This window comes from Octopus bimaculoides, chromosome 8 (genome assembly GCF_046866305.1).
Source record: "Octopus bimaculoides isolate indiv1 chromosome 8, ASM4686630v1, whole genome shotgun sequence".
NCBI lineage: Eukaryota > Metazoa > Mollusca > Cephalopoda > Octopoda > Octopodidae > Octopus > Octopus bimaculoides.
In genome coordinates, this window is record NC_142935.1 from 75,597,373 (window position 1) to 75,656,589 (window position 59,217).

At 36.1% G+C, this 59,217-nt stretch overlaps 1 protein-coding gene across 5 annotated transcripts; it reads left to right on the plus strand.

Moving 5' to 3' along the window:
• Positions 1 to 13,035: 13,035 nt before the first annotated feature.
• Positions 13,036 to 42,230, plus strand: LOC106875670 (uncharacterized). 5 transcript variants are annotated; one of them, XR_016242918.1, is made up of 5 exons: positions 13,036 to 13,235; positions 30,496 to 30,612; positions 33,888 to 33,976; positions 39,041 to 40,906; positions 40,981 to 42,230. XR_016242918.1 is itself a non-coding variant. In XM_014923910.3 (4 exons), the coding sequence occupies exons 1-4, from the start codon at positions 13,220 to 13,222 to the stop codon at positions 39,449 to 39,451; spliced, it is 633 nt and encodes a 210-aa protein (XP_014779396.1). In that variant the 5' UTR covers positions 13,036 to 13,219; the 3' UTR covers positions 39,452 to 42,230. The 5 variants fall into 5 exon arrangements, 3 of the variants coding, with proteins under 3 accessions (XP_014779396.1, XP_014779395.1, XP_089212781.1); XR_016242917.1 differs by lacking the exon at positions 13,036 to 13,235 and adding an exon at positions 16,068 to 16,187; XM_014923910.3 differs by having other exon boundaries at positions 39,041 to 42,230.
• The last annotated feature ends 16,987 nt before the right edge of the window (positions 42,231 to 59,217 follow it).

A 59,217-nucleotide genomic window follows, 5' to 3' on the forward strand; every position in this document is an offset into this window, starting at 1 on the left:
AGAACTTACTTGCAGGTATTGGTAGTGCAAATCAGAGGTGCAATCTGTGTGGGTGTTTTTTCAAAACAGTCTGGTATAAAAAGCCACATCAGACGCCATGAAAAGGCTAAGGTGTAGGTGCAGGAGGTGGTCAAACTCTGTGTAAGGAGTAGACAAGCACCATGTATGTGTATCTATATATATGTTTGTATATTTGAGTGCTCTATGTATAAATAAGTCTCTACATATACACACACCTATATTCATAATATACATATGTAACAATCGAGTTTAATGGTCTAATATAAAAATCAATGAATGTTGGAAATCATCAATTTGTAATGGTTAAGTGTAACATCCAGTTTTAACCATTTATAACCATTAGAGGTCACCAACTCTGATGCCCATGTTTAAAATTAATATGCACTGAATAGACGAGAAAAGATATAAGTTATTAGTTGAAATGGTCCTTTATTCATATTGTAAAGACATTAATAATGTCTCTACAATGTAAGTTATCACTACTTTGAGTTGTTTGTGTACACAGGTTATTCTATAATCTATTGTGCAGGTAGTAAAATCATCTGTGGCTGAGTACGAGAGAGAGAAAGGGTAATAGAGTTTAGTCAAGTAGAAAGTGTAAGTTGTCATGTGACAATCCATAAGTGAAAGGAGAAAACAGGTGTTCTCTTTAAGTAGGTGCCAAGTGATCAAAAAGGAAGAACTAATTTGGAGTTGCTTGTTTATATTCTTCCTAACCAAACTAGGTCAGGTTAACCAAAGGATTTCCCCTATGTATCAGATTTGACCCATGTATGACTCAAAAAAGGCTATGAGGTCAGTTTACTTTCATAAATTTCATACTGCAACAGGTGAGAACACTAAGCAGAGGACTTGTAGGAAAATGTGGATTTGGTTTCAAATTATAGCTTAGAAATTCAGTAGCTATTCACTCTATATGTGTATGTATATATATATATATATATATATATATATAATTATGTGTATTTCTTCTATCCTAATGAATAAAAATTCTTCTGATAGAATAAATGGGTTAATAGAAACCAATGTAGCAAAGAACACAAAATAACTGTGGTTTAATTCCTGTTTTTAAGGCAGGAACTCCTTGAAATTTTGGGTATTTGAGTATATTTAAGAATTTAAGGATTGGAGAAAACGCATGTTATAATTGCATACTTTATTCCTACATATGTTTCAAAGGATTACAACCTGTGTGATCCATAGGGATCTTTGATATTAAAATTGTAACCTTCTCATCAGGGAAAGCATGGGAATCATCTTAAACGTAAGACATTATGACCGATTATGAAAACAATAGATGGATAAGGTTATGACTTGATTCATTTGAAAAAAACCGTTAGAGAATTGGACGCTGCCGGATAGTGGGTTGGACAACACATACCAATCAATGTGTGAGAGCGTACATGCATACATAAATACACATACACAAACACACACATATACATGCATACTGATACACACACACACATATACATATATATATGTATATACACATACATACACATGAAATACCAGATGAAACCACATCGTAGCAGGAGGCACAAAGAAGAGCAACTCCATCCAACTTGCTATTTCACCAAAGACAGTACAGAAAGGAAATCTAAGCACATTGAAAGGCAGTGCTCCAGCAAGGCTGCAGCCTTTTGCTGAAACCAGTACACACACACACACACACACACACACACACACACACACACACACACACACACACACACACACACACACACACACACACACACAGATAAGTAAGTAAATTTATTTTACTCACACATTTACCAAAAGGCAGCTGTGTGGTAAGAAGCTTGCTTTCCAGTCACATCATACAAGGTTCAGTCCCACTGCATGGTACCTTGGGTGTCTACTACTATAGCCTCAGGCTGACCAGAGCCTTGTGAGTGGATTTGGTAGACAGAAACTGAAAGAAACCCATCGTATATATGTATGTGTGTGTCTTTGTGTCTGTGTTTGCCCCCCACTATTGCTTGACAATCAATGCTTGTGAGTTTATGTCCCTGTAACTTAGCAGTTCAGCAAAAGAATTAATTGAATAAGTATCAGGCTTAAAAAAGAAATAAGTACTGCGGTCGATTCATTCAACTAAAATTTTTTAAGGTAATGCCCCAATATTGCCACAGTGTAATGACTGAAACAAGTAAAAGATATGCTAGTGTATATATTTTCAGGTATACTGCAAATTTGGGGAACAGACAAAAGGCAAAGGAAGAGAGAGAGAGAGAGAGAGAGAGAGAGAGAGAAAGTTAGATCTTAAGCAACAGTTTATTCCCTACATTACACCATTATGCATTTCATTTTTGTAGCCTGTAAAACAACTTAATGTTATTTCACATGAGAGTAGATAAATAATCAGTTTTATCTTAGTACAGCTATCTTGCGTAAACATTTTTTGTTTGGCAAAACATTGCAGTCAATTCAGAAATATTTCATATTGACTCGAAATTAACTGAACCATTATGTTTGCACGATGTTAAAGAAATGAATATTTGTTTTGTCTGACTGTAAAAGTTTGCACTGTATTTTAAATAAATGTCAAATTTATGATTGAGTAGTTCTATCTAGTGTTCTGTTGGAATTGTATCGAAGGGTCTCATTGAGTTCATATTATACGATAATATTTCTGTTCTCTGTAAAGGTTAACTCAGTGACTGGTGTAATATAATAGACAAGGAAAGTAATAAAATGTACAAGATTCAGAAATGTGTAAAGGAGAGTAGGCTGAATGTGTGAATTTGACCGATGACCAGTTTGGTAAAGAAAAACTTAAATGTCAGTTTAGAAATGTCTCAGTGAATTTCAGTATAATTCAGTTCAATTCAGTTCCATTTAATATGAGAATGTTGTGAACATCTAATTACTCATAAAGTTAGTATTACTATGTTAATGTAAATTTGATTCTCTTATTAATTAATTACAAAAAATATGTAAAGAGGCTGGTGTTTCTAGTTTCTTTAATATTGGTTTCAAATTTTGGCACAAGGCTAGCAAGTTCAGGAGAGGGGGTAAGTTGATTACATTGACTCGGTGTTCTACTTATTTTATCAACCCAAAATAATGAAAGGTAAAATCGACCTCATTGGAATTTGAACTCAGAATGTAAAGACAAATGAAATGCCACCAAATATTTTACCTGACATGTTAACAATCCTGCTATCTTGCTGCCTTATAGTTTCTCTAATATTAACCGTCTGTGACACCATTGAGACCATTTTTGTAACACAATGCTTTGATGTTATTGAGAGATAAATATAGCTTTAATGAGTAGAATAAACTATAGTTTGGTTAATTGCAATTCTGGTTCAAAAGTTATGAACGTTTTATGATATTGAGAGAAAAATAAAGAAAAACCCAGGGTCATTAGTCTTGTATTTTATCATTTATTGAAGTTAGCATCATCACTGCTGCCTGAAGTATCACTTTCACCATCACTAACTTCATCTTTGGACTCTTCATTGTCTTCAATGGCTCTAATATGCTCGTAAAACTTGTTTAGATGAGAATTAGCTTTGTTAATACATCCTTGGACTTTTGCTCTCCAGATTCTGAAATGATGCATACAGTTGTGCCAGCATTTGTTTGAAGGTGGTGTTTGTGGTGTACTGTCTTCCTACTTTTCACTTGACAATGGCCCATACGAGCTCAATCAGTTGCAAATCAGAATGATGCAGTGGAGAAAAAAATGACCTCATGACCTCTTTCTCTTGCCATGGAACAAACGACTGGAAAGATGTGTAGTTTGTTGTACTTCTTCAGCTTTTCCCATAGCACACACTTCAGATCTGCTTCAAATGGAGTTTCAAATGCCACCTGCATTTGAGCCTTCTTTCACCATCCTTTTGGTGCTGATTCAGGGAGATTAGAATGATATTTGGTATTGTTCATCACAATGACAGCATTATAAATCCCTCAGTCATCAAGAACTCTGAAGAGCTTCTCTTTCCACTCAATAAAATACTTGTGGTCAAACATCCCTATGGTAGTCTTTCATTTGTTTTCCTCCTACTAAGACATGCAGAGTGTCCTCCATTAAGTGAGCCACTTGATTTTCATTTCGAGCTTCTTCTGGCATGGTGTAGTCAGCATCAATAATGGCCACGATGAAACTGTATCACTTTGCTTTGTGTTGTGTTTTCACTAGTTGATCCTGCTCATCGTTCAGATCATACAAACTGTCATCATGTCAAGCATAATTCTTGTGAATATAGCTTTCATCTATGTACACAATTTGTTTCTTCTTCACTGCATTGAGAGAAACTAATCCAACTGTATAAAGATCCTGCTTACAAATGTTCTCAGCTCAGAGCTTGAAACACATCATTCCTTTCTTCTTTCTGCAACAGTATCCTTTTTATATAAGGAATCTTTGAACAGATTGGAAAGTTGCTTGGACTTGCTTTGGTTGATCACTGTCAACAGCAATGAAACCATATTCAATGCAACAGTTCATCACATCCCAAGCAACAGTCCTAGTGTGAGTTGCCTGATGATCTCTGACAAATTTCAGGATTGCAGAAGTCACAAGATGAAGATCAGGCTCTACTGGAGCCTTTGGATTTCAATTTCCAGTTATCTTCTGCTCGGAAATTTAGGTCTAGATTTCACTGCAGAGCTTATTACTTCAACCAAGGACATTTGCAATATGGTTCATGGCATCTGCATTCTTCCTCGTTTACTCAGGTCCCTTATTTCCATGCAGCACAACACATTTATGATGAAATTTGGCTTGTACAGAGAGAATATCCAGCTTTTCCTTGGTAAAGCTCCAAGGCTGATTTTTTTTTCATAAAACTCTCCACAGATTTGAGAAACAGTTTATCCACAACCTTCTGCTTCTTCTTGGGAGTGCAAGAAACAACATCTCCCTATCTTTTGTTTCTTCTCAGCTCCAAAACATGATCTTCAACTTGATCCTTTTCTTCATTTCTTTCCATAACTTTTGCCCAGGAGGTGAGAGAAAAATAATTAATGGTGCAAAAGATATAATGGGTTTAAACTACCAGTAAAAAACTGACTGTGTAAAACACAAAATAGGCCTCAATGGTGTTGCAGAGTATAAATCAATTTGATAAAAACCATGAGTTAACCAAATGCAGGCAATATTTTCAAGAAATTCTTGTACTTATTTCACATATTTGATGATGAGAGACATTGCTGACTGTTTCATTATCTATAATATATTCAGTGGTAGTTATATTGGGAGTTATAAAATTTTGGTTACTAAATTGTAGTTATGGTTGTATATGTAAGGAAGTTAGAGAGAGAGAGAGAGAGAGAGAGAGAGAGAGAGAGAGAGAGAGAGAGAGAGAGGGAGAGAGAGAGAGAGAGAGAGAGAGAGAGAGAGAGAGAGAGAGAGAGAGAGAGAGAGAGAGAGAGAGAGAAATAATGTGTACTTATTTATTGCTGTCTATAAATATGGGAAGAAGACAGAATGAAAAGTATTAAAATTTACATGTCTATAAGGCAGCCAGAATCATTAGCACACTGGGTAAAATGCTTAGCTGTATTTCATCTATCTTTACATTCTGAGCTCAGAATCCACTGGGGTTGACTTTGCTTTTCATCAATCTGGAGTAGATAAAGTAAGTACCAGTTGAACACTGGGATTGATGTAATCACTGGCCTTAAGCCAAAATTTGAAATCAATATTTGCATGTCTGTACTATCTGTGTGAATTCAAGAAAGCTAGAATATGCTGCACAATGATGTTCAATCAAAAATAATATTGTAATACTGAAGACAAACAATAGAAACAAAAACGTATGTAAGGTGTATGAGTAAAACAAGATAAATTGATAGTGAATTCAAAAGAACATCTTTCAGAGTATAAACATAAGAATCGTTAAAAATAGCTGTCAAATTACATACAGTTATACAGTGTAAGAACAAAATCAAGAGATTTTGAAGAGAATTGAAAGCCACAGTCATGCACAGTAGCCATTGAAACCAAGGATTTTTTGGCTGGAGTATTGACCAGATGAAACAAGACTCTTTCATCAGTTTTCTTGGGCTTTTAGTGTTGATAGCCTTTTGTAACTACCTCAGCAAGTTGGCATAGTACTTTCCATTGATGTTGTGGCCCTTTTGAAGATAGTCAATAAGCGCAATTCCTTTTTGCATCCCAAAAAGACTGAGGCTTTCACTTTCACTGCAGATGAAATGACCTTGGCCTCCTTTGGAGCAGGTGAGGAGGGGTATTTTCACTGCATGGATTGTCTCTTTGTCTCTGGCTCAAAGAAATTAACCCAACACTCATCGTGGGTAAGAAGACGTTCAAGGAAATCAGCTGGATCTGTCTCAAACACTGTCAGATTTTCCTGTGAAGTGATCAATCTGGTGTGCTTTTGATCAGGTGTCAGAAAACATTACACCTACTGAGCAGAAACCTTCGTCATGCCAAGTTCATTGAGCAAAATATTCTCAACTCTCTCACAGGATATTCTATTGGCTATTTGATTTATAGTATGTGGTGAACATGATCAATGTTTGCCTTAGTGGTGGCAGTTGCAAGATATCCAGACCTTGGGTCATCTTCAAGACTCTCTCTTCTCCACCTCAATTTAGCTACCCACTTTTGCATGTAGCACCCATGTCAGCATAAATGTCCTTTTGGACTAAACCCCTTTTCTGTAGGTACTTGATAGCACTACAATGCCAAATTTTGACCATTTTCAAGAGAAGTCACTATTAGTTACTTTTGAAGTCTTCTCTGCTCAGTCAGATGTCAGTTTAGTTGGAAAGAAACACTGAGGTTATAAATAAGAAGTGTTGAAATTAATGCATTGAAGATTTCACAGCTCTATCAACACTCCATAATCAGCCTATGAACTCTTCACCCCACCTTCATACACCTATACACCTGACATTGGACAGATATACATCTGCAGTGTACAGGCATTTACCTCTTGTGCATATACAGGGACCCATATATGCAGATATATTTAGTGTAGAGACTGGCTCCTTCAGTGCTCAAGCATGAAGCTACAGTATAAAAAGATACTTCTAGAAATATACATTCAGATACATTCAGTGCACAGAGGGATACATCCAGTTACGACAGGCACTTCTAGTGTAAATAGAATTCTTTCGCATACTTACACCTCCAGTGTAAAGATAACTCTATTGTTAGACACCTCTTGGATATAGTCATCTTTAGTATTTAAACCCTATGTATAGCCACATCCAGAGGACAGACAAATACTTCCGGTGTAGACATTTAACTCCACTGCAAAGAAATCTTCTGCTACTGGGCAAACACCTCCTCTCTGTAAACAAGCACTTCCATTGTATTTGCTGATACCTCCTGCAAACATACTCATCAGTGTTCAAAGAAATATATCTAAACACCACTAATGTACATGAAATCACATGTAGTGTACAGGCACACATCACTAGTGTATGTGCAAGTGACTGCAGCTAAAATAGAGCCACTTCCCGTGTACAAAAACAACAGCAGTGTAGATAGGTACCTTCTGAGTAGACATGCATTTCCAGTATATAAATCTTCATTGTATGGGCAGGCAATTCCTATGTACAGAGAAGTACCCCCTGTTTACAGACAGAGGCACCCGGTGTATAGGTATGCACCTCCAGATAGACACCTCTCATGTATAGACAAACATTTCTGGACAACTGACAGGAGCCTACAGAGTAGTGTACTGATAAGGACCTCCAGTATACACGCCATGCAACTCCAGTATAAATACAGACCTTCAGCATACACAGACACTTCCAGTATACAGGAATATATATATATTCAGTTGAGAGACAGGCACAGCCAGTGCAATGTACAGACAAATGTAGTATGCAAACATCTCCAGTGTACAGACAAGTACTCCACTATATAGACATCTCCAGTGTCTGTACAATGGAGGTGTCAAATATACAGACAAGCATATCCAGTGTGTTGACAGACACATTGTATATAACCAGAAACCTCTGGCAAACAGAGATCTCTAAAGCAATACCACATGTGGCTGATCTATTTGTCTGTCTATCTGTCTTATTTTGAATTATTAGAACTTATCATTGTACAAAGGAGTTGGTCTCTAACAAAAAAAAAACAAAAAAAAAACACAGCTCCATTACTGGAATTTCAATTACAAAAACAATAATTGCTGTGCATTGAAGTTTAAAAAACTCTTGCATAATTTTATTTTTCCACTGACTGATTATATTTGTATAGTTATATGTTAGCTGGTATCTTTCTTTGTTTAAAAATTGTAGCTTTTCTAGATTGTTACTTCAACATTTACTCACATAACTAAGTGCATTAATAATTGTTAGGACAAATGTAAATTTATAATCAAAACAGATGGGCTGCAGATTTCAATACATAAATATTCTCCTTCTTACTGATTTTTGGAAGGAATGTTCATATCTATAGGGCAGCTGAGTTTTCTTTATTGTCTTAAACAAACAACTATATGTGACCTGGTTGAAGTTTCTATGGGAATGCTCTGTCAATAATCCATGTACTGATATATATATGCATGCATTCAGTAACAGAGGTGTTGATTATATTTATTCCAGAGCAGTCTTTCCTGCAGAGGGTATTATATACCGTTTTAGCAAAAACATCCTGTTATAATGGGACATAGAACCTTGATGACATTTTTAGGCAGCTGCTGGTCACATAAATGATATATTCCACAGAAGATTAGCATAACTGACAAGTGTGTATGGGTGGATGGATGAATGGATGGATGGATGAATGGGTGAGTGGATGGATGGATGGGTGGATGGGTGGATGGATGTTATTTTTATCCTTTAGGATTTGATTTTTTTTACTTTGCAGAATCAAAATGAATAACAAAGTGATAAGGCTCAAGTTTAAATCAAGCAATTCTTGGGGTTTGTAGATATTTGAATTGGATAGTATGCACGTGTGTGTGTGTGTGTGTGTGTGTGCGTGTGTGTGAACGTGTTTGTGCGTGTGCGTGTGTGTGTGTGTGCATGCACATGTGTGTGTGCATGTGCATGTGTTGTATGTGTGTGTATTCTATATGTACATGTGATTGAGTGTATATATTCATCTCAGGAAACTCAAATGGAGAATCCCTGGAATGTTTGCCATTTTCAGTGTACCTCTAATCAATTGTTGTATTTGGAGAATGCAAATCAACTAGTTTAGTTCTTTTGGGTGTAATCCCAGCATCCACCTATAATAATAGGTCTAAAAGAAAATCTATAGCTTGGCTATAAGAGCTGTGGGTTTCTCATCAGTTCTCCATAGATGTTTTCCTTTTCTCCAATTTTTGGTGAGATATTTGTATCTGCTGAGCAGCTGATCTCCATAACAGTCATGGACTTTCACTCCATCTCATAAGGCAAAATGTGATCTGTTGTGTTTACACTGGGTTGCTGTTTTAATTGTTTTATGTTCCACTGGTGTTCTTTTCTTTAAGTGTAGATACATTTTTGGTTTTTGTGTGCCTTTGGTATACCCTTCCTGCATATAGCATTACAGATGGTTTTAGTGACAGTGTTGTGTCTTATAGAAAGATAGTAGCTTGAAGATATTTTTGGACAGCTGGTGATAATATAAATGATATCTTTCACATTGGAATGGTACAATTGACATTTTCTGTCATAATGTGGAAGTCTCAAGATATGCCTATCTCTCTTGTTGATCACATATTCTAACCATGAAGTTTGCAGATTTCAGTAGTGCTGCTCAATTTCCTTAAGGATGACAGGTAAAGTCAACCATAACAGAATTTGAACATCAAGTGCAAAGTGAATAATAAATTCACTAGCCATGATCTGCAGTATTCAGCAGTGTTGTTTCACTTCCTTAAGGACAACCTAATTGATAAGGAACTATTTGACACAGTCCCAGGCTCCTTTCTGTTCTACTAATGAGCAAACTAATTTCTCTTAAACATGAACAGAGAATGGCAAGTGGAAAACTTTCTGTAAGAAATTATTAGGATGCAGAACTGTCAACCGCACCTCTTGCCTAGTCATTAGTAGCAACATTATATGTTTTGTAGTGATCCTGAAGGAATATATTCAAACAACCTGTGAACAACTTATGCATTACATTCAAACATGCTATGAGCCTGTAGTTTTGGGTCATATAAATCTGCATTTTAGGCACTAATGCCGTAATGCTACTGTCACCCAGATTGATACATTCAGGTCAGCATTCATTATTCTTTTGAATAGGCAAACAAGGGCTATCCATATCTCTTTCCCTAATGATTCTATCTAAATCGTTCGTTTATGAGTTTGAGGATATGGCCATTTATACTGCAATATATACAGTTTGTGAGTTTAGTGTAAATGTGCAATTGATAGCTCTGCATCCTAATAATTTCTTACACAAAGTTTTCCACTTGCCATTCTCTGTTCATGTTTAAGGGAAATTAGTTTGCCCATTCGTAGAATAGAAAGGAGTCTGGGACTGTGTCAAATAGTTCCTTATCAATAAAGTTGTCCTTAAGGAAATGAAACAACACTGCTGAATGTTGCAGATGGTGGCTAGTGGAGTTATTATTCACTTTGTACTTGATGTTCAAATTCTGCTATGGTTGACTTTACCTGTCACTCTTTTGGGGTCAGCTAAATAAGTACCTATCAAGTACTGGGATCAACTTGTCCCTTCTCTTCAAAATTGCTAGCCTTGTGCCAAAATTAGAAAGGATTTTACTAGTCCTATGTTCTTTCTATTTTAAATTTCTACTAGGTATGTTTTAACAAGACTCGATTATTCTACATCATTCTGTAGTTATGATTAAAGTTTTTCATATTTCTTTTGAATACAGAGGTACCTGATGTGCATAATATATGCAATAACTTCTCTATGGAGACTTCTTCAATTTTGTTATGGCTTATGATGGCCATAAACTTTACAGGATTGGTGAACATTAAGATCTCATCTCTGCTAAACATATTCAAAAGTAAGGAGGTGGTATCAAATTTAGCAGCAGATTAAGTTTACAACACAATGGGAGATTTTAGGTGACATCATCTAGTTTACATAACTGAAAGGATTAAGAAGTATTACTTGAAGTTCTCTGACAGTTGATATTGTCAAACCTAACTATCCTTGGTGAATTAATGTTTAAATCATCTTAAGATTTATATTAGTAAACAGGTGAACAGTTTGCATCAAGGATATTGATATGATATCAAAGAATTGTTAGGTTCTAGCAGATTGCTGCTTCTTTGCTTTGTTTAACAAATTGATAATGCAATATTTCTTTTAATATAATTGACTGGACTAGTATGGGTTGGGAAAATTGTTATTAAAAAATATTGGTCACACACTTATAGTGTAACACTCTAACAAAATATAAATCAATATCATTTAAACATAGGCACAGGTGTGGCTGTGTGGTAAGTAGCTTGCTTACCAACCACATGGTTCCGGGTTCAGTCTCACTGCATGGCACTTTGGGCAAGTGTCTTCTACTATAGCCTCGGGCTGACCAAAGCCTTGTGAGTGGATTTGGTAGACGGAAACTGAAAGAAGCCCGTCGTATATATGTATATATATATATGTGTGTGTTTGTGTGTCTGTGTTTGTCACCCCACCATCGCTTGACCCATCGCTTGACAACCAATGCTGGTGTGTTTACGTCCCCATAACTTAGCAGTTCAGCAAAAGAGACCGATAGAATAAGTACTAGGCTTACAGAGAATAAGTCCTGGGGTCGATTTGTTCGACTAAAGGTGGTGCTCCAGCATGGCCACAGTCAAATGACTGAAACAAGTAAAAGAGTAAAAAGAGAATATACCAAGGTAGTGAGCTGGCAGAATCATTAGAAAGGCTGGGCAAAATGCTTAGTGACATTTAATCTGTCTTTTCATTCTGAGTTCAAATTCTGCCCCGGTCAACTTTGCCCTTCATCTTTTCAAAGTTGATAAAATAAGTACCAGTTGAGTGCTAGGGTTGATGTAATTGGCTTACCCCCTCCCTTGAACTTACTGGCCTTGTGCCAAAATATGAAACCAATAGGTGCAGGAGTGGCTGTGTGGTAAGTAGCTTGCTTACAAACCACATGGTTCCGGGTTCAGTCCCACTGCGTGGCACCTTGGGCAAGTGTCTTCTACTATAGCCTCGGGCCGACCAAAACCTTGTGAGTGGATTTGGTAGATGGAAACTGAAAGAAGTCCGTCGTATATATGTATATATATATATATGTATGTGTGTCTGTGTATGTTTGTGTCTGTGTTTGTCCCCCAACATCGCCTGACAACCGATGCTGGTGTGTTTACATCCCCGTAACTTAGCGGTTTGGCAAAAAGAGACTGATAGAATAAGTACTCGGCTTCCAAAGAATAAGTCCTGGGGTCGATTTGCTCGACTAAAGGTGGTGCTCCAGCATGGCCGCAGTCAAATGACTAAAACAAGTAAAAGAGTATACCATTGAGTATATTTGAATCTTTCAGTAAATGTTTAGTTGATTCACAGAATTCTAAATGAAACATCAAAAAAATATCATTTCGCATTTTATTTCAAATAGAGATATGCATTTCTTTAAAATGGTTTAGTTTGAGGGAAAAGGGACATGACTTCTTTGGGGTCATTAAGGTATTTATTCCCTAGTCAGTTTAGGCTGAATACTCACAATTACTGGTCTCTGCTGAAGGCACTGGTGGTGTCTAACTGGTTGATGCATTAAGTTGGCCACTCAAGAACAGGAGCAGTCTCTTTGACAGGCTTCCACATAGTTTCTGTCCTCCAAATTTCCCTCACAAGACTTTGGCCAGCCTGAGGTTATGGCAGGAGCCACCCAAGGTGCTGCACAGTGGGATTGAATTCAAAGCTACAGGTGTGTGAAGTGAATTATTTAACCTGTTATTGGCAAAAGCACCAGATATCACAATTTACAGTTCAGTGATAAAAGAAAAGAATGACTGTCACTTGCGTATTTTTTTTTCCAGAAAGAAAGGGATGATGATTGCCTATGCAGATAGACATCTTAACAGCTGCAGATGCTATAATGCGAAGGGAGACAATTCACATTAGGCTGCTATAACCATGCTTTCCCCACAGCAGATGTGCACACCCCATCCTCATTCACTTTCTCTACTGGCCGTTTGTCAAGAATTTCTTGTGATTGCTTTCTTATTCTAATTGGCTCACTGTCATCTGTTCTCATTGTCACATCACACATCAAGTCCAGTACAATATCTTTATACATCGTCTCATCCATAGCTTTCTCCAAATAGCGACATGGAACTGGAAACTGGTAAGATCCATATATATATTTTTCAAGCACCATTCTTTATCTTCATATTTCTTCTGATGTTTTATATTTTTCCTTCTTTTCATTTTTTTTTAAAGGAATAAACATTGGAAATAGTTTTTCGAATGTTTCTATCACATATCTTGCAAGTCTGTGTAGTAGTAGTCTTAACTGTTGCCATGGCAATAATAGATTTCAAGCGATCCAAAAATTTCCGATACAAACAATTAATGATCTCGAACCAAGCAGGGAGCCTCTACGCGGTTGCTCAATTTGCTAGAAATAACAATCAAATTTCCTCTGAAAACATCCCACTCTCTTAAAAACGGGAAGGACACTTAAGAAAATGTTGATTTAAATACTCCTAAAAGATAAAATGTTATGGCTAGAATACATTTGATGATAGGTTTACCTAATCAGATCAAGTCTACGGTTTAATGACAGTAATTAATTGTATTTTCAGTCACTGACTGAAAACATTGATTTTCATTGTGACTGATTCTACCCAGGTAGCATCATAGCAGTTGCCTTCCTTCGGATTTAGCCTACGACACTATTGAATAATTACTTCTACACATTTAGAAATACAAAAACAAGTAGCATTAATAAAATGTTTCGTAATGCCAACAATTAATGTGGCAGTTACTTTATAGCTTGTTCTTTTTCTATGTTGTCATGAAATAATAAGACTACCACTGCCTTTATCTTCGATATATGAAAAAGTTAAATTGTCAAATAAATATAGTTGTATAAATAGTGAAATCAAACACGGCAAGGTTTTATCGCTATGAAATTTAAAGTCCCCCACCACAAGAAAAAAGAAAAAGTAAAAAATAATGAAAATAATAATAACAATTCAGGGTGGTCTCAGAAGGCTTGCAGCCTTCGTGTTTAACTAGCCTTACTACTATTTGTCAACTATATGACATTTCAGCATCAAAACATTTAGTCTGCTGTAACAATGACATACAATATGTGTTCTATAAAATATTATTGTTGTGATAAAATGATATTACTAAATGGACATTTATATTTGTAATTAATTGCTCAGCATTGTGGCATTATTTTCCTTTGCAACGACACTAATTGTTTTAGCTACAAAATGACATTTTAACATCTAGTATTTATTTCAAGTAAATGAAAAATATTAATGCTCTATTTTTATAAAATTCATAATTTATTTGCCATAATTAACGAAGAATTCAAGAAATGTTTATTTTTCATATTTCTGCGATATTTCAATATTGTACACAATTCTTGTTTGAAAATTTTATTTCAATGAATTGGTTTATTTACTCGTATGACTTAATAATGTTTAGAACTCGTCAAATATATATTTGATTGTAATATATCAGAATTACCGTCGTTCTGTCTTGGAAGTTTTTTTTTGCTTCTGGTTATCTGTTTTATTTAAAATTTTTAAGAGTCAATTAACAACACTTAACGTTTGCATCATTATTTTCATCAGATATCCATTTGAATATATTTCACTTGTATTTCTTAAAACAATTTTTACGATTTCAACCTTGATGTTTTGTTTGATGGGTTGCTACATTAGGGCTTCATTTTTACTATTTATTGGAAGCCAACACCCAGATAATTTTTTATTTATTTTTCTAACTTAAATGGTATTATGTGTTTTTTAATACTAGTACTAACTATATTTGATGCAACTTTATAACTGACAGAATCGTTTCAGGGCCCCATGAAAGCGCATGTATTTCTTTGTCAGAATAGTTTTGTTTTGAATAATAATAATAATAATAATAATAATAATAATAATAATAATAATATTTTCGAGGGTAAAAAGTAAAATCGATGCAATCAAGAGCAGAGTTTGTCCCTCTCAGATTCTTGTCGTCTCTCCAATGCTTTGACGACCTAATCTTCATGGAACTCGATGCTTGGTCTTGGTCAATGTCAGACTCTATCCAGAGTCTCGTGACCAGGTTGCTTTGCCCAAATGGTTTGGGGGTCTAGGTCTGCGCAAGTGCTCCTCTCTATCTCTTCCCTGTTTTCTTTCCTCCATCTATGCTTGCTCTTCTTTTGTAGGCAACATTCTCTCCTATCCAACACAGACTAGGAGATGGATGAAGCTCTATTACAGTGGAGAGTGCTGGGGTTTTTTCAGTTCCTGTTACAGTTGAGGATAGACAGAAGCAGAAAGTATGGAACAATGTACACTCAGGTCCCACTTTCAATTCTCTCCTTGATCAACCTGATCAATTTTCAAGGTGTCACCTACTTTCTGCTAGTGCAAAATTCTCGGAAGACTGAATTGATGCCCTGCCTGTGGCCACTATTGGTGGTCTACTCAGTCTAGATGAGCTCCACATCTCTATAGCACTCAGAGTGGAAGCCGACGTCTGTAGGGGACTGAAATGTCGCTGCGGTAAGCCCCTCAACTTCACAGGTCTTCACGGTTTGTCTTACCTCCTAAATGCTGGTCATTTCGCTCGTCACACCGTGCTAAACTTACTCATTAAGCGGGCTTTGGCTCGGATAAATATACCCTCAGTTCTGGAGCTGGCAGGATTATTCATAAGTGATAGGAAGAGACCAGGTAGTCTTACTCTCTCTGTCCCTGGGTAGAAACCTCATCTGGGACGTCACAGTCTTTGACTCGTTTACTCCCTCCCACATCCTGGATGCTGTGGTAAATGGGAACGTCACTACTTCCGTAGCCGAACGGAACAAAATCCTGAAATATCGGGACCTGTCAGTGAACTATCTCTTCCAGCCTGTGGCGTTTGAGACATTTGGAGCAGCTGGGTCGCTAACGGCGAAGTTCATCGTTGACGCTCGTCTGACCGAGGTGTCAGGAGATGCCCGTGAAGGTGCTTGGCTGTTCCAACGCCTAAGCTTCGTCATCGCCCGTGGCAATGCTGCGAGCGTTTTGCCTTGCTTCAACAGGTACCATTGAACCTTGTAATGTGCAACCAATTGAGGCATTTGGTATTGCATTGATGTTTTTTTCCCTTTTCTTTTTTTGTTTTTCTTGTGTAAAATATATTCCTTTCACTGAATTATTGCAAATTGTAACAAACAGAATTTATTTTGATAAGATAATTATTTCTGTGTATTTATATGTATATATACCGATTTTCTATCTTCAAACACTAAAATGCTAACACATTCTATCAAGAGCAAAATTTTACAGAAAAGTAATTATGTCGCGTGTATTTGCTGTTAATCGTTCTCTCGTCCATTAACATTCGATATACTTTTGGTAGTTAATAGCCATGTTGCTCACGTTAATTAAGAACGTAGTCAACGTTTCAGAATAACAATGCCAGTCCATTATTCTCCTTTCAATACTAAATAGTTTCATTTTGTAAACATTTGAAGTAAGTACTTTCACTTTCAGGGTGCCGTGGATATGAATAACTGCCCTAACATGTTAGACTTCATTAGAAATAAACAAATATTAATAGTTATAGTAGTTAAAAATAACAATCATTGAATAAATTAACCTTCAGCCGTGGCTGTGTGTTAAGAAGCTTGCTTCCCAACCACATATTTCGGGTTCAGTCCCACTGCGTGGAACCTTGAGCAAGTGTCTTATACTATAGCTTCGGGTCGAGTAAAGCTTTGTGAGTAGATTTGGTAGGCGGAAACTGAAAGAAGCACGTCGTATATGTATATATATATATATATATATATGTGTGTGTGTGTGTGTGTGTGTATCTGTGTTTGTCCCCACCAACTATTGCTTGATAACCGATGCTGGTATGTTTATGTCCCCGTAAGCTAGCGGTTCAGCAGAAGAGACTGATGCAATAAGTACTAGGCTTACAAAGAATAAGTCCTGGGGTCAATTTCTTCGATTAAAACCCTTTAAAGCAGTGTTCTTCCATGGCCGCAGTCAAATGACTGAAACAAGTAAAAGAATAAAAGAATTGTTACTTTTAATTTGACTTCATTGCATACATATTTTAGTGAAGACACATGACTTAACGATCATGGTGTTGAACTCAAGATCTCCGAGTCATGGTTTTGATTCTCCACCCACCGAGAACATAACGCGGCGTGATGTGTTTTTGAGCGAAATACTTCATGTCACGTTGTTCCAGGACAGTCTTGAAAATTAGTACCAGTGGCACCCTGCAACAGTCTATTAAGAAAGTCTTGTTCTTCAGCCTTAAACGCTTTAAAAATCTGGATAAGCTCAACATCATGAACTTGTAGGCTCGAGATATTTTGTTTCCAATTATTTCTTTCGTTTATCAGACTAAAATTTGATCCTGGTAAATCTTACTCCATTCTGAAATATATCTATATTAAAAATATATATCTCGTAATTTTTACCAACACTTGGAAGTGTCCTAAATGAATTTTGGTCACTTATAAATCTTTCTTGGAAAAATTAGCATATATATATATATATATATATATATATATATATATATATATATATATATATATATATATATATATATATATATATATATATATAACCAAATAATTTAGGACAATGAATGGGTTATTTCCCTCGGCTTTTAAAATAAAAAATATTAGATATATATAAGGTTCCCTTCCAGGGGTCCTATTATCGAATTTTTCAACAATCTGAGTATGCCACAAGATTTCTAGACATGAGTTCTACGCACGTGTCGAGTTTCATCGAAATCGATGAAACGGTGCAGGAGGAGTTAGCTAACAACTCCACAAACACACCAACAAACAGTATTTGCCACATATATATATATATATATATATATATATATATATGTGGCAAATACTGTTTGTTGGTGTGTTTGTGGAGTTGTTAGCTAACTCCTCCTGCACCGTTTCATCGATTTCGATGAAACTCGACACGTGCGTAGAACTCATGTCTAGAAATCTTGTGGCATACTCAGATTGTTGAAAAATTCGATAATAGGACCCCTGGAAGGGAACCTTATATATATCTAATATTTTTTATTTTAAAAGCCGAGGGAAATAACCCATTCATTGTCCTAAATTATTTGGTTAAAATGAAATTGAGTATGCTTATTTCTTAGTACAGTTCTATATTTAAGAGATGAGGAATTATGTACATTATTTACATTTGACGGATATTTATCTATCCGTCAAATGTAAATAATGTTATTTCTTAGTATTTGAACAGTTAGAGTTATTTTCGCAATTTATCCAGTACACCCCTTAAACAAGTAAATAGTATTTTCCTAAACAACAAATCCACTTATTTCGGTTAGTGACTTATTCACGAATACACCAACACTAGTTCCCCTGAGGGTAATATTCTCTGGGAACGCACAAAAGCCCTTTTCAGAGTTATTTACTTTGAATTGTTATTATCTCATATCTGATTAGCCTGTTATTACGTAACATGCTTCACGGTTTTAGTATACATACCTTATTAGTATTTCCTCCTATGTTCTATATACTCTGGGAATGCATTAAAGCCTTTTTGGGGGCTACTTTATTTGAATTCTTACTATCGGGTAACTAATTTCATGTTATTACATAACTGACTTCACAATTTGGATATTCATAACTTGTTGGGAATTCCTAAAAACAAGATCCTGTGTAAGACAGTTCGGTATTCTCTGTAAATGCACAAAAACCATTTTAAGGGCTACATACTTTGTATTGTTGTTATTGGATTAGCGAAACAATTATGAGAACGGAACCAAGGGATAAGCCCCGCTTTCCCGGGAATTACCGGGTACGTCAGCTAGTATATATATATATATATATATATATATATATATATATATATATATATATATGCACACACACACACACACACACACACACACTTCGTTTTTGTATCTGGTTTGCAAGATTCCTTATGTGAATTCGTGTGTTGAAACAAATTTTGTTGTCTGGAGGAGAGTCATAGAGCCCTAACGCACTCGCCGGTTCAATTTCCACTTATTTATTTATTTATTTATTTAGTCCACAAAGCTTTTTCATGGCTGCGTTTGCGACCGTATCAACGGATTTTGACTGACTGTCCCTGACAGTCTGGAATAAATAAATAAATAAATAAATGACTAGAAATTGAACCGATGAGTGTGTTATATTAAGGCATTATGACTCACCCCAAACAACAATGTGTGTGTGTCCATGATTTGGATATATTCATGCACTTCTGCAAAAGTAAAGCCGCCAGAAAACTGACTGCTCAGTGGTTCAGTAGCTATTTGGTGGATAGGTTTTTACGAGTGGAAATTCCCTGACAGCTTCGCAATACAAACTTTTATCGCGATCTAACGAATATACACGTCAATACCTACAACCTTTCCTGGACCATTAAGCTACTAATCCCTTTCTTTGCACTCACTCCCATTAACACTATCCTAATCATCTTTAATCACTATTATTTATTTTCTTCCCAAGCTTTACAAACTCAACCATTCCAACCGCCCAATCTGTATATGCACCCTGAACTCTTCTCCTGTTCCTATATATATATATATATATATATATATATATATATATATATATAAACTAGTGTCATTTCTTCCATACCCAGCCTTCTCAACACTTAATTCCTTTCACCTCTGTGCCTCACTTGAACCTAACAGTACCACCCTTCTCCGCTTAGCCAAACTTGTCCTTAGGCCTGAACAGCATTCACCTCTCTGATGAGTTCTATCAGAAAACCATGGATATCAACATGAACTCAGCTATGTTAAATTCTTTGTGGGCTAGTTTGCAGCCCAGATCTTTGCCCAATTCATTGGACCACCCCCAAGTTGTATCTTCGATATTTGCAACCATTCTGCTGCCGCAATCTCACAGTCTTAATTTCTTACATTAACTTACTCCACCTGGTTTTAGAATTTAACTCGGCCATCTGCGACACTTCTGTTACTTTCCGTCATTTATCAATAGCCCTTACATATCCAACTTTGTGTGTTACAAGCCTACACAGATTCACACTCCCAACTTGACTTTTCATCTTTTCGCCCTTTTGTCATCCCCTTTTCGCAAATTCTTCGATGTAGTAAAGATTATTCAGATTTCTTGGAAAATCCAAAGAATGATCCAGTTCTTTGCATGTAGCTAACCTACTGTAGCGGTGCCACCAAAATGTGGTGGAGTCATCATAATGTGGTGGAGTATGTTGTATGTTTGTGTTATCGTGTCAGGGTGCGATAGGCATGTGTTTGCCTGTGAATAAACAAAGAGATAACTATGTTCAACTATAACACTTTGTTTGCTGCATTGAACTCTGGTGTTAGCACATATTCTTCACCACTACATTAAATTTTGGCAACTTACTTCGAGTTGCTAGGAAAAATGGAACCAGGATACATCTGTGGAGTTGATGTATCCGAAGACTAAATATGTTCATGTGTGTGTGTGTCTGTGTGTGTGTTCGTTCTTTCATCTTGCGTGGCACAGCTAAAATCTCTATGTGATAGTCGCAGAGCACTGGGTCGGTCTGTCGTGCATCACACTACCTTGAATCGATTGTCAACCCCTCATTCAACTGAACCCAGTCCACAAAACCAAAGCCATGACAATCGTCATACACGCATGCTACAAAAAATAGGGTTCTCTTGTTTATCCTCTTTCAGCGTCGCCTCTGTTGCTAAAGCTATCTTCAGCAATTTTCACTTTCTTTCCTTTGACTGTTATTTTCTCGATCCTCTCCTCCCCTTTTTCAGACGAAAGAAACAATTCTTTTCTACTCTAGGCACAAGGCCCGAAATTTTGAGGGAGGGGAGCCAGTCGATTAGATTGATTCCAGTACGCAACTGGTACTTAATTTATCGACCTGGAAAGGATGAAAGGTAAAGTCGACCTCGGCGGAGTTTGAACTCATAACGAAATACCGCTAAGCATTTCGCCCGGCGTGCTAACGTTTCTGCCAGCTCGCCGCCTTAGACGAAAGAAAAAGTTGCGAGGTGTCTTGTTAGAAGCTTCCTTTTCTCCAGCGCCTTCAGTTGGTCCCGCTGGAGATATCGCACTTGTTTCTTCATCTCCACTTGTACACTCATAACTGGTCCCAAAGTGCAATTCCAAGTCACCGAACATTTTGACGACCTCTACCAACCTTATTTACTGTTACACTTGTAAACTCTGCAAGTTACTACGTTAAAACGGCCGTGCGCACATTGTTTCCGTGTGCACCTCTCCAACGTTTGTAATAACAAGCAAGCTCTCTCTAAACACGTAACTCGACATTTCTATCTGCCAATGTACACTCTGAACAATCTCTGCACTACGTCACAGCACGCTTCTCTATTCCTCTTCCTACCAATGCAGGGAAACCACCTTGTTTTCTTTACTCGAGGTATATTAATTAATGAACACCTCTCTCGTTCTCACAGATGATCTTGCTTTGCTCGACATTTTTTTTTTAGGGTTTGATCAGAGATGGAAGGGCAGCACCCAGGATCCTGGTGAGAGTGAGTAGGGAAGATTATCCTCAAACAGAGACCTGGTCTAAATGCAAGCGTACTGGATTAAAATTCCAGTGACAGATTAGGTCTACCACCCCTGGACGAACTCAGAATGTAAAGAAGCAGAAGAAGGACCATAAAACATCTCAGTCTACTGCAATGGACTGATGTTCCCCCCCCCCCCATATTGATGGTGTTAAGAACCGAGTTAAATATCATAAGGAAGTTTTGCCGAATCGGTAGTCTAAGCATATGTGTAAATGATTCCGCCAGATCTTTACTTTCACCCGTTCTTCCTCGCACTAACTCTTCGCCTATAACATTTTTTTTCTCCACACTAGCCGATCCTCGGTAGTATGGTGGTAAGTATTCCCGTTTGTCACGCAGGAGCCCAGGGTTCGATTCCTCGCCGGGGATGCGTTTATACGAGCTGGCAGGATTGTTAGCACTCCAGGCAAACTATTTAGCGACATTTCGTCCGTCTTTGCGTCCTGAGTTCAAATTCTGCCGAAGTTGACTTTGCCTTTGATTCTTTCGGGGTCGATAAAATAAGTACCAGTTGAGCATTGGGTTCGGTTTAATCGCCTTGACTCCTACCCCAAAACTACTAGCCTTGTACCAAAATTTGAAACCAATATTTTTCTTCACACTAAGCCTGCGAGCTGGTGGAATCGTTTGCACATGGGGGTAAATGCTAAGCTGTATTTCGCCCGTGTTTACGATCTGAATCCAAATTCCACCGGGGTATACTTTGCCTTTCATCCTTTCGGATTCGATAAAATAAGTACTTGTTGAAAACTGTGGTCGATGTAATCATCCCCACCCCACCCCCTGAAGTTGCAGGCCTTGTACCAAAATTTTAAACCAATATTTTCTCCACACCAGCGGTAATTCTTTTTACATGACAACAACGCTACACTACAGGCAATACAGCAAACAACAGCAACCAATATTCTCTCTGTCTGTCTCTATCTCTCTTTCTCTTTCTCTTCTTCCTTCACTGCATACCTGGCTCATATATAATTTAACCCTTCTGTCTTCCAAATTTCGTGCTGATTATCTCATCATTTTGATCGTTATCTCCTTGTTAACATCTGTTTCGTCTAGTTACCCTTTCCCTTTCCTTATTCTTAAAATTTCGATTGAATCCATTTATTCAACATTATCAGAAAACATTTTTCTGATAATGTTTTCTGCCCAAATCGTTCGACTTTTCTTCACAGTAACTAATTTATTCAATTTTGTAACGTTGTTATCTCTGTGAAACCAATAGTAACATTGGTGAATTAAATGTGTTAGTAGTGTGTGAGACGAAAGTTAAGCTCGGGGTATATGAATATATATAGATATAATACGTACTGGTCAGAGCATTAAAAAAAATATACCTTGGTTATGTCATGTGAAGACAAGTGAATGACACAGGTATGGAAAAAAAATTTTAATTGGCAGTACACTAAAATATATGAAGCAAAGCTGAACATTTTCCCACTAGATCTGGGTTTGTAACCAACTTGTATGCGTTTCTGGATGTTTTAAAAATAGCTTTATAATCTTTTTTTTTTCTATAGCTCAGGTAAATAAATTCTTGAAAATAATGTGTATGTGTGCGTGTGCGCACGATTAAAATAAGCTGTTGATAAGTTATCATCAATGAAACATTTTGAAACCGTTAGCATGCAATTTACTGTCGTAAAAAAGTGAAAGTATACTATCCTAAAAATGAAAGTAAATTGCGATAGAAACTGAAGTGACGAGAGTAGCGTCCTATTATTTCACGTAAACAATGTATGTGACATAACTAATGTACAGAACGCACATGTATTTAATAAAACATTAAAATAGTACATATATTTTAAATAAGATGAAAACAATCTCATCTACGGGAAAACAAGTCATTGATGCACGAATTGAGATTCGTGAATAATTTTTCACAGTCTCTAAATTTGTTTTACCACATATGTTCATGAAGATATGATGTAAATAAATCATCACTAGTACCACACTGTCGTCTAATTTTCTGCTTGGCAAATATTCATCACTCTTGTATAGTCTCGTCACTTCCGATTTCTATCGCAATTTACTTTCATTTTTTAGGATAAGTTACTTTCACATTTTTACGACTGTAAAATGCATGTTAACCCTAGAAACTTCTATAATATATGTACTATTGTAGTACAATAAAAAGCTAGTGTCAAATATTGGTCTAGATTGGTGCAGCGTGGCGTTTCCTTTTTAATTGTTATAGCATCTTTACCTTTTGTGAGATAAGATGACCCGGAAGGAAAGGGCTGTGACGTCAACAGTCAAGGGGCTTGACTGGAACAAGAAGGGGGAGAGAAAGGTGAGGGAAGTAAGATCCAGGGTCATCCTTTCTCAGCATGGCGCACTTGCCGTGAGCGGACGTCAGCGGAGCAAGCTAGCGGGATTGGTAGTAGCAGCTGCTAACATTAGGTGTGACGGGTAAGCAGGGCTGGCTCAAAGTATCAGCAACTCAAGTAGTTGCCCAGAGTGCCATGTGCTAGCTGGCGCCAAGGAGGCTGTGACAAAGACAAGGAAATTTCCATAACCGTCTGCTTGTACATGCTGAAGTTCAGCTTGCCTGGGACGCCAGCAACCCTTGGGCTGGCCCTGCAGGTAAGGCACATATTTTGGACTTAGTACAGCTGGACAGCCAACAATGAGAAGGTAGGTGAACCATATCTTATTTCCCCATATTACAGTTCCCTCTTACCACAAGCTATTTCAGCACTTGTGTATAGATATATTTCTCCATTGTTGTTGTCCCCTTCCATGAGATTTCTCCATTGTTGTTGTCCCCTTCCATGAGATGGCAGCGAAGGTAAGGACTGGCAGTGATACTGTCAGACCTTTCTATGGAGAAGGAGATGTGGTGGCCTGGATCCGTAAGATCAAGGTAGTGGCCAGGCTACAAGGCATTGACAATGCAGTAGGTCTCATGGCCCTGTACCTAGAGGGCAGCACATTGGCACTGTACCTCAAGGTAGACAAGGAAGACCAATTGAACATGGCTAAGATCAAGCAGCGTTTGGGGGAAGCCTATACGGAGGGAACGTACATTGTGTTTGCTAAGCTGGGAATGGCCAGGTGGACAGAGGAACAGGTTAATGAGTATGCTGCGGAGGTTCGGAGACTGGCCATGCTATCTGGTTTTACCAGAGTGGGTCTAGAGAAGGCGGCACGACTGGCCTTCGTAAATGGCTTTCCTGACATATCAGTGTGACCGCAACAACTGCCTGGCAGCGACAAAATGGCGATGAGTGAGCTCATCGTTCAAACCAGCAAAACACCGGGTGGAAGGCAGTGGTGATGGCAGCTGCAGAAGCTCATGACTGCGCAGAGACGATACCCGGACCCGTTTATTACCAGTGCAGGGAGACCGGGCATATCGCTCAAAATTGCAGCCAGGGAAAATGCTACAGGGAAGTTGCTGCCTCTCAAACTTCCCCCGCAAACAAATAGAGGCACTCATGCAGTCACTTCCTGTAGTTGAAGTCTTGATCAGGGAAAGGCGTTCAAAGCCCTCGTGGATACGGGCTGTGCGACATCTCTCTTGACCCTGAGGGTGACAAAAACATAGAAGGGTACAAGTAGTGTTCAGGCAGTGGACAGCAGCGAGATTGGATGTAAGGGTAGCAGTGACTTGAAGATAGCAGTGCAGGGCACAATGCTGAAGCTGTGATTGTGATTGACTGTGTGGTAGACTGAATTGATGTGGTGATGGGGATGGACACGATCAACTGCCTTGGAGGTGTCAGTGTTAATAGAGATGTGGTTTCGTTTGGTGGTACAGGGGTATCATGTGCTGTAAGTCTGCAACATAAGAAGGAGCAGAGCTCCATGAGGGACTCTACTGCTTGCACCCTTGAAGACAAAGACTTTCAGGTGGTGCTCGATGGTCAGCGGAATGAGGAGTTCCCAATGTCGAAGAACAAGCTGAGAGCTGCTACCAGCATACCTTGAAAGGACATGCCAGGAGCAAGTTTGAAGAAGAGGTAGAGAGGTGGATTAAGGAAGGTGTCCTTATCCCATGGAAGGAGGAGGTGGTGAGCAGAGTGCTACTTCTAATGGCAGTGGTGCAGCCAACAAAGGGCAAAGTATCGTGCCTCACGGGTAGCAAGGTGACTAATGTCTGCAGTGAGACACTGCACAAATGGAGACAAATGACGAGGGCAGCGATGATTGGTTGACTTGAAGTTGGCATATTTTCAGCTCCATGTAAGCGAGAAACTGTGGCAGTATCAGCTGCCATAGGGCCAGACATACTGTTTGACCAGGCTGGGTTTCAGGCTAAATTGCGACAGTGTGCAAGTCTATCCTGAGAAAGGTGGACAGGATAAGAAGGAGCATCAATTCCTTGGTAGATGAGATTGTAGTGTCTTCCACAGAGGTTGTAAGTCATGTAAAGAAGTTCGGGCTGATTGTGAAGCCACCAGTGCCAATGGTTGGAGGAGCTGCACTGGGGCTCAAGCTTCAAAGAGATAAAACAGGCTCGTTGGTGTTTCGAAGGGGGAATGAGATCCCAGAACTGGGTACCAGCGTCAGCAGGAAAGAACTATTCTCAATGTGTGAGAGAATAATGGGTCACTACCCAATCGCAAGGTGACTATGAACAGCATGCAGCTACATCAAGAGATGTGCAGACGAGACAAACTGGGGAGACAAACTGGTGGCGATGATGCAGGAGATCCTAGAGAGGACAAGAACAGAAGACCCAGTAAGAGGAAACTGGTATGTGTCCAAATTGGAGAATGGGACCATATGGTACGATGCTAGCAGCACAGCAGTAGGGGTTGTACTGGAAATCAGAAGTGTTGAAGTGGGGAACATGGCCTGGCTTCGAAAAGCAGATGATTACAACAACATCAACATGGCTGAGTTGGACGCAGAGCTGAAGGGGTGAATCTGACCCTGAAATGGAGGTTGCACTATCCAAACCAATTCATCTACTGTGCTCGGCTGGGTAGGATCAGTGATCACCGATGAAAAGAGGGTTCAAACCAAATACTAAGAAATAAGCATGCTCAATTTGATTTATACCAAATGAGTTAGGAAAATGAATGGGTTATTTCCCTTGGCTGTTACAATCTGGGCAAAAGGGTTATTTCCCTTGACTGTTAAAATGAAATATATTAGATATATATAAGGATCCTTTCCAGGGGCCCTATTATCGATTTTTTTCAACAATATGAGTATGCCATGAGGTTTCCAGGCATGAGTTCTATTCACGTGTCAAGTTTCATCAAAATCAATAAAATGATGTAGCAGGAGTTAGATAACAACTCCACAGACAGAATTTCCCACATGTGCAGTATATATATATATATGTATATGTATGTATATTATATATATATATATATATATATATATATATATATATGTGTGTGTGTGTGTGTATATGTATAAGGGACGACCGTGCGAACTCATAAAAGGAGAAATGGTGACGAATGGAAAAACAGAGGACTCCTTTTATTTAAACGGGTCACACGGTCGAACACACAATAGGACATATTTATAAACCACCAAGAAAGTAAAACAGATATGTTTTTACAAAGTTTAAACTTACTCAAATTAGTACTTTAGGCAGTATTTCATTCTTTGTATCAGAAATTTTCTTCAAATGGTGAAGGGCAGTCCATTTTAAAGAAATCACCATAATGAACACAGAATTTTTAAGCAAAATTTCATCTGATAAAAAAGTGTTTTTAAATAAATGTTTATTTAACCAAGCATGATCATCAGAAGCTAATGACCATTAGAAGCTAATAATCCAATGCCATTGTATTAGAAACTGTAGTTATTTTAGTGTTTAACATATTTAATGCAGAGAGAATTAATACAAAAAAAAAAACCTCTAAATATATGGTGACATGAAAGTAATATTAAGTCAACTTAGTATTCAGTGAATCTAGAAGTAGATATAGCATGAATGTATTGGATTAAAACCCCTTGAATAGAAAAAAAAGACTGAATACTACGTTACGACTCAAACCTGCCCACAAGTAGGCTTCAACCATTGTTTTTTTAATCCAAGTTTTTTTTTAGTTCAATAAATTAAATGTTATTATAATTCTATGAAGGTGGAAAGACAGCAAGAAACGTTGGTCAAACAAGTTTGTAGCAATTATCCTGACTCTTTATATTCTGAGTTTAATTCCTATTGTGGTGAATTTTGTCTTATATCCAACTGAAGCCAACAAAATAAAATACTATTCTGGTATCAACTGACCACCTCTCTCAAAATTGTTTACCTTCTACCAAAAACCATTATTTATAACAATATCCACTTCAAGATTTACCATTAAAATAATTTATTTTACATCTTGAAGGTTCTACATTTTCATATTGTTGAATATCATTTTTTACTGTTCTTTTTTTTTTTACACTTTTTACATTAAATATGCTTTGTATTATAGTTTTCCCTCCAGATGGCATCATTTGAGTTCTTTATAAATAATCTTATACAATTATTTTGTGATTTTTTTATACTCCCTACATGAAATTTGTTAATAACTTAGCTAACAGATGAGAATAGTTCTGTTTATTCAAATTTATGATGGTTACACCATAGATGGTAACCGAGGATGAACTAGTTGATGTTAGTCACTCTCAAAAATAAATGTGTTTACAAAATTTGTGGATACGGCAGCAAAATTGCTAACTGGGACAAAATGAGTCATTTCTAATTTTTCATTATTTATTCTGTACTTGTTTGAAACTATCACATAGCAAGTATTGCATCATCATTTTGTACTGTTGCATCATCTTTGGGAGTAAAAATTGGTCAGCATAGTTGTTCGTTGAATTTAAGAGTTTCAAACCTAGGCAGGTAACAGGTATTATTTTTTCAAGATATTTTTCCTTAACTTTGACCCAATTGTAATTGAGGTTGCCAATAAGTTTTGGTGTTTAACAATCAATATTCTTTTCTCTGTTGGATTTCAAGTCAATTTTTTCCCCACACTAATATCTAGTTTGATAATTTTCTATTTTCAAAGAAATTATGTCTAAACTGGGGCAGAATGAATAATGACTAATTTCAATAATTTCTCTTTAACTGCATAGTGCATAAATATATTGTGAAGAGAGCCACTCCAGCAGATAGTGAAGAAGCTATTGGGAATATTTTGTGTTGAGTTTTGTTAATTCTACATTATGTGCCATTTTCCCATGATCCTCTTTCAATTTCACCTAGATATTTTTAATTTTTGTTGCATTTCTGATATTTCTGACTTCTAAGGATAGATATTGATGTGTATGAGTCTTTTCTTAAATGTAATTCTGGAGAATTGAAGAGACAAATTTATTTTGTCTTATTCATTTTGCCCTACAAAATCTGTTTTTTATATGTTCATGGAGAATGGAGATAACTTTCTGAAATAGTGTTCAGACTATGTTATAGTTTCTAAATGCATTTAGAGAAGGTCATTTGCTTAGCTGATATAGTTTTTGTAAGTAATGAACATTTGTAAAAAATATATTTTGTTTCAAAGTCAAAATGCAGTCAATCTTACTCAGAGAGAGAGAGAGAGAGAGAGAGGGGGAGAGAGAGAGAGAGAGAGAGAGAGAGAGAGAGAGAGAGAGAGAGAGCGAGAGAGGGAGAGAGAGAGAGAGAGAGAGGGAGAGAGAGAGAGAGAGAGTGTGTGTGTGTGTGTGTGTGTGTGTGATCCTTGCATCCCATTATTTCCTTCTATAGCAAAACCAATTTAAAGTTTGTCATTAAAGTTATAATTTCAAGACATTGTATATTTGTTGCAGAAATCAACTTCAAATTGCTATGTTAAAATTGAAGATGACCTCGAAGTTGACATTTAATACAATTAAAATATATAATTGAAGCTGTATATATTGTTAGATTTCTGGTTTCATACGTAGTTTTAGAAGTGATTCCTATCAATACAAGCAGATCAATATTAAGCTTGTCAAACTTTAGTTACTCTATACTCAATCAAAGAGTTTTATTTATCTAAGGGGGACTTTCAGAACAGCTGTCACACATAAATTGGAATTTCTCTATTTCTTTTGGGATTTGGGAATTTTCCCCATTTAATAGTATCCTTTATTTCAAAATACTATGGATGGGTGTGGGAGGTAGTGGATATTTAAAATTTTTAATCAAATTCCATGTTTTTCAAATGTCTCGTCCCAAACTCATCATGCCTTTGAAATAGTAGTCACCACTAAAATATATGGTAGTTGATTTCATCTTCATTTCTGATCGCATGTAAATCACAAGTTTATCATGAATGCAGACCCCATTTCAGCCAATCAGAGCTCATTGTTCACATGATAAATTTTAGAATTTTCTTTCAGCGATGGGCTTATAAACAGCTGCTTTTAGTGCAAAGAGGCTGAGGAAATTGGGGCCCCATTCATTACAAGGTCCCATGAACTCCTCTCTCATAGCTATTTTCACAGCTTCATACTCAAACCAGCACAATTCTCCTTATAGCTGTTTTCACAGCTCTATACCCAACTCAGAGATGGATGAATTTTTCAAGCAATTTACCTGTTAAATGGCTCAATAATGAATAAATAGATAAATAAATGAGAAATTCAAGTAATGGTAACTCTTGTATGCATGGATACACACACACACATAAATATATATGCATATGAATACACTGTGTTTGTATGCATTCATACATTTGGTTAGCAGTTCTGATGCTGCATTCTCACCTGGTGATTACCCTAGGGATAACCTAAAAATATGAAACTTGAAGTAACAAAACCTAAGAATATGAAACTTGAAGTAACAAAATGCTAAGCTAATCAATATGGTAAATGTTTGATCTATCCAGGTATTGAGTTGTTTTTTGCTTTGTTTTAACTAGATTGTTGCTGAATCTGTTTATTTTGTTTCTTTTTTTTTTTTTTCTTAGTTGAAAATCTGGAAGATTACTGTGCAGCATTTGTTTCTTGTGTGGTGCTGCAAGCTGTTCAGCGCTATGTTCTGGTGGAAATCAAACAAAGGTTGACCAGTATTTCAAATGACACAGGTTAGTAATGGTATCTTGTATCAGGTATCAGCAAATTCTTTTTGTAATGTCCTACTATAATTTTTTTAAACATTGCCCATGGCTCACTTATATATAAAATTTTGTCCTTGGAACCTATAAATTCCAAATATTCACTTTGCAGTAAAATGTTAGTGTTTATATTTATTTATGTAGTTTAACAGTTGTTAATAGTTCTAAGAGAAAAAATGCTTCATTTGTTTTTTAATAAACAAGCAAAGTCAGATCATAACATTCCTTTGCAGACTTAGGTTCTTCTATAATATTCATGGGATAGAGTTGCATAACTGAGGTTTTAAAATTTTGTGTATAAATACCTTTAGAAAGGACAGAAAATATACTTTAGCTTTAAAACTAAAAGTTATTGAAGTTGCTAAGAAGACGAATGTCTGTGTTGTATTTCAGGGAACCTAGTGAAAAACTGAATATCAATCAAACTTCAGACAATACCAAAAAGAAAAAGTGTTTATGGAGATAAACCAATTCATCTAAATAGAAATTAAGTTACTCATACAACCCTCCAAATCCATGCAGAAAAGAAAACAAAGAAGAATGGAATTCCAAATTTTAAAGCAAGCACTGATACACTAGGTTCATGAGCCAGTATGACTTTGGTAGAGAGTTAAGATTGCGCAAAAGTTGCCTGAAGATCTTGGTGATAATTTATCACTGTTTCACCAGTTTATAACCAGAAATTGGAAATAGGAAGGCTACAAGTTATCATGTATTGCGAACATGGACAAAGTGCCTATTTGGCATGTCAAAATACTGAATTGTAAACCAAAATAGAAGAAAAGCAATATTGATGAAAACCACTGGCCATGAGGAAAGTAGGATTGCTTGTATGGCTGATTGTACTAAGTTAAAACCAATAACTGTTTTTTACATAAAACCTTTGCCAAAGGAGAAATTTCCAGGAATTTTTGCCCATGTGTTAGATGGATGAGGGTGAATGTAGAAAATGTATTAAAGAAGTTTGAAATTTATGATCTGGTGAACTACAAAAAAGATGGCTTGCTGATCTGGGATCAGTTTTGAGCACATCAAATGTTGATTAGTCTATGATCACTAAACACTGAAATGGCTGCTTTTCCTAATGGATTTATAAATGTTTTGCAGCCATTAGATGTTATCAGTAAGCCATTTAAGGATAATATGAAAATAAAGTGGAATAACTTGATGCACAATGAACAAAAAAACATACATAAAAAAGCAATATGCGGGCTTCGTTACTGCCTCTGATCTGTGAATGGATTGTTCACAGTTTAGAGAAAAAAGACGTTTTTGATATAGATTGTTGTTTGTATGGGCAGTGGTGGGGGTGTTTCTACATCTTTTATTCATTTTGGCTTTTAAAGCCTGAAGTTATGTTGAATTAGAAATAAAAGTACAGCACTGAAACATTGTGCCTGTGGTGAATGTGATTTTAACTAATCATGAATATGGAAATAATATGGCTGGAGAGTTGTGATATGAAACACACCAGACAGTTAATATTAAATATGCCAAAAAGGTGGTGAGCTGGCAGCATTGTTACCACACCAGTTAAAATGCTTTGAAGTATTTCTCCTGACTTTACGTTCTGAGTTCAAATGTCGTCAAGGTCGACTTTGTCTTCCATCCTTTTGGGATTGATAAAATAAGTCCCAGTTGAACACTATCTCTTCCCCTGAAATTGCTGACTTTGTAACAAAATTTGAAATCAATATTAAATATGCCAGTAGCCAAGCAGCTATCAGCTATGTGCATTTTATTGCAATAAATATACAATATTTATGAGACAAATTGATTTCACTCAAGGAGTCTGTTGAGTGTGATGGATATGACTTATTTATGGTTGTTGTTACATCATCATCATCATCATCGTTTAACGTCCGCTTTCCATGCTAGCATGGGTTGGACGATTTGACTGAGGACTGGTGAAACCGGATGGCAACACCAGGCTCCAGTCTGATTTGGCAGAGTTTCTACAGCTGGATGCCCTTCCTAACGCCAACCACTCAGAGAGTGTAGTGGGTGCTTTTACGTGTCACCCGCACGAAAACGGCCACGCTCGAAATGGTGTCTTTTATGTGCCACCCGCACAAGCCAGTCCAGGGGCACTGGCAACGATCTCGCTCGAAAATCCTACAGGAGCCAGTCAGGCGGTACTGGCAACGGCCACGCTCAAAATGGTGCATCTCATGTGCCACCCGCACAAGAACCAGTCCAGGGGCACTGGCAACGATCTTACTTGGCTTGCCGGGTCTTCTCACGCACAGCCCATTTCCAAAGGTCTCGGTCCGTAGTCATCGCCTCGGTGAGGCCCAATGTACGAAGGTCTTGCCTCACCACCTCAGCCCAGGTCTTCCTGGGCCTACCTCTTCCACGGGTTCCCTCAACTGTTAGGGTGTGGCACTTTTTCACGCAGCTATCCTCCTCCATTCTCACCACATGTCCATACCAGCGCAATCGTCTCTCTTGCACGCCACAACTGATGCTTCTAATGTTCAGCTTTTCTCTCAAGATACTTACACTCTGACGGGTATTCACATTGACATTACACATCCAACGGAGCATACTGGCTTCATTCCTTGCGAGCTTACGTATGTCCTCAGCAGTTACAGCCCATGTTTCACTGCCATGTAGCATGGTTGTAGTAGGATATATTTAGATGTGTAAAATAAGTTTTATTACTATAACTTTTAGTGATTTCTAAAAAAATTCAGTTAGATCATTTAGGCTTTTACTACTGATATAGTATTTTGGATTCTGGCATGAATTTCATTCTCTCAAAATTAGTATCTATGTATTAGTCAACCCTATATATTTAACCTAAAAATTTCAACGTTTACACAAATCTATATGGTAATCACACTTTGAATATAACAGCTAGTAAAAACATCATTATAATACTATGCATATATAAAGATTGTTTTCTAACTTTATCCACTGGGTGTTCATTTAGCAGTACAGTACTTATATATAGATATATATGCATGTGACAGATGCGGCAAAACTGCATGTCAAATGCATGGCTTGATAGCAATAATAATGATATAATCATCTATGATAATCAATTATGCAGCACTAATGATTTTCCCATCTAATGGTGGATGTGGAGCAGAACAATATGACAATAAAAATTTGACTGTCCTTCCACCAATGAATGATTCTTATGGCATACTCTCATTTATCTTTTCAGGATTATTTGTTGCTTTGTTTTAAATAATTTTAAGGTGCACTAATTACTTTTCTGGTACATTTTTTACTTCCAGTGACTGATAAATCTAAACTAGATTTTGAAGATTTATTCCAGCCTTTACCAGAATCAGATTGGATTCCCAATGATCAAATCAACCATTGGGTAATATTCTCTTTTCACCCTTTTACGCTAAAAGAATCAGTTTTTATTTTTTTAACTATTCTGATGCATACTTTCAATATTGTTTATTAAGCTTTAAAAAAAAAACACTCATAAAAAAAATTCATTTTATTGTGGCAGAACATCTAAACAGTTAGAAATAGTATAAGAGCCAAACTATGGAAACTGAATAGTTTTTTCTGCTATTGTTGTGACTCCTGTCAGTCCTGATCAAGTAAATGTCTCATCAAACACCTCCAGTTATAATTACTATCTTTTGTTTTTCATACACAGGGATTTTAGTTCTTTATTGTGTTCTTTCTTTTTTCATATAATTTGAAGGTGACACAACTGCTATTTCTACCAACTAAATGACCATATAGAGAGACCCTATTGGTGTGTAATAAATTTATAGTTTGAGTAGCTAACAGAAGAAAGAGAATCCAAATACAAAACACTTGTTCCAATAGATTAAGTTGCTAAGACTAACTGAAGCTGTTTTAGTTCTTATAAAACTACCAGTTGAAGAGTTGTAGTATGCCTAGTCAGAAGAAAAGTAGCTCTTCTTTGCTCAAACTAATGTAAATAGACAACATTGAAATTTAGTTTACTGCTGAAAGTGTTAGAGATACTGCGTATTATTGTTAGTTGCATTGCTTAGCCCAAATACTTCTATGGATCAAGAGAAAGCAATAAAAAAATTAGTTTAATGTTTCTTTCCTAAAAAGATTTTTATATTGTCAGAAGGCTGACCAGAAGCCTACTTGACATGATAGTTCCTTCTCAATTTGAAAAGTTCATTGACATTCTTAACTGAAACTTGTATTTTGTTATTTATTGAAGTTTATGGTAAAGAGATTTTTGTTTTATTTAAATGCATATTTTAAAATTTTTGTCTAAAGGAATGAATGAAGTTAATTTTGCAAGCAACAAAAAGTTTCTCTTTGTGTGCAAAAAGCAGACTACATGACGCAAGTGCACAGAGAAAAGTGTTACATGATAGTACTCAGTGAATGTTGAAGGACTGTGCAGGTTTGGGAGAAATGAGATGAGTACAAATGTGCCACAATAACTTGCATGTAGTGCTGAGCACAAGTGAGCTGGACATTAAAAGCATCAGACAATGTTTGAGGAGAAAAGAGTGATAAGAACATGTGGTGTGAATTGCAGATAAGAAGTTGTTTTCTACTTGAAATCGCCCTAAGCAAAGCCCATAGGCTTTGCTTATGGGAAGAAAGGTTACGAGAAAAGAAAGGGAGTAGTATTAATGCTACAAAAGGTAAATAAAAAATGGTATTAAAATAATTTATAAAAAATTAAAATGACATACAATAGATGATATAAAAGAACTGATTGCAATAAAATACAGTAAATAAGATGAAAAGAAAGAAATAATAAAATTAAATAAAATTTTTATAAAAGTAGATGTAGTAATGGCCGTGTGGTTATGAAGTTTGCTCTTGAACCACATGGTTAGCAGTTCATTTCCACTGTATGGATGTTATTGACTGATGTCCTCTACTAAAGCCACAGGTTGAGAAATACCTTGTAAGTGAAATTGGTTGATAGAAACTGGAAGAAGACCAGTGTGTGTGTGTGTATGTATATATATATATATATATATATATATATATATATATATATATAGAGAGAGAGAGAGAGAGAGAGAGAGAGAGAGAGTGGGGGATGGATGGATGGATGAATTGAAGTAAAAATGAAAAAGCAAAACATTTGGCATCGCTTGAAACAGACATTTAAATTAGATAGAGAATATAAACATAGAGTCTCTTACAGCTGTTTCTAGAAAAGCCAAGCATGTGGATCATAGTGTTGAGTAAGGATTCTATAAGCTGAGAATTCCATCATCAGACAGGGAAAAGTCAGAGAGATGTAAAAATGAGGGTAGATTCTCAGTCAAGGATACCAGTAAATTCCAGTTTGTCAAAAATGGGGGAAGGATCAAAGTAAGATAGGTATGTGTTACATAGTTCCATGATCAAATAAATAATACAGTTATAGGTAATGTCCATTACGAGTTTCAAATGAGAATGTTCAATGATAATCCATGACAAGGAATAGTGGAAGTTACCAGTTCCAATTTTGAATGTACTATGTATATATGTATGTATAGTGAAGACATTTAGCTTAGTGGTTAAGGTATTCGGCTTCTGATGGTAAGGGTGTGAGTTCAATTCCTGATGACACATTGTGTCCTTGAACAAGACACTCTATTTCACATTGCTTCAATCCACTCAGCTGGCAAAAATAAACAGTACCTGTATTTCAAAGGACCAGCCTTGTTACATTCTGTATCATATTAAATCTCCTGAGAACTACATTAAGAGTAGACATGTCTGTGGAGTGCTCAGCCACTTGCATGATAATTTCACGAGCAGGCTGTTCCATTGATTGGATCAGCTGGAACCCTTGTCAACGTAACTGACAGAGTGCCATATGTATGTATGTGTACATGTGTGTTTGAGTGAGTTCCTTTTTTTCCCCCTTGTCTTCACATATAAACAAAAGCCTTACCATTCATACAGATGTTGGCATTTGCTTGCTGTCCAATTTGAAAGTATATCCAGGCTTCTTGCTAGATTTTGACATGTTGCACACAAACACACAAAACCTTCACTGTTCTTACAAATGGTGTTGTTTGTTTGCAGTCCTCCACAAAAATATGTCTAAGCTGTTCATTATTCAATAGACTGGGTACCTTACTTGGAAACAGGTAAGGGTTTGCATCAGAAAGAGCATCTGGCCTTAAACAATTCTACCTCCAGGTAGTCATGTCTAACTTGTGCAAGCATAAAAAAGTAGGATGTTAAAATGACAACAACACAGATGACAATGGTAATGATGAAGGAGAGGAGAATAAAAATTATGAAAACAACTTTTGCCATATTCCAGGGAGAAAAACTATAAATAGTTAATAGCTTCCGTTATCTAGGTGACCAAGTCAATAGCGGGGGAGGGTGTGCTGAAAGTGTAGCTGCTAGAATAGGAATAGCCTGGGCAAAGTTCAGAGAGCTCGTACCTCTGCTGGTGACAAAGGGCCTCTCTCTCAGAGTAAAAGGCAGACTGTATGACGCATGTGTATGAACAGCCATGCTACATAGCAGTGAAACATGTGCCGTGACTGCTGAAGACGTGTAAGCTCACAAGAAACGAAGCCAGTATGCTCCGATGGATGTATAATGTCAGTGTGCATACTCGACAGAGTGTAAGTACCTTGAGAGAAAAGTTGGACCTAAGAAGCATCAGTTGTGGTGTGCAAGACAGACCCAGGAAGACCTGGGATGAGGTGGTGATGCATGACCTTCGACATTAGGCCTCACCGAGGCAATGACTAGTGACTGGGTCTTTTGGAAATATGCAGTGCATGAGAAGACTCGGCAAGCCAAGTGAGACCATAATCCATGGCCTCTGCCAGCCTACTTATTGGTACCTTTACTTCATTGGACACTAAACTCCGCTTGCGAAGACCTGTTGGGGCAAGTCAAATCGAAATCAAAATTGAACCAAATTCGATGACTGGCACCTGTGCCAGTGGAGCGCTAACAGCACTGTCTGAGCATGATCATTGCCAGAGCAGCTGTCTGGCTTCCATGCCAGTGGCATGTAAATAGCACCATTTGAGCGGGATCATTACCAGCGTCCCCTTAATGGCACTTGTGCCAGTGGCACATGAAAAAAACATCCGATTGAGGTCATTGCCAGTGCCAGTGGCATGTAAAAAACACCATTTTGAGCGTGGCTGTTGCCAGTACCGCCTGACTGGCCCTCACTACACTCTCAGAGTGGTTGGCATTAGGAAGGGCATCCAGCTGTAGAAACTCTGCCAGATCAGATTGGAGCCTGGTGCAGCCATCTGGTTCACCAGTCCTCAGTCAAATTGTCCAACCCATGCTAGCATGGAAAGCGGACGTTAAGCAATGATGATGATGATGAAAGGATCAATAAAAATATTAAAATGAGTAAAATAATTAAATTTTGCCAGCATCAGGTAATGTATTTGTTGATTGCAAAATTAAAGAAATCAATTATTGTGCAGGAAAACAATGGAGACAGTGTGTATTCCGCAATTCAGCTATTCTGAGTAAAAGCTGTGGACATAAAACATGCAGTGAGATATACATTTTTGTGTGCTGATAGGAGAAATTAGCTGTTGTAAAGAACTAAAAGACTTGGAAGAAATGGTAAATTTAGATTTCCTGATATTAGACATACAACACAAGGATAACACAGGGTTGGAGTTAGCTCTGGTGGAGATTTGCTTTCACACCATGCACTTTCTGTCACATGCTTGTGAATTTCAGTGAAAACAATGTTACTCTTGACATGAGAAAAACCTTCTGTGACTTGGGCATGAGAACCTACTGGTTACTCATACATGGGCTACATCCAAGTTTCATCTTTTGCATTTTAAGACCACTGCATAGCAGCATCCATTAACATGATTCTTTCTGACCAACATCCTATCAACTCTGGTATTTATTAAGATTTGATTATATCTTCTGAAGCCCTTATACATGTATGAAACAATTGTAGGTGAATATGTTAAGTAATTAATAAATTAATTTGTATCCATTAGATCTCTGTTTTCTAACTCGATAATGTGTGTGTGTGTGTGTGTGTGCGTGTGCGTGTGCGTGTGTGTGTGTGTGTACATTATGTATGTGTGGATGTGTATGCATTATATATATTTGTGTATGTATGTGTGTATATATACCATTGATCATCTTTCACTTACTTCTAACAGATCGCTGCAACTTTCACTTTACTTTAAAGTTCTAAATACAAACATCATCTACATGCAATTTAGTTTTCATACCAAACTTACACTGATTCTGTATCAATGTGAAAAAATAGACCTTAAAATGATGAATTCACCATGTTTCATAAACTATATTTCTAACATTGTTTAGCATATAATAGCTTTAAAAAAATCATTATGTGTCTTTACACAATTATTGAAAGAAATAAATTATTATAGAATGAAATATGTATTAGAATTGTAAAACTAACTTCACATGTTATGATGCTTCATATTTTCATATTTTTCAGAGCGAGACATCAATTAAAACAATGCATGCATGTCTGGATATCCAGCTGATTATTGAATCTTGCCAGAGAGCTCTAGTTAGTATTCATAAGTCATTGCTAAGTGGCAACAGAGAGGATATGCTGCAGAATAATTCCCAGGCATTTTCTGTAGCCTTAAAATCTAAACCTCAAGTATTCCAACATGATGATGGATTTGTACAATTCTGGGATAAGTTAAATGAGCTTACCCCTGATTATTTAAGAACTTTATCATTAAATAATCAATCATTGATGCCAACAGCAGATGGAAAACGGCGGAAAATGAGTTCCTCCCGTAGAGTGAATGCTAGAGAATATATTGGCAGTTTGTTTATTTCATGTTTGCGCAGAAGGCCAAGGATGGAATCCCGTAAAGATGTGAAATCTTTTTAAAATATCCTGTACCATTACTGTTATAATCTCTTTGAAATGATATTTATTAATATCGAATTAGCTCCTAAAACATTTTCATAACAATTATCAATGTTGGTTGTTCTCATTTTGTGCCAAATTCTAGCAAATAGTGTGACTAACAAATTGGGTGTAAACATGTCTTGTAGTTGGGTTGAAAGAATGAACAGATCATTGTGAATAATTATCTCCTGTAAGTTCATTATAAAATATTGTTGGCTAATTAAGTAAAATTGTTTTAAAAGAAAGATACACTTATATATATGTGAAATTGTTTCAATATTGTTTTAAATATTGGTCTGCAAATTTAAAATATTATGATTTAATACTTCTTTCTTTTAAATTTCCAGTGAGCTGCTTTTTTTTTTTTTTTTTTTTTACATGGAGATTAATTATTACTGTTAATTATAAAAATAGCACAGTGATGATGGGTGGTATAATCAGATGAGATACTTTACTATAACTATTTCAGTACTTCACTGTGCTAGGTTGAAATTCTGCCTAAGTCCACTTTTGCCATTTATCTATTCAAGGTTAATATAAAACCAAATTATGACTCTCGTAGACTACTGGTTTGAAGAGTGGGGGAAGGTTTATGACCCTAAAGATTTTATTTGTGTAGTATATATTAAGTAAATCAGCCTGATAGAATCCATCTCGTCTAATGTATACCTATGCTGAAATTTGAACTCAACAGTGGAAGCATGTCAATTATACAGTGCTCTCCTTGATTTTAGTAGTGTATGGGACCTATTCTTTAATATATCAACTCTCAACCTTTGAGCTTTAGGCTAACACTTCATTGACTCACCTAACTGCAGCTCTACTCAAACTAAATACTAGTGATATACTACTGTTGATTCAGTAAGCTAAATACATACTTAATGCAAAACATCTGTTCTTCCATTTAAAAGAAATTAAAGTTGTAATTAATTTCTGCCAACGAAAGTGATTAATTAAAATACAATATTTCATTTAATTTATTCATTTTACAAAGAACTAATCAATAATACACTGTAACTAATACATTATGTATGTAACACTGTACTACGTTAGATATGTTACACACTAGAATTTACAATAGAATCTGCCTACTATTGCAATCACAACCATTATACAATTAAATGTTTTTTAAAACATGCTTTAAACATTTTGAAATCCCCAACAAAATAATGAACTTATTAAACATACTTTACTTAATACAGTTCTATATTTAAGAGATGAGGAATTATGTACATTATTTACAATTGATGGATATTTGTCCTCATCTTGTTTGTTGTTAACACAACGTTTCGGCTGATATACCCTCCAGCCTTCATGAGGTTTCTTGGGAAATTTCAAACCTGGGTTCTCATTCCTAAGGTATTTTTTGATGTTGTTATTATTGTTATTATTATTATTCAGGTCACTGCCTGGAATCGAACATAGAATCTTGGGGTTAGTAGCCCGCGCTCTTAACCACTACGCCATATGTCTGTGGGCGCATGGACATATGGTGTAGTGGTTAAGAGCGCGGGCTACTAAGCCCAAGATTCCGAGTTCAATTCCAGGCTGTAACCTGAATAATGATAATAATAATAATAATAATAACAACAACAACTACAACATCGAAAAATACCTTAGGAATGAGAACCCAGGTTCGAAATTTTTCCAAGACACCTGATGAAAGCTGGAGGGTATATCAGCCGAAACATGTTAACAAACAAGAGGAGGACAAATATCTGTCAATTGTAAATAATGTAAATAATACTTTACTTACTTGCACATATGTGCAAGTATGTCTGTATATAAGAGCAATGCAATATGTCAGCATATCTGCAATGACTACAGAAACCTTATCATTTACTAAAGTAAACTACAAAAAACAATTAGAATCCTAAATAAGGCAATTAGCAGAAGATATTTCCAGAATATGGGTCTGAAGTACTTGAAAAAAAATGCTATTAAATGATCATAGTTAGTGTCAAAAACTAAAGCAGGATCACATGGAGTAGAAATTATAACTGAAAATAACTAAAAGATTTAGAAATTATAAATAAATGACTAAACAATACAGTGTATGGTGCTTGACTTGGGAATTCAGTATCCATGTCTCATTGCTATGTTGTATCACACTTTTTGCACTTACTTCATACAGTCTACTTTTTATAAAGAAAAAGAAATCCTTTTTACCAGAAGAGTTAACAGCTCCCTTTCTCCCACCTCTTTTATACTCTGGCTAATATATTTTTACTTCAACTAAACCAAATGATAAGCACTGCAAATCAAAGGGAGATGAATGTATGAATGAAATGACTAGAATAATGAAGCAAAACATTTTGTAATGTTATTATTCTTGAAAGAGGAGTGATAGTTATTTATTTTACAAAGAGGACAGATGAAATTAACTCCTGAAATTCAAGTTATCTAAAGATGTAAATAACATTCCAAAGTTTACAGCAGAAGAAACTCTGCAATATATTATTGTTTTTATAATGAGTTATAGTAGAAATATACTTACTCTCTACAAATGATGTCTTCAGGGATAAAAACTGGAGATTATGATGAATGAAACAGCAATCTTTAAAAAATATCTAATGTTTTGAAACTGAATTATTATTGTTATTTGGTTACAAAAAGCTTTATGACACTATTGTTTTTTATTGTTTGCATTCTGTAATTTTCTTCGAATAAAATTTTGTGAGATGTTTGTTAAATATAAAAAGAAACAATAAAAATAAGCAAACATAGTTTGCCTCACTGGAAGTCTCAAGTATTATTATATCAATAGTCTTGTTGTCGATGCATGTTTTCATTCAGACTTTAGTAAAGAATACAGTCAAGAAACAAAAAAGATATATTCATAACAATAACACAACTTTACTTTCCTAATGAATACAGGAGTTTTCCAGTAATTTACAGGAACAGTCTGCCATTTGTTGTAATCTTAGTTAATAATATATATGAAGTACTACTATTAGAAATACAGTTTGTAATAAACTTAAGACTGATTCTACATGAAGAGAAATAAAATGTGATATCTGTTTTTCCCAAATGCATAACTAAAGCAAAATGTTCCACCTGGAATCTGAGCTTCATTGTCTTAATTAGCTAGAATCTTACATTTATTGCTTCAAATGAAAAGAATTAATTCTAGATGCAGAAGAAATCAAGGAAAATACACAGAGGGAAGACGCAGAGTAAATTTTGAATGGAGTTGGAATTACATATAAATATTACAAAAGAATTTAAGAGTTTGAAAAAGTTCTAAAAGGTCACTGCTTCTATCCAGTTGCTTTTGTTCCTCTATATTATAATTCTCTCATAAAATGGTTGTATAGATTATTCCATTTTTTGGTTCTATCACTGCTCACAATGTCATCAACCACCAAATCACAAAATATCTGTCCATTAGATAGAGCTTTCTTCTATATTTGAATACTAAATTGAGGAACAATTTGTTCCTGAATCCTTTGACCAAGGTTAATTGCCCAAACACTTCAGAGGTTTGGATTTATATGAACAGCTATGCTACATAACAGTAAAATTGACTGCTGCTAATTATTTCATTCAACATACCAATATAAATTGTAAAGTGAGTCAAAAATAATTGTCAAATGACATTGGGAAGAGATCTGGTGGATGGACAATTTTTCCCTAACTTAGAGATAAATACTTTCTATAAAATGCTACAATAAGTGATTCTTTTGATCCCCCACATGTTCTAAATGCTGTGGTGGAGGTGGAGGCTACTGGCATCCATGGCATTTAAGACATTAGGAAGAGCTGAACTACAAACTTAAAATTCTTGACTGACCAAAGTATCAAGACTTTTGAGGACATATGTCTGTTCTTGCATCTTAGCTTTGCAATAACTCACAACAATACTGTCTCTTGGGTTGCTTTCATTGATAAAGTTCAACACATTTTCATATTTAATTACTCTATTTCCAGTCAAAATGAAACTTGAGAAATTGAGAAGATAAAACTGCTAACTCACATAAAATAGAACTGCAAATATGTAGTCAGGTTGAAAACAAGGTCCTATTGTCAGTAAAATTTGCTGGATTATTTTTTCATAAGGGAATATTATATGTGATATTAATTTTCAATTTCTGTTATGGTAATAGTGGGGCAGTTTTAATTTTCAGATGATTGTTCCATTTATTTATTTATAACTTCCATTATCAGGTTTAAAATATCTGCTGTCTCATGGTTTTCAGCTGAGAAAATAGTTTTGATTATAACTAACCTTATTTTTTTTAAATACTAACCCTTTATTAAAGTCATCATTTTTGCTGTTACTCAAACAAACAAAAGGCAGCTGGCTCATAGGTTTTGCATTCTGAAGATGCTACATTTCAGTTTATTCTGTATATTATGCAGTTAACTATCCAATGTTTGCATTCCTTGAAGAGAATGATTTGCTGACTGACACCCAGTATAGTTTTCAACCATGTAGAAGCTGCCTGCCACAGTTCTTACAGAACTATAACTGGGTGTTAAAGTAGCTGCTCAACAATTCAATTGTCAACCATGGTATGATATGTCACAAGCTGCATAGTTGGAAAACTTGGAGAGTGGCTACATGACTTTTTAAAAGATAGAAATCAGTCAGTAATGGCCAATGGAGCCACCTAAGGAAACACAAATAGAGAGTGGTGTTCCACAGGGCAGTCTTACAGCCACTGCCATTCAGAATGGCCCTCTCAGAGATGCTCTCAGCTGCTCAGATAGCCACCTTTGCTAGCTATACAGATGATACCAAAGTCTCTCAGAGGATACAGAAATTTAGAGACATGCACCTACAACAGGAGCTGAGGACAATAACATTCAGTTTAATGCTGGAAAATTTCAAACCCTGCACTACCAGCACACAAAGATGGAAAAACAGACAGGATACACTTGTTCAAGTGGGATTGCAATCACTGAATCAAAATCAGTGTGTGACATGGGCACTGACATGAGTAATAACACATTTTACCAGGTGCATATTACTGAGTTAGCAGTAAAATGCAGATAGCTGGCTGGATGGATCCTAAGAACTTTCAAAATGAGAGAACAGGAATCTATGATGGTCCTCTGGAGGACATTTGTCCTCAGCTGTTTAGATTACTGCTCCCAACTATGGTCACCATACAGTGTTAAATTAACAGTGGAACTCGAAGCAGTCCAACGAAGCTATATGAAGATCATCTCAATGCAACATATCAGCTACTTGGAGAGGCTGAAAAAGTTAAAACTCTACTCCCTAGAACGAAGGCAGAAAAGTTACGCAGTAATATAAATATATGGAAAATTGTAGAACTTGCACCAAACTTTGGCATTGTCAGTTACACAAACAGCAGAATGGAGCACCACTGCATAGTACCAAAAATCCTAACACTGCCATCAGGATACAGGACCAGATACTGCAACAGTTTGGGTTTCAAGGCCCCACAGCTCTTCAATATTTTCCCAAAATGCCTAGCGACCTACATGGCTTGGATGTAGGTGTCTTCAAAACAAAATTGAGTCTCTTCCTGTCAAGAGTTCCAGATGAACCTACATTACTGCAGAAATCACAGATTAAAACAGCAACATCAAACTCCCTCATTCACCAAATGCCACACCTCAGAGGAGGTTTCAAGTAGCGGAAATGTAGCAATGCTAATGGCAGTGCCACACTATGGCTGCAGCTCTCAATCTAGGAAATCCATAATAAATTTCAATAACAAACTATGAGTAAGAAAAGGATGCATCCAATTACATCAGCATCATTATGGGAGCCTCTGATTCAGCACAGGTATCCAACTTAGTAGGCATTTACTTATTATCACATTTACATGAAGAATCCCCAGAGATCAGGATCAGGAGAGGCTTCTACAGAGACGATTCATTAATTATCCTGAAAAACACCTCAAATAGGTGACTAGAACTACTAAGGAAAAAACTATATAAGGTCTTTGTAATGTTTTGGCTTAACCATCACAATAGGTAAAGAGCATAATTCTGTTAACTAAGGTACCAACTGTAATTTAACCATGGGACTACACGAACTGTGCATATAACTGAATACAGACCTTAATTATATAAATGCACTTAGCAACCACCCTAACTTTATAAAAAGAGGACTTGTACAAGGCATCAGCAAAAGAATCTCATATCTCATCTCCAACAAAGACATCTTTAATAAGTATAGGAATTCTACAACAGGGCATTAGAAAAAGCAGGCTATAAGCAACAAATTAATTTCCTTTACTCAGAACCCTATAAAAATAACCCAAATAACATAAATGTTCAAAATTATAATAATAGGAATTATACCCAAAATGACTATAATAATCACGAAAACAATAAGAACAGCAATAATAGTAATAGTAGTTGTAATAACAAAAATAGTAGGAAGAATGATAAGATTCGTAATAATATTAATAACATTAAATATGATAATGATGGAAATACTAATAATGGGATTGATAACACTATCAAGAAAAATAATAGTAACAATAATAAATAAAAATAACACACTTCAAAGAACCAATAAAGTCCCTGTTAGAAACGATACTAGCAAGGTAAATAACATAAATAAATCATACAGGAACAGCCCCACTAAAGCTGATAGTAATAACAATAAAAATAGCAATAGAAAGTAGAAGAATTATAACCAAATCTTTACGATCTACAATAATACTGAGGGCAGTTTCTACACCAAAAATAATAATATTAAAAATAACAAACAGAATAAAGATAACATCTGGCTAACAACCCCCTTCGTGATGCAACTAAAAACTAATATAGTTAAATCTATAATGAGACTTATAAATAAGCACTTCAATATGAATACCAAATACTCAGAAATCTTTAGCAATAAAATTAGAGTAGGCCATAGCCTAACTAGCAACCTAGCTACTATTATAGCCTCTATCAGCAATAAAAAGCTAGATGCCATCTATGAAACTAGGAAGAATAGCAATAAAAAGTACAACAACCAATCGATTGATATAAGTGACCCCCCCCCCCCCAATAACTCGCCCTCTAAAAATTCAGACAACTACCTTCTAAATAGTAATCCCCTGCAACGTATCATAGGCACAGACAATCTTACTAATCTATATGGCTGCAGAGATAAAAATACTTGTGAATCCTTAAATAAATGTAAAAATCAAAACATAATCTGCCAATGTAATATACGCTCAAATAATTAGAAGAAAACTTATATTAGAGCAACTAAAAATGAAATGAAACTTAGATATAATTTCTATCGTTCAAGTTTCAGAAATAGAAGTAAAGTGAATTCTACCGGACTAAGTAGTTACATCTAAGAACTGAAAGACAATAGCATTAATTATAGATTAGAATAGTGTATCCTAGCCAAATCATCTTCATATAACCTTAATAATAATCACTGTAATTTATGCATAAATGAGAAATTCTTCATTTTAATGGCCAAATCAGAATTACTTAATAAACAAAATGAGAAAAATACATGTTTGCATAAAGATAAATCCTTATTCTCTAAATACTGTTAATACCTACATTACAGGTTATTAGCTGACCTACCTACCATCTTATTACCTCACTTACCACAGAGCATAATATAACATCACATCACAATTTTGATTTGAATTACCCAGATTAACCAAACTATCTATTTAAAATCTACATTGTACACTAGGATATATAACCCTCGATAATATATTCACCTTAAAGCTAGATTGCCAACTCACGTAACACATATTTTTATGATGAATGTTTCTTTATATGATATATTAGATATTATTAAAATTTTAGATTAAAATTTTAGATAAGTAATGATATGGTATATGCCTCACAGCATGGTTTTGGACGGGTTCTTAGTTGACTGAGTTGTAGAGTGGTGGTTCGTCTCTAAATTAGTTATCTACATATATATTATATATTACGAAACCCGGTGTAATATTATACCGATTTTTGCCTGTAAGGTTGGAATAAGTTTTTATTCCCTAATATTATTACTATATATATATATATATATATATATATATATATATATATATATATATATATATATATATATACATATGTATATACATATGTATATATACCTATGTATATACATATGTATATATGTATATATACACATATGTATATATATATATATATATATACACATATATATATGTAATTATATATGTATCATCATCATCATCATCATCGTTTAACGTCCGCTTTCCATGCTAGCATGAGTTGGACGATTTGACTGAGGACTGGTGAACCAGATAGCTACACCAGGCTCCAATCTGATTTGGCAGAGTTTCTACAGCTGGATGCCCTTCTTAACGCCAACCGCTCCGAGAGTGTAGTGGGTGCTTTTACGTGCCACCGGCACGAAGGTCAGTCAGGTGGTACTGGCAACGGCCATGCTCAAAATGGTGTATTTTACGTGCCACCCGCACAGGAGCCAGTCCAGCGGTACTGGCAACGATCTCACTCGAATGTCTCTACACGTGCCACCGGCACATGTGCCAGGAAGGCGACACTGGGCACAGGTGCCATCAAGATTTCGCTTTCGCTTGCCCCAACAGGTCTTCGCAAGCTGAGTTTAGTGTCCAATGAAGGAAACGACGTTGGCATGGGTGCCAGTCGTCGAATTTAGTTCGATTTCGATTTCACTTGCCTCAACAGGTCTTCACAAGCGGAGTTTAGTGTCCAATGAAAGAAGGTATGCATAAGTGGGCTGGCTACACCCCTGGCAGAGGCCTTGGATTTAGGTCTCACTTGGCTTGCCGGGTCTTCTCACGCACAGCATATTTCCAAAGGTCTCGGTCAGAAGTCATCGCCTCGGTGAAGCCCAATGTTCGAAGGTCATGCCTCACCACCTCATCCCAGGTCTTCCTGGGCCCACCTCTTCCACAGGTTCCCTCAACTGCTAGGGTGTGGCACTTTTTCACACAGCTATCCTTATCCATTCTCGCCACATGACCATACCAGCGCAATCGTCTCTCTTGTACACCACAACTGATGCTTCTTAGATTCAACTTTTCTCTCAAGGTACTTACACTTTATCGAATATGCACACTGACATTACACATCCATCGGAGCATACTGGCTTCATTCCTTGTGAGCCTACGCATGTTCTCAGCAGTCATGGCCCATGTTCCACTGCCATGTAGTATGGCTGTTCATACACATGTGTCATACAGTCTGCCTTTTACTCTGACTGAGAGGCCCTTTGTCACCAGCAGAGGTAAGAGCTCTCTGAACTTTGCCCAGGCTATTCTTATTCTAGCAGCTACACTTTCAGCGCACCCTCCCCCACTACTAACTTGGTCACCTAGATAGCGGAAGCTATCACCTAAGTCTAGTTTTTCTCCCTGGAATGTGGCAGAAGCTGTTTTCTGCACATTTTCAGTGTTTATTGCTCCTGAACATCTGCCACATACAAACACTAACTTCCTAGTTAACTTTCCTTTGATATTGCTGCACCTCTTATGTGTCCATAGCTTACACTGGGTACACCTTATAGAGTTTCTACCTATGCCCTTTCTACAGATCGAGCAGGGCCATCTACCTGAAGAGGTTTGTGTTTTGTCTACCTTCCTACTGATTAGGACTTTGGCTCTAGCTAGGTTGACTCTAAGGCCCTTCGATTCTAGTCCTTGCTTCCACACCTGAAACTTCTACACATATGTATATATAAATATATGTTATTATATATGTGTTTATATATGTGTGTGTGTGTATGTGTGTGTGTGTGTGTGTGTGTGTGTTTAAAGAAAGTCAAGGAAGGAACAATCATGGTCTCATTTGACGTGATTAATTTATACACCAGTATACCTCATAATTATGGACTTGAGGCAATTCAATTCTGGCTGGATCAATTCCCGAAAGAAATCCCAAACAGGATCAATAAAGAATTCATTACTAAATCGGTCGAATTCATCTTACGAAACAACCACTTCATGTTTGATAATACTTTCTACCGACAAAAATCCGGAATTGCTATGGGCACTAGGGCAGCTCCAGTCATTGCGAACCTAACAATGGGTTACTTGGAAATAATAATATACCAGGAATCTTTATCCACTTTTGGAAACACCCTTTCCAAATATATAAAAGAAAATTGGAAAAGGTTCCTGGACGACTGTTTCATACTCTGGAATGAAAACACAGATGAACTCTTGAAATTCAAAAGTCTATTGAACAGTGTCAACCCAAACATACAGTTCACAATGGAGTACAACCAAAAGGAGCTCCCATTCTTGGATATACTAATTAAAAAAGTAAACCTAAAAATAGAAACAGACATATTTTACAAAACCACAGACGCCAAACAATATCTACTATTTGATTCATGCCACACAAGACACACCAAGACAAACATCCCCTTCAACCTTGCAAGAAGGATATGCACAATAGTGTCAGAAGAAAATACTAGAGACTACAGACTACAAGAACTCAAAAACACACTAATTGACAGACACTACCCAGTTCAACTCATAGAGGATGGAATCAGACGTGCATCACAAATTAACATAGAAAACTTAAGAAAAGTTAAACACAGCAACACACATTCCCCGAAAATACTGCCGTACATATCCACATACAACCCCAGAAACAAAGAAGCCTTCACCATCATCACCCAAAACATACCAATACTACATAAGGACCCCAAATTAAAGGAAATTTTACACACACACAAAATCATCAAAAGCCACAAACAACCAAAATCACTGAAAAAGATCCTCACAAAGGCAAAATTATTTTCCGAAACAACAGATGCGAAAGTAAACAAATGTGGTCGACCAATTGTGCAACATGCCCAAACATTCTAGAAGGTTCAGAATTCCTCTTCAAAGAGGGACACAAATTCAAAGTTAAATCTAACTTTACTTGTGCCTCAGAAAATCTTATTTATGTAATAAGATGCTCGGGCTGCCACGAGAACTACATAGGGTCCACAGGATTATCGCTCAGACGTAGATGCACTCTGCACCGCCAGCAGATTGCATACCCAGAATACCGAATGATACCTTTCAGTGATCATATTGAGAAATGCGCAAAACAAATGCTACCACAATTTATAATCTTTCCTTTTTATCAATGTGCCATTAAAACACCAACACAGATTAGATTAAATAAGGAAACCTTTTTCATTCAAGAATACAAACCCAAACTTAACCATTGCTAACACATTTAAATAAGGAAATTCAACACTCCATTGAGAAAAAAGGGGAAAAAAATATAGAACAAAACCATGGTAAATTAATCAAATTCTACCACCTCCTAGATTTCTATTATCTCCCCTATACCGGAAGAAATCCCTAATTACCTCCCCCTATCTAGAACTCTTCTTTTTCAGACTGGAACGAACACGTTACAATGAAGTAGAGAAATTTGAAAAGACAACACGAAACCGGTTATTTCTCAAAAAGATTTTATAACATTTTTATAACATTTTTCTGACATAATTTAAATATATACTTTAACCATGTAACACAAGCCTTCTGTAGTTTTTTCACTCTTATTATCTTTTATACATCCAACCACGTGCTTTCACATACCAACTTTCTCACCTATATATATATATATATATATATATATATATATATATATAAAACAAAGTAAAATTCCAAGGTATTGCACGAGTGAAAATATATAGGAAAGAGGATTTGAAAATGCAGAGGGCTTTTAAAGATGTTTATTAACTTGACTGGTTTCACTTTTTAATAAGAGATTTTCAGAAGTAAAATGCAAGGTTTTGTGTAGACTTTGTTGTGTTAAAAAATGGTTATCATAGATGTATTAAAATACAGTGATACAATCTTTGACAAGGACAAGAAAGTGCTAAGAAATAGAATCTTTGAAAATGATAAGAAAAGAAAGCCATTCTTAACATTTTCTTATCATTGACAAAGATTCTATTCCTTAACACATTCTTATCATTGTCAAAGATTGTATCTATGATAACCATTTTTAACACAACAAAAGCTACACAAAGCCTTGCATTTTACATTTGAAATTTTTTTTTTAAATAAGTGAAACCGTCAGGTCAATATACATCTTTAAAATACCTCTGCATTTTCAAATCCTCTTTCCTATGTATATATATATATATATATATATATATATAGATATATATATATATATATATATACATACATTTATATATACACATATATATACACATATATATATATACATATATATATATATATATATATATATATATATATATATATATATATATATATATATATATATATATATATATAAGTGTAGTATATTGCCACTTAAGTGTGGCTGACCCCTAGGGGTGGATGTTACTGTTGCTTTTAGCCCCAGGAGGACATCTCCTCCAGCTGGCTTATCGACACACGACTGTGTCCTGTTTGCCAAGGGAAGTTATCCCTCTCACCACGATCTGCAGCACGAACGGATCCGGATTTCAGGGTTATTTCCCTTCGTCGGCGTTCGATAGCTGCTGACCTTGGCGAGAGAGACAAAAACCTGGCAATCTTATATCTACTTTTCCAGTGAAATTCTTCACTGATATCGAAAAGGTGAAAACAAGCAATGTTAATTCTCTAAATGAAGTATTAACAGTAACTGCACGATAAAGTGTAGTATATTGCCACTTAAGTGTGGCTGACCCCTAGGGGTGGATGTTACTGTTGCTTTTAGCCCCAGGAGGACATCTCCTCCAGCTGGCTTATCGACACACGACTGTGTCCTGTTTGCCAAGGGAAGTTATCCCTCTCACCACGATCTGCAGCACGAACGGATCCGGATTTCAGGGTTATTCCTCCTGGGGCTAAAAGCAACAGTAACATCCACCCCTAGGGGTCAGCCACACTTAAGTGGCAATATACTACACTTTATCGTGCAGTTACTGTTAATACTTCATTTAGAGAATTAACATTGCTTGTTTTCACCTTTTCGATATCAGTGAAAAATTTCACTGGAAAAGTAGATATAAGATTGCCAGGTTTTTGTCTCTCTCGCCAAGGTCAGCAGCTATCGAACGCCGACGAAGGGAAATAACCCTGAAATCCGGATCCGTTCGTGCTGCAGATCGTGGTGAGAGGGATAACTTCCCTTGGCAAACAGGACACAGTCGTGTGTCGATAAGCCAGCTGGAGGAGATGTCCTCCTGGGGCTAAAAACAACAGTAACATCCACCCCTAGGGGTCAGCCACACTTAAGTGGCAATATACTACACTTTATCGTGCAGTTACTGTTAATACTTCATTTAGAGAATTAACATTGCTTATATATATATATATATATATATATATATATATATATATATATACATATATATACGTATGTATATATATATATAAGTATATGTGTATATGTATAAATATATATATACATATGTATATGTAAATATTTATATGTACATGTATAAATATGTATATATATATATGCATATATATATGTGTGTGTGTGTGTGTGTGTGTATGTATATGTATATGTACATGTATATATATATACATATACATATATATATATATATGTATATGTATATCGACTAACAATAAATATCAACTGAATTTATATAAAAATAATTATTTTACCAATAAATAAAACAAAAACATTTAACAATATTACTGAAAATAAGTGCAATACTTATCTTATCGAAGCTTTAGTTTAAACTAAAATTTTAAACGTTATACTATTAACTTAGCATCTATTAGAATTAAGTCACGTGAAAATATGGCGTAAAGAAAAGTAATGGAATAAAGAGATATATAAACATGTATGTAAGTTTTATTTATTTTCACTCAACTTAATTCTAATAAACGCTAAGTTAATAGTATAACGTTTAAAATTTTAGTTTAAACTAAAGTTTCGATAAGGTATGTATTGCATTTATTTTCAGTAATATTGCTAAATGTTTTTCTTTTATTTATTGGTAAAATAAGTATTTTTATATAAATTTATTTGATATTTATTCTTAGTCGATATATATACATTCATTTTATTATTATTATTGTATTTTGACCTGAAGATTAGCTATATTTTTGAATAGAATTGATTTTCGATCGATTTGATTTTTATTTTATTTTCTATTTGAAAATGTGTTTATGAAACACGTGTAGTCATTTTTATTATTTTAATATTTATTACTTTGTACTTTTTTAATTTTTATAATAGGTCTTTTTAGTATATTATTAAATTTTTCTATATGTGATTGTGGATTTTCATGGATGAATTCAATAATTGTGGGTTTTTTCTCTAAATTATATATTTATACACACACACACACACACACACACACACACACACACACATATATATATATATATATATATATATATATATATATATATATATATATATATATATATATATATATACATATATAGGAGAAGAAAATGGATATAATAACAATAGGAAACTCCTTGTTTTCGTTGGTATGTCTTTAATTAAATAGATAACAAGGAGGAAGAAGCAGAGATGAGAGAAGCATTTACGATCGTTTCGATTTACTGGTTTAAGTAAATCTCTTCAGAATGCGAATATAGATAGGTGCATCTGTCAGGATGCAAAAGATAATTGATAGACATTTGGTGGTAATGTAAACAAATTAGTAATTCTTACATTAAATTTTTGTTCTTGCAGGTGAAGGGGAGTAAGTCTAACTGGGTGAAAAGGGAGCTAACACATGGGTGGTTGGACAATGTGTTATTGCTAATAATTGTCTTATTGCTAGAGTTTAGGAGGTTCTTTGTGCTAGGCGGGGTCCTGTGTATATACAAAGTATATTATTATGGAATGTTTGGGGCGAGTGGGTTTACGGGATGACTCTTCGTTTGTTTAATGTGTTATCCAGTTAATTAGACTTATATAGATGAGTATTCTAGATTGGAGTTATGAAGCCATAGAGGACTGCATGAAGACAAGAGAGGCTATTCTAACGGCATTTCGAAAATACATAAAGGCCTATGTGGAGACAAAAATTGTTATTCTCAAATTTCCTGCTGAGAAGCGGTTGCTTAGCCGTAAGTATAGCTAGGCGTTGTGATAGGCAGAGATCACAGCGTCTATTTGTGGTGTTGTAGGAGGTTGTCTTTGTCAGTATACGCCAGTTTAAGCTGAAGTCTATTTTTTTCGTCCTTAAGTTCCTAAATGTATGCACTTAGCCCTGTTGAGTTAGCCTTATTTCTATTTCTGAACCTGGATAGATGCGTATTATATCTGAGAGTCATTTGGTTCTTGATTGCACCTATGTATGATTTCGTCTGGTTGTTTGTGCGGACGTCACATTGGTAAACTATGTTATTAGTCTTACATCTATTTGAGAAATGGCACTTTGTTCTATCCCTACAGCCACATAAATAATTAGGTGTATCTACATTCGTGTAGTATTGTGGGGGGCCATTATTGTTCAGGTCTGTACCTAAGTTAGCAGGAGGCATTGCGTTGGAGGGTGGCTTAGTCCTATTAGTTGGTTGGTTATTATTTTTATTGGTCAGCATCTTTCTAGTTTCGTAGAATTTGTCAAGTTTTTTATTATTCATTGAGGCTATTATTGTGGCTAAGTTATTAGTCAGACTGTGGCCTATTCTGATTTTATTCATAAATAATTCTGTGGATTTATTATTAACGTTTATGTGTTTGTCTATGATTTTCATTAATGAGCAAGCTATATTTCATTTAAGGTGCATGGCGTAGGGGATTATGAGCCAGATATTATCACAATTTTGTTTATTTTTAGTGTTAATTTTCCTAGTGTAGAAGCTTCCCTCCTTACTTGGGATTCGTGCGAAGTTATGGGTGCATGTATCTTGGTTATATCTATAGTTATGTTTCACTTTCATGTTTCTTATATCTGTCCAATTGGTGTTATTATCGGAGGGTTCATGTGGGTTCAGAGGCCTAGTTCTTTTGCTATTAATAGGGTTCATATTAGTTGGTTGGGTGACTTTAGTTTTATTCGTACCGCTGTATCGGTTTATACTATTTGGGCTTTATTTGCATCCTTTGTGTTATTAGTTTTGTTGATATTGTTAATCTTATTTAATATCAGTTTGTCGGTATTAGCGTTGCAGTTATTTTTGTTGTTGTTAGTGGTTTGTGTATAGGCCTTGGCATTGATCATATTAGTATTGTTACTATTGGGGTTACCCGTAATTATTCTATTGTTGGTGTAGTTTGTGGTGGTGCATGGTGTGCAGTTGGCGATAGTGGTATTAGTGAGTAGGTTTCTGTTGTTTGGGCTGCTAATAGGGTGATTAAGGTTTAGGTATTTGATTTTTTGTTTATATCCTGCTTTCCGTAGTGTGGAGTTATAGGCTTCTTTATGTCTGTTAAAGATGTCTATGTTGGAAGAGAGGCGTGATATTCTATTGCTAATGCTATGTACTAGGCTTCTCTTAATAAATTTGGGGTGGTTACTTGCCACATCATCATCATCGTTTAACGTCAGCTTTCCATGCTAGCATGGGTTGGACGGTTTGACTGAGGACTGGTGAGCCAGACGGCTACACCAGGCTCCAATCTAATTTGGCAGAGTTTCTACAGCTGGATGTCCTTCCTAACACCAACCACTCCGAGAATGTAGTGGGTGCTTTTATGTGCCACTGGCATGAAGGCCAGTCAGGCGGTACTGGCAATGGCCACACTCAAAATGGTGTATTTTACGTGCCACCTGCACACGAGCCAGTCCAGCAGCACTGGCAATGACCTCGCTCGAATGTCTTTTCACATGCCACCGGCACAAGTACCGGGAAGGCAACTCTGGTAACGATCACGCTCAAATGGTGCTATTTACATGCTACTGGCACGGAAGCCAGACAGCTGCTCTGGCAACGATCACGCTCGGACAGTGCTCTAAGCGCTCCACTGGTACAGGTGCCATCACGATTTCGCTTTCACTTGCTCCAATAGGTCTTCGCAAGCCGAGTTCAGTGTCCAATGAAGGAGAGGTTGGCATGAGTGCCAGTTGTCGAATTTAGTTCGATTTCGATTTCACTTGCCTCAACAGGTCTTCGCAAGCGGAGTTTAGTGTCCAATGAAGTAAAGGTACCAATAAGTAGGCTGGCAGAGGCCATGGATTATGGTCTCACTTGGCTTGCCGAGTCTTCTCACGCACTGCATATTTCCAAAAGCCCCAGTCACTAGTCATTGCCTCGGTGAGGCCTAATGTCGAAGGTCATGCATCACCACCTCATCCCAGGTCTTCCTGGGTCTGTCTTGCACACCACAACTGATGCTTCTTAGGTCCAACTTTTCTCTCAAGGTACTTACACTCTGTCGAGTATGCACACTGACATTATACATCCATCGGAGCATACTGGCTTCGTTTCTTGTGAGCTTACACGTCTTCAGCAGTCACGGCACATGTTTCACTGCTATGTAGCATGGCTGTTCATACACATGCGTCATACAGTCTGCCTTTTACTCTGAGAGAGAGGCCCTTTGTCACCAGCAGAGGTACGAGCTCTCTGAACTTTGCCCAGGCTATTCCTATTCTAGCAGCTACACTTTCAGCGCACCCTCCCCCGTTATTGACTTGGTCACCTAGATAACGGAAGCTATTAACTATTTATAGTTTTTCTCCCTGGAATATGGCAAAAGTTGTTTTCATAATTATTATTCTCCTCTCCTTCATCATTACCATTGTCATCTGTGTTGTTGTCATTTTAACATAAGTAGGCTGGCTACACCCCTGGCAGAGGCCTTGGATTATGGTCTCACTTGGCTTGCCGGGTCTTCTCACGCACAGCATATTTCCAAAGGTCTCGGTCAGAAGATTTGAGGTTCGTGTGGGTTTCATGTAGGGTTCGTAGAGTCCTGTGGCTAAGTTGCAGGTTGTGTCTAAGTAGTTGATAGACGTGTGTTCTTTTTCAATAGAGATAGATAGTCCAAATCGTTTGAAGAATTTATGTAGTTTTTTCGTGATAAGCTCTAGTTTCCTATTTGAAGGTTTCTTAATTATGAACAGAGCGTCATCCCTGTATAATCCACCTTTGAGTTCCGGAAATTCGTCCTGCATATATGAGAGCAAATAGATGCCTACCAGGTCAGTTACTTGTGCTGAATCAGGGGCTCCCATTGTGATATCAATTTAATGTAAGAATTACTAATTTATTTACATTACCACCAAATGTCTATCAGTTATCTTTCGCATCCTAACCGATGCATTTATCTATATTCGCATTCTGAAGAGATTTACTTAAACCAGTAAATCGAAACGATCGTAAATGCTTCTCTCATCTCTGCTTCTTCCTCCTTGTTATCTATTTAATTAAAGACATACCAGCGAAAACAAGGAGTTTCCCATTGTTATTATATCCATTTTCTTCTCCTATATATCCTAAACTCCGGTTTTCCAACCGAACCACCTGCTAGTATACAACCTTACAAAAGACTGTACCTACCCAGCTAATAGCCAGGAGCAATTCTGGATTTAATTATCCCTTAGAGGTATTAAACCCCTCTAACTGATACCTACACTATATATATATATATATATATATATATATATATATATATATATATATATATATATATATATATATATATATATATATATATATATATATTTGAAGGTTTGGAGGTGATGTACAGAAATGAAATTATATAGAAAAAAATTAAGGTACTCAGAAATCTGGATGTTTGTACATTTACAGATTTTTATTAATGTCACATGTTAAATAAAGCGCTTTTCACCTAGTCGTGAAGGATTTTCAAATTGTTTTGAGAAAACTTTGCGGAGGGTCTCTAATTATATATATTTATATATGTATATGTATATTTATATATGTGTATGTATATATATATATATATATATATATATATATATATATATATATATATATATATATATATATATATATATATATATATATATATATATGTATGTATGTATGTATGTATTTATATATATACACATATATCTATATATATAAAAATGAGAATGTGTGTCTGTCTGTCTGTCTGTCTGTCTGTCTGTGTGAATCCCTAAAACTCGAGAACTACGCAACCAATTTCATTCAAATTTTACACATGCCTTACTTAGGGTTGACTGCATTGCTCATTTGTGAGGTCAAAGTTACCAGAACAGAATTTTGCAGATCAATTTGATACTGTCTGCTGTATAATAACATTACAATGAAATACTCTATTAATATTCCAAGCTGTCTGTGATGTTTTATTCCCCCCAAAAAAACTCCTATTTCAAAACTGCACAAATTTCTGACTTATCCATCTCTAAACAAAAATAGTAAAAAACAATTTACAAATACTTTATAAAGTGCAAAATGAGTTAGAATAAAGAAATAGATGTATCAGCTTTCTAACAAAAAATAAAGATTGTCAAAATATAATAATGGTGCAAAATGAGCAACTGTCAAAGTTTACCATATACCTTACAACAAATTTCATACTTGATGACCTAATAATCAATATGTCCTCCAGGTATGGAATTGTGAATTGACAGTTTGCCAACATTGCATCCATAACTCGTTGAAATATTGCAGGTGTGACCTTCAAACCAAAATATTTGTACAATCTTGTGTGTGTATTTACTGTTAGAAGCTTTGAGCATTCATCGTCATTCTTTATTTGCAGATATGCCTTAGACGAATCCAATTTCGAGAATATTTTGCCACCATTTAATTTTGCAGAAATATCCTCTCGAGAAGGAAGTGGATAATGACTTGGCTTTAAACCATAATTTAGACCCAGAGAAAAATAGTCAGCACACAGCCTAATTTCTTTCTTTCTTTTTTATACATGCAGTAGGTGTTGTCCATTTAGAGTAATTCACTTTTTTGATAATTTTATATTTTCTC

Bases quoted from the DNA above. Each gene is read 5' to 3' on its own strand.
- LOC106875670 (XM_089356655.1), top strand. From the start codon at position 16,115: ATGCTGCGAGCGTTTTGCCTTGCTTCAACAGGTACCATTGAACCTTGT. The intron at 30,613-33,887 runs GTTAGTAATGGT...TTTTACTTCCAG, and splicing joins CAGTATTTCAAATGACACAG to TGACTGATAAATCTAAACTA. The intron at 33,977-39,040 runs GTAATATTCTCT...CATATTTTTCAG, and splicing joins ATGATCAAATCAACCATTGG to AGCGAGACATCAATTAAAAC.